General features: G+C 40.3%; 1 protein-coding gene and 1 pseudogene across 1 annotated transcript; one reads left to right on the forward strand and one right to left on the reverse strand.

Annotated features, from left to right (window-relative positions):
- The first annotated feature begins 388 nt into the window (after positions 1-388).
- Positions 389-14278, forward strand: LOC139474602 (T-box transcription factor TBX22-like). The gene is made up of 8 exons (XM_071257675.1): positions 389-572; positions 4928-5030; positions 5239-5355; positions 6620-6776; positions 7003-7143; positions 11011-11075; positions 11279-11373; positions 12855-14278. Exons 1-8 carry the CDS (start codon positions 389-391, stop codon positions 13214-13216), a joined length of 1224 nt encoding a protein of 407 aa, XP_071113776.1. The 3' UTR covers positions 13217-14278.
- A 292-nt stretch (positions 14279-14570) lies between these two features.
- Positions 14571-50335, reverse strand: LOC139473681 (digestive cysteine proteinase 1-like; annotated as a pseudogene).
- Positions 50336-50664: the final 329 nt, after the last annotated feature.

Here is a 50664-nt window from a genome sequence, read left to right on the forward strand (position 1 = left end):
ATATGATTGTCTGATGCATAATTGTAAGTGGTTTCTCCACCATAAAGTTATGTGTAAAGTTTAATGTAATACTCCATATTTCCTAGTGCTGAAAAGGGAGCGAGAATGGGATGGCGAAAAATTATGAAATACATCCTCTTGTGTCTGTTGAACATATATCCCACCCCATGCTCAAAGTCATTATTGATGTAGCCAGGCTGTGTACATCACGCCAAGTTTCATAAGGATCATAATAACACTGAACATGATATCAACAGGTTGTTTCAGCAAGGACATGGGTGTGCTATCTGTCTCATGTGAGGGCATTTGATGACCTCAGTGTATAATCGGGTTGACCAATGAAATGATGGGTATGCTATCTCTGTTTCTGTTACAAATGAACTGGGCCATGCTTTTCGTCCATTCACAATTTGGACAAGTAACGATGCTCAGTGCTAAGGCGCGCGCTTTCTCCGTAGAGCAGTTGCTAGGAAAACCCGACAACCAGACCGACATACCTCGTAGTGGCGGACGTCACTGCTTGCAGGAGGCATGTGCAGCAGATTTTGGCCAGTTCCGTAAGACGGTGCATGGTAAGGCTCCCACTTTCACAGTATACGTTAAGACGGTGTATGGCGAGGCTCCCACTTTCACAGTATACGTTAAGACGAGGAGATCAGTTTACTAAAATTAGCGTTAATTTCGAGACAGACTTAAAGTGTTGAAACCTTATATATGCACACATGAGAATATTGACATCATGAGAATCAAGGTCGCCAAAAGTGATTGAAATGGACAGTGAAAATACTGAGACATATAAAATGGAGAAATGGTACACGGGATGAACGAGGATTGTGACTGAATACTTTATAACCAAACCCTGGAGACTTTTTGATGACGTCACATTTTTAAATCTCAGCAAGACATTTGGAAATATGTGTAATGTATTTTCTGTTTTATTATTTGACTATTTACCTGTTTTTTATTGACCTGATTTGTGTCACAACATTCAAGTTACTTCTTACCAAGTGCAGGTCGGTTACAGATAGCTGTCTAGACAGTTGACCGTTGACCGTTGACCGCTATAAGAACCTAAACACAGATGATCGAAATAAATATCACACATAAAGTATTCAATAACGGTACAGGTGATGACAGTATTATCTATGACAAGCTGATGATAAAGCTCACACCTACATATCGCGTATACCAGATAATGGGACGGTGTTGTTTCCCCACCAAAACGGTTGCAGCTAAAGCCGTTCTATTTTGAATTACTCTTACATGATCGTTGATATTTTTGGATCATTTTAATGTTTAACATCAAACAGCCCCTGCTGACACCGAGAACGCCAAGCTCTTGCGAATTAAAATGTTATGTGGACTTAATCCAACCATAATTCAGGCATAAACACTTTTAACATATATTTATTGATCTAGATGCGACAACAAGAGGGTTTCCAACAGTGGGTCAATGCACGGAGCGCAAGTACAGATGTTTTCTTCTACAAATCAGGGGGGTCATTTTATAGTCCTCATCGGAATAATAACACTTGACGATGATGTCATGTCAAAACAATATAATAAGTTATTATGACACGTAGCATGGTTGGCTAGACTCACTCCATACCATAGATAGAGCTATCAGAGTTGACATACAATAGAGGGATCAACTGGGCAGTGGGCAAGTATATACAAGGAGGTTAACGTGAAGGTGACGAAATAGACAATTGATTTTATTAGACCGCTGCAAAGGTGAAAATACACTTTTGTTTGTCACATTAATTATAATATAAGTACACTGAAACATAGAAATAGTTTGGATCCCTGCTCACGTTGGAGTGTTTGGTAACGAACACGCCGACAAAGCAGCCAAATCAGCATTAAAATTAGAAGAAGTAAGTATCAACCTTCCAATATCTAAAATAGAAATTACAAATCCTCCAAAAGTGGCAAAAAACCCATCAGGAATCAAACTGAAAACTAAAACACCTGCTACAAAAGCCACTCAAAAAAACAAACAAATCCATCATAAAACCAAAACAATCGACAGGGCAGTAACTAAATCACAAACAGGCCACACTAAACTAAACTCACACTTACACCAAATTAAAAAAAACCCATCAAAACGGTAAATGCCCAGATTGCAACCAAATAGAAACTCCTGAACTCGCAATACTACATTGAACACATTACCAACAACACAGAACAACACTCAAATCCACACAAATCTACAACAACCAGATGACACCAGCAACTCTACTAACCCCCTTAAATAACTTACAAACCCATAAAATACTAGGCATTTATCTAATCAAAACAGGCCTATTCAGCAACATTTAAAAAAACAAGCTACCAATAAAACAAAAAACACAACCACACAACCTCACAAACTCCTTTAGTTCCCCCACCTTTTTAGTATGGCATATTTCAAAATTCCAATTTTCAACAAAAATTAATTAAGCGACCAAACCGCCCCTCCAGGTTGCTTTACCTTTCGATTATACTCTTCTCGACTATATCACTAAATGGACCCGTGAAGATCCGGGGTAGAATAGGTCTTCAGCAACCCATGCTTGCCGTAAAGGGCGACTATGCTTGTCGTAAGAGGCGACTAACGGGATCGGGTGGTCAGGCTTGCTGACTTGGTTGATGCATGTCATCGTATCCCAAATGCGTGGATCGATAGTCATGATGTCTATCACTGGATTGTCTGGTCAAGACTCGATTATTTACAGACCTCCGTCATTTACCTGGAATATTGCTGAGTGCGGCGTTAAACAACAAACCAACCAACCAACGACAACACTTAATTCCCTGGCAGGCCCGTGCGAGAAATACGCATATGTCGGATAGCGCACTTTAAAACCCAAACTAAGTAAGAAAGTAAGCACTGTAACAACACTAAATTATTAGAGCTCGTTTATCTCGATGCTACGAATTCTCTTCGACATATTCCCAAGGCAAAGGAGTTAACTGACTGTAAAAGTCCAGTTTCCACTTTTAAAGTCAGTTAACACCCTTGCCTCGGGAAGATGACTCTCTGACGGCATAATGATGCAGGGGGTGGGTCATAATTAAACTTGGAATGGGCTAATTAATTAACCAGACTGAAGGTTCGGAATGTTTGTCACGCTATTAGTGTTGTATTTGATGTAAATACATGTAGTAAATCTCAACATTATAATATCATAGACACAGGGTGGTATTTTATATATCACACAGGATCAGTAATTATCCCTTTAATGAACATGTACGACATCAATGGAAAATCAATACGAAATGGTTTGCTCGACTGTAGGGGGTAGCCAGGCTCGGTGTATTGGTTGAATATGCGAGTCATTGGACCCCCACGTCGTGGATCGTTGCTATACTACCTCCGAGATATTGAACCTCTTTGGCCTTGCATTCAATCGCACTGCAGTGATAACTTAATTAACATCACACCAACTACTAATACTAGGTTAGCATAAGGTACTCTGGGAAGGAGGGCGTCACTCACTCACATTTCTAGGCTGGTTGTCGGAATTTGGCTTGATGTCGCGCTCAAGTCTATTGCAGCATCGAATGGAAACCAATCTAATCAAATTATCACTAAGCATTATCCGCTTAAAAGCTTGGTATTTCGACGGTCATTTCGCTTTTTTAAGTTAGTAAATTTAATGAAGATGTGTCCAAGACAAATCTGCCTGATTTCAAGCTGTCATTAATGTCAATCGACCCAATGGCGACCAGAAAAGCAATACTTCCACGGAGATATCGTTTGATTCCACTCACGCGATATCTCCAGTCTTATCAATATTGGATATACGTTACTACTGTGTTATTATATGGGTGTTTTCATATTGGCCTTCTTATAGGTCCAAGGTCAGTCATATTGGCCTGAGGCAACGCCGAGGCTGACCTAGGGCCTATAACAACTACGTGTCACTATGGGTACCATGTAAGTAACGTCTTATGTCCGCGTGTGGCCTCTATATCCAAACAGAATGCTAGGTCTACTAAAAGATACACCATACGGAAATCGTATAATAAAGAATGTCATAATAGTAAGCTGGAGGCCCGGCGAGTGGGCACAGAAGCTGTAAAAGTTCTGTTTTATTAATAACATTTAAGCAACTTAAAAAGATACAAGTCTATCACTTGATATAAAAGTACTTCTTTTAAGAAAGAACAGCTGCATATCTAGGAGACATTGCTTAATGACAGTAAATGATTTTGGAAGCAAGTTAAATACATGAGTTATAGTAGTCCTTCTCAAATAATAACGCGAGGAACAAGCAGGTTTTAGACCTGGATATGCGACATCGGATATCCTGTTCACACTTACTGCCTGTATACAAAATATTTAGGTAATAGTAGACGTAGATTCCATGTTGCATTTGTAGACTTCTGTCAAATAGAATGTTAAAATGTTGAATATGATTATGTTTATGTACTCGTCTGTTACACGGTCTTTCGACTGTCCGATTTGTCTAACACAGAGCTATGTGTTAAGCCCAATTTTTTCACTTTTTATTAATGAGTTTGGCCGCTGGAATTCATGATACTTGTCGAAGGGGAGTACAATTATTCTCCGACAATTTAGTCGCCTTATGGCAGTCTCACGCCATTCCTTGCAAGTCACGCCTTGTGTCTGTGCATGTCACCATGGATACCTTGCACGTAACGTCTTATATCTGTGCATGTCACTATGGATACCTTGCACGTAACGCTTTATGTCTGTGCATGTCACCATGGATACCTTGCACGTAACGTCTTATATCTGTACATGTCCCCATGGATACCTTGCACGTAACGTCTTATGTCTGTACATGTCACTACGGATACCTTGTACGTAACGTCTTATGTCTGTGCATGTCACTATGGATACCTTGCAAGTCACGCCTTATGTTCATGCATATCGCTATGGATGTCGTGTTACTTGTCACATCCTTGCATGTTGTAGATGAGAGTGGGAGACATGAGGTGCAGGTGGAACTCTGTCACGGTGAGCTGTGGCGTGCCTTCCACCGCCTGGGCACAGAGATGATCATCACCAAGTCTGGCAGGTGAGACTAGCAGTTAAGGGTGGAAGAGATACACTGGCATTATAGAAACTCTGTGCCAGGTATGGCTTCAGTATCTTGCACTGCCGACACACTACTATCAACCTCATATCTCTCCATAGTTGCCTTACAATGTGCAACTTTCTACTTTCAACACTGGGTGCATGCAATCCGAATATAACATGTGGACATTGTTATATTTGTTACGTAGGAGAATGTTTCCTGCGGTGAGGGTGCGGATCCTTGGAGTGAGGGAAGATATGGCGTACCGCGTGTCTCTGGACTTCCAAGCACTGGATAATCACAAGTACCGATATGTCTACCACAGGTACATACATCAAGACCGATGTGTCTACCACATGTACATACACTAGTTCCAATATGTCTACCACATGTCCATACATTAGTTCCAATATGTCTACCATATGTACAGAGACTAGTTTCAATATGTCTACCACGTGTCCATACATTAGTTCCAATATGTCTACCACGTGTCAATACATTAGTTCCAATATGTCTACCACGTGTCCATACATTAGTTCCAATTTGTCTACCACATGTACATACACTAGTTCCAATATGTCTACCACATGTCCAGAGACTAGTTCCAATATGTCTACCATATGTACAGAGACTAGTTCCAATATGTCTACCACGTGTACATACATTAGTTCCAATATGTCTACCACGTGTCCATACATTAGTTCCAATTTGTCTACCACATGTACATACACTAGTTCCAATATGTCTACCACATGTCCAGAGACTAGTTCCAATATGTCTACCATATGTACAGAGACTAGTTTCAATATGTCTACCACGTGTACATACATTAGTTCCAATATGTCTACCACGTGTCCATACATTAGTTCCAATTTGTCTACCACATGTACATACACTAGTTCCAATATGTCTACCACATGTCCAGAGACTAGTTCCAATATGTCTACCATATGTACAGAGACTAGTTCCAATATGTCTACCACATGTCCATACACTAGTTCCAATATGTCTACCATATGTCCAGAGACTAGTTCCAATATGTCTACCATATGTACAGAGACTAGTTCCAATATGTCTACCACATGTACATACACTAGTTCCAATATGTCTACCACATGTACATACACTAGTTCCAATATGTCTACCACATGTCCAGAGACTAGTTTCAATATGTCTACCATATGTACAGAGACTAGTTCCAATATGTCTACCACATGTCCATACACTAGTTCCAATATATCTACCACGTGTCCATACATTAGTTCCAATTTGTCTACCACATGTACATACACTAGTTCCAATATGTCTACCACATGTCCATACACTAGTTCCAATATGTCTACCACATGTACATACACTAGTTCCAATATGTCTACCACATGTACATACACTAGTTCCAATATGTCTACCACATGTACATACACTAGTTCCAATATGTCTACCATATGTACAGAGACTAGTTCCAATGTGTCTACCATATGTACATACACTAGTCCCAATATGTCAAGTACAAAATTATCAATGTCGGTTTTATTATTCACGGCAGCATCCTACAAAATGCTACGAGGCATTTTTGCATTTTTGTGCAGTTCTAAATGGATGGTGGCAGGCACGGGGGACCCGCCGCCAGCTGACCAACGCTACAGCCACCCGGATTGCCCACTAGGTGGCCGCCACTTAATCAATCAGGTCATCTCGTTCGAAAAGCTGAAACTGACCAACAGAGATGATCCCCAACAGGGACAGGTAAGTCAGGTGGAGGATGTCAAGGTGAACCATGCATAGAGATTTAACGTTACTATTTTGAGATGCAACTCGTTTCTGTATCGTGTCATTATATAATCTCGCAGCGCAAGTATAACCTGTTCCGCATTAGTCAATATATATATCTGTGAAGCATGTGGAAACATACGCATCAGATGTTTCGAGAATGATGAATGTCATGATTTGCACGTCAGTATTTCCTGTTAAGATCTCACTGGTGTCCATGCAGAAGTACATCCCCCGCATCCACGTGTACCTTCTCAACTCTCACCTTGAAGTACAAGCTCACTTTGTGACATCCTTTCCACAGACGGCCTTCATGGCAGTAACAGCTTATCAGAATCAAGAGGTAAGTCTGAAACATACCCGAAGTATATAATTTAGCCGCAGCTTTTTCCCCAAAAAATACTGAATGTCTTGAACGATCAATATAGATCTGATCACCTATATGTGTAGTTGTTCTGTTGGTGTTCTTCATCACGATGTAGATCTGACAACCTATATAATTGTAGTTGTTCTGTTGGTATTCTTCATCACGATGTAGATCTGACAACCTATATAATTGTAGTTGTTCTGTTGGTGTTCTTCATCACGATGTAGATCTGACAACCTATATAATTGTAGTTGTTCTGTTGGTGTTCTTCATCACGATGTAGATCTGACAACCTATATAATTGTAGTTGTTCTGTTGGTGTTCTTCATCACGATGTAGATCTGACAACCTATATAATTGTAGTTGTTCTGTTGGTGTTCTTCATCACGATGTAGATCTGACAACCTATATAATTGTAGTTGTTCTGTTGGTGTTCTTCATCACGATGTAGATCTGACAACCTATATAATTGTAGTTGTTCTGTTGGTGTTCTTCATCACGATGTAGATCTGACAACCTATATGTGTAGTTGTTCTGTTGGTGTTCTTCATCACGATGTAGATCTGACAACCTATATAATTGTAGTTGTTCTGTTGGTGTTCTTCATCACGATGTAGATCTGACAACCTATATAATTGTAGTTGTTCTGTTGGTGTTCTTCATCACGATGTAGATCTGACAACCTATATAATTGTAGTTGTTCTGTTGGTGTTCTTCATCACGATGTAGATCTGACAACCTATATAATTGTAGTTGTTCTGTTGGTGTTCTTCATCACGATGTAGATCTGACAACCTATATAATTGTAGTTGTTCTGTTGGTGTTCTTCATCACGATGTAGATCTGACAACCTATATGTGTAGTTGTTCTGTTGGTGTTCTTCATCACGATGTAGATCTGACAACCTATATAATTGTAGTTGTTCTGTTGGTGTTCTTCATCACGATGTAGATCTGACAACCTATATAATTGTAGTTGTTCTGTTGGTGTTCTTCATCACGATGTAGATCTGACAACCTATATAATTGTAGTTGTTCTGTTGGTGTTCTTCATCACGATGTAGATCTGACAACCTATATAATTGTAGTTGTTCTGTTGGTGTTCTTCATCACGATGTAGATCTGACAACCTATATAATTGTAGTTGTTCTGTTGGTGTTCTTCATCACGATGTAGATCTGACAACCTATATAATTGTAGTTGTTCTGTTGGTGTTCTTCATCACGATGTAGATCTGACAACCTATATAATTGTAGTTGTTCTGTTGGTGTTCTTCAATACGAAGTACTTACTTACTTACCTATATTGGAGATTTTACGTGCGCTTTCCGACTGAAGCGTATTTCGCACACGGGCCCGGCCAAGCCATTTTATTTATTTCCGAAAAGGGGAAAAAGTTGTTTGGCAATCCAGTAGGGGTGTTTTAGTGGTTGCTTATATAGAATTTTGGAAATTTGGAAATTTGGATAAAATGCCAACAGAGTTTGGGGGACGAACTAAGGGACCTGAGTATGGAAGTTTGTTAGTTTGATTATGTGGTCTGGTTTTGGTAGTTTATTGGGGTTTTAAATGCGATTTATTAGTCCTGTTTTGATTAAGTATACGCCTAAGGCTTTTAATTTTTCTATTTTATTTTGTGGGTTTAGGATTGCTTCTAGAGAAAGAGCCTTATTTAGATTTAGGGTGGTTTGTAGTGTAGTTCGGTGTGTTAGGTAGAGGGTGCAGTGTATGAGTGCGTGTTCTGGGGTTTCTTGTTGTTTGCAATGTGGACAGGTTCCTGGTGCGTGTTTTCTTATTATTTTGAGGTGGTTATTTAGCTTGGTATGTCCTGTTTGGAGTTTAGTAATTACTCTGTCGATTTTTTTGGACGGATGTAGAATTTTTGGTTTGGTAAGGGGTTTCTTTTAGAACCTTTTTGATTTGGCTGTTTGAGTTTTGATATAGGTTATGCCATTTTGGGTGTTTTTTTGTTTGTTAGCACTGTTAATTTCTGATTTGGAGATGGGTAGGTTTAAGCTTATTTCTGGGATTTTAAGGGATAGTTTAGCTGCTTTATCGGCGTTTTCATTGCCGTATATTCCTACGTGGGCGGGGATCCAAATGAATACTATTTGTTTGCCTGCCTTAGTTAAATCGTTTGAGCTTTTTAGTATCTGATTTATTAGTTCAGCGCGGTTTTTGGTGTTTTTATTTTGGAGGGCTTGTTGTCCACTGAGCGAGTCGGTAAGTATTAGGATTTTTTGTTGTTTTTTAGATTGTTGATTATGAAGGGCTCAGGCCATGCCCATTAGTTCGGCTGTGAATAGTGATTGATTGTTTGGGAGTCGGTAGGATTGTGTGGCTTTAGTTGGTTGTGTGATGTGGACTCCGAAACCTGTGTGTTTGGAGATCGGATCTGAGGATCCGTCTGTGTAAATGTAACACCAATTTGGCCAATACGAAGTAGATAAGATCACCTATATATTCTGGGTGTGGTTGTTCGATATTCTTTACCCCAAATTGAGAACACGTCAGATATGACGGCGGTGGCGCCATGAGTGAATATTGTAGCGCCACAGTGGTTGTCTGGTAAATCTGTAGCGGGTGTTAATACGTCGATGACATACTGATATCAGAGTATTGTTCAACTCACGTTATCAGCAGACAAACAAAAGTTCTTGATAATACTTCCTTTATTCCTCGATAGTGTTGATAGTTGGTGTCATGGTACTAAAGGGTGGCTGCAAATCTGAAGTGACTCAACCCCCGACCCTACGTCGTGTGGGGTGACGATGAAGATGTTATCTGTTTTAATTCTCACGAAAATCAGACAGGCGTATCTTTTAAGAAAACTCTTACAAAGCGTATCTGTAACAGCACTCTAATAAAAGAGGACGCCCCTACTCGAGCATCCATTGCATCGTTAGTATTCCTTATCAAATACTTTTAGTTTTTCTGTTCCAATTTACCTTGATAAATCATACACATTTTTAATTATATCAAATAATTTAACTAATTTGTAGTTCACCAAAGCCGATGGTCCGACTTATGACATTGCGCGTTGTTCATCCTATGTCTGTCTGTTAACTCTTCCACTGAATGGATGAGGCGGAAGTGTAGGAGGCTGGCTGGCTGGCACCATAACATGGCTTCATGTGTCGAATCTTAACATGACTCGGATATATTCACACTCTAGCTGACACTTAATGAGTAGGAACATAACATGACACTTATATTTTCCTAACACAGCTGAAGCTGTATGCGGAGGATCATTGTGTGACTTGAATTTGTTAATGTAACTAAAAGGTCGTTATTTTGTATACATTGAACAATTAATTTCGAAATGGCTAAGGGATTATATATTGTGTTATTTTGGGTTGTTCAGATTCAACCGTCTTAAAAGGTGATCGAGCTCAAATTGTGTGTTAATTATTATAATTTTAATTGTTTGGAGATGCAACTTTTGCCCTTTGACCATTGCTTACAATGAAAATAAGATATCTTACAAATATAAGTATTACAATGGGATATTTCACATAAATGTGAGTTACCATCACTTCTTTAACGTTTCCAAAGATTATTAAACAGCAAGTTGACTGTCACGCTTTGGATTTTACGTGGTGAGCGAAAGTGCTAGTTGATATTTTTTTATTTAACCATCAATGCTGAAACTCGCTGCTGGTAGTGCGATACACGACACTGACATGCTACCAATATCTTCCTACCAGCGCCCTCTTGCCTTAACACCATCTGTAAACGCGATGTTCCCACGACATGGCTATCTATGTGTATCTGTCCCACTTCTCTCTACTCACACAACCCAGACGCTGATATCTTCCTCGTACAATCACTCTTTGTTCTTGCAGATAACCAGGCTTAAGATCGCAAGAAACCCTTTTGCCAAGGGGTTCCGAGAATCCGACAAGAGCAGGTACTTCTGACTTATATCAGAGTGATCAGAGTGATAGTGCAACGTCAACAGATAGTTTAGCTATCTAATGTGATTATTCTAGCTTACATTGCGTCTGATGTGTCTCAAATGCTATAACTAATTACAAAAGGTTTTACACTACTATAACCTTTTTCAATGACATACACGTATATCTTTCATATAATCCTGTGTGTTTCCTTCAGGACGTCCCTTGAGGCCGTCATGTCATCTCTATGTAGTTACATGATTCTCAGAAAAAACGACACTTCTTCCAGGAAACGATGTCTACCTAAAGAAGGTATATCCCTCATAACCCTGTCTACCTCTTTAATGTATATATATATATCCTTTATAACCATGTCAGCCTCATTAATGCATGTATATCTCTTATAATCCTGTCTACATGATGAATGTATGTATATCCCTTATAATCCTGTCTACAAGATGACTGTATGTATATCCCTTGTAGTCATATCTATATCATGAATGCATGTATATCCCTTATAATCCTGTCAAACTCATTAATGTATATATATCCCTTATAATCCTGTCTACATGATGAATGTATGTATATTCCTGATAATCCTGTCTACATGATGAATGTATGTATATCCCTTATAATCCTGTCTACATGATGAATGTATGTATATTCCTTGTAGTCATATCTATATCATGAATGTATGTATATCCCTTATAACCCTGTCTACATGATGAATGTATGTATATCCCTTATAACCCTGTCTACCTCATTAATATATATATATCCTTTATAACCATGTCAACCTCATTAATGCATGTATATCCCTTATAATCATGTCTACATCATGAATGTATGTATATCCCTTATAACCCTGTCTACATGATGAATGTATGTATATCCCTTATAATCCTGTCTACATGATGAAAAATGTATATCCCTTATAACCCTGTCTACATGATGAATGTATGTATATCCCTTATAATCCTGTCTACATCATGAATGTATGTATATCCCTTATAACCCTGTCTACATCATGAATGTATGTATATCCCTTATAACCCTGTCTACCTCATGAATATATGTATATCCCTTATACTCCTAACTACCTCATAACCGTAAATCCCCTATAATCAGATCTATCTCATGTATGTATATCCCTTATAATATATACATTCAGAAAACTGCCGTTATAACGAACTCAAAGGGAACATTAATTTTAGTTCGTTATAACCGTTGCTCGTGATAAGCATATATACAGCATATACACAGCTTAGGGCTGAGATAAAAAAAACAGTTCGTTATATCCGTCAGTTCGTGATACATATTCTAAGAACCTTGGCTGGGATAAAAAAAAATGGCGAAAGAAAGATTCCATGAAAATTAAGCCCTGATACAATCGGGATACTGTTAAAAGAGGCGTTAAACCCAACTCACTCACTCACTCACAAATCAAAATGCAAAGAACAAAATTAACATTGATGAAGTTAAATGTTAACTTAGCAACGCTGCAGAAGATTAAATCCTATTCAACTGTCCATTAGTATGTAGAACTAAGTTTTGTCAATCTAAATTAAATTGCAATGTATAACCATGTACATGATTTGACATCGTTGTTTATGTCTCTAGATAAAGAGACACGGAAGTCCTATGACAAGTTAAAACCGTTGTAAAACTGCCATATTATATGTGTGTATTTTGTGTCTGGTGACATTTAAACAAGGTATAGGTTTTATTCACATTTTCACAATTTACAAACAGCGATATGAATATTATGTTGTTTTTAATTGTTTTACTTGCAGCATCAGATCTGCCAAAGAAAATCTTCAAACCAATGCCGACTCGTGTAGTTCACACGACCACAACAGACCATTCGTTGCATGCACAACCATCAACCAATCACTTCCATGTACAGTGTGTCCCAGTCTCGATCTACGGAGTATCGGCTTGTTGCTATAGCTTGTCACGTGATGACGAGATGAAGGAGCCAGCAAAATCTGTGTGTGATGTTTGCTCTTCCGTCCCCTACTGGAAGCATCCCACCCTTCAGTACCCTGGAGTGTATGAACCATACTCATACCAACAAACATTCCCAGACTACCAGACCGACATTAAACCTGACTCTAAGGCTGACATTAAACATGTGTTGAAAATTGACACTTAGCACAGGCGCTCGACCGGGAACTGAGGACTTACGTGGAGAGATCTGTAAATTTTGGTCCAATTGATATGTATAGTTCAAGAAGTGAAGAAGGCTTTTACAAATTATTTCGAGATTTATCAGATGTGTTCATATGCATAAGATGTGACTTATAACGATGTTAGGGGGCATGGGTGGCCCAGTCGTCTGAGGCGCCGCAATTAGCTGTGCAGAGTTGCGTCTCTTGGGCACGCCAGAAACCTATGATTGTTGGTTCGAATCCCGGTTCGCCCCAGTTATGTTTCTAGGTTTGTTAGCACCATACCCGTGCTCGTGGGTTTCACCGAAGTGGTAAACGTCTGAGACCTGTATCACTTCGGGCTTTCCTCCCACATTAAGCTGACACGCCGTGATATAACTGGAATACTGTTAAAAGCGGTGTTAAACCCAACTCACTCACTCACTATAACGATGTTAAGTGTATAGGTAAGGCCAAATGTGCAAAAATGACTAATTTTAGATATTCCAGGAAGCGTTTTACTAATATTTGAAGATGACCAAGTCTTTGACCCAAACTGATTTCCTTGGGGTATTTAGATACATACAGTACAGACTTAGGCTAAAAACAGCGTGTTTGGCCAGGGACGTGCTCATGGTTAGATTTTTCTTGAAGCGTTCCCTCATTTTAGTCATAATTTTGTATCTGATCAGGTCAAATGTATATGAAGGAAGAAAGGCTAAACGTAAGCCTTTTTAGCTTGGTTGACGTTACCAGTATTGCAAACGTTTCGGCAACTTTAAAATTTGACATTTCCAGTGGACCAAGAAGCTATCTCGCCCATTGTGTAAATGTATAAAGTGTCTTGCGGCCTGTAAATACAACAGTCTGATGCTCGCTCGCGAGTAGGATGTTCCGCTCGAAGGAAGTGTTCGGATGTTGAGCTAGACGGGTGTTCACCAAAGTACGTCTGAGCTGGAATCTCCACACATCGTTGTGCTTGTGATGTCGAGTAGCTTTTCCACTCATTGTGTATTTTTGGGGGTCTACTGTTTTAATGTTATGTATTAAATGTTCTGAAACAGTGATTCCAACTTTGTCCTTCCTTCACCCCAAGAACCGATTCCCTGGTAACAGCACCGTGTCAAATGTATATGAATTAAGAGTTTTTGATATATTTATTCAATTCTAGGGAACACCTGACGTCAACAAAAACACGTTTTTAACAAACATATCGTTGACAGCGAAATATTTCTTGGGCTTATAACAAAGGAAATAGCGGTGCAGGGCTAGTGAGGCTTGTCTCCGGTACGGGGCTAGTGAGGCTTGTCTCCGGTGCGGGGCTAGTGAGGCTTGTCTCCGGTACGGGGCTAGTGAGGCTTGTCTCCGGTGCGGGGCTAGTGAGGCTTGTCTCCGGTGCGGGGCTAGTGAGGCTTGTCTCCGGTGCAGGGCTAGTGAGGCGTGTCTCCGGTGCGGGGCTAGTGAGGCTTGATGAAAATCCAAGGTGACACAAGTTGATGGTGCAGATCTGCGATACAGTAATTGATTACTTGAAGTGGAATATTACAATCCATATGTGTGGATGGGGTCTAACATAGCCCATATTCAAGAAGTCAACCTCTCATAGACGACTTTAGAACAAACTAGGACATTAAAGCCTGCTTCTACCAGTATCGTTCTGTGGTAAATTTAGGACATTTAAGCATGTTTTTATCAATATCGTTATGTGGTAAATCTAGGACATTAAAGCTTGCTTTTACCAGTATCGTTCTGTGGTAAATTTAGGACATTAAAGCCTGATTCAATCAGTATCGTTATGTGGTAAATCTAGGACATTCAAGCTTGCTTTTACCGGTATCGTCCTGTGGTATATTTAGGACATTAAAGCCTGATTCTATCAGTATCGCTATGTGGTAAATCTAGGACATTAAAGCATGCTTTTTACCAGCATCGGTATGTATTAATCTAGGACATTAAAGCCTGCTTCTACTAGTATCATTATGTGGTAAATCTAGGACATTTAAGCATGTTTCTACCAGTATCGTTATGTGGACAATTAAGGACATTAAAGCCTGTATTATATCAGTATCGTTATGTGGTACATCTAGGACATTAAAGCATGCTATTACCCGTATCGTTATGTGGTACATCTAAGATGCTCTAAGCATCCTTCTACTAGTATCGTCATGTGGTACATCTACAACACTAAAGCATGCTTCTACTAGTATCATTATGTGGTAAATCTAGGACATTTAACCATGTTTCTACAAGTATCGTTATGTGGACAATTAAGAACATTGAAGCCGATTACATCAGTATCGTTATGTGGTACATCTAGGATGCTTTAAGCATGCTTCTACTAGTATCGTCATGTGGTGCATCTAGGACATTAAAGCCTGCTTCTACTAGTATCGTCATGTGGCACATCTAGGACATAAAAGCATACTTCTATCAGTACCATTATGTGGTTCATCTAGGACATTAAAGCATGCTTCTAGTAGTATCATTATATGGTACATCTAGGACATCAAGGCATGCTTTTACCAGTATCGTTATGTGGTACATATAGGACATTAAAGCATGCTAGTACTAGTATCATTTTGTGGTGCATCTTGGACAATGAAACTTGCTTCTACCAGTATCGTTATGTAGACAATGTAGGACATTAAAGCATGCTTCTACCAGTATCGTTAAGTGGTGCATCTAGGACATTAAAGCATGGTTTTAGTAGTAGTATTATGGGGTAAATCTAGGACAATGAAGCTTGCTTCTACCAGTATCGTTATTTGGACAATGTAGGACATTAAAGCGTGCTTTTACCAGTATCGTTATGTGGTACATATAGGACATTAAAGCATGCTTCTAGTAGTATCATTATGTGGTACATCTAGGACATCAAGGCATGCTTTTACCAGTATCGTTATGTGGAGAATAAAGGACATTAAAGTCTGCTTCTACCAGTATCATTATGTGGAACATCTAGGACATTAAAGCCTGCTTCTGCTAGTATCATTATGTGGTACATCTAGGACATTAAAGCATGCTTCTAGTAGTATCATTATGTGGTACATCTAGGACAATAAGGCATGCTTCTAGTAGTATCATTATGTGGTACATCTAGGACATCAAGGCATGCTTTTACCAGTATCGTTATGTGGTACATATAGGACATTAAAGCATGCTAGTACTAGTATCGCTATGTGAAGCATCTTGGACAATGAAGCTTGCTTCTACCAGTATCGTTATTTGGACAATGTAGGACATTAAAGCGTGCTTTTACCAGTATCGTAATGTGGTACATATAGGACATTAAAGCATGCTAGTACTAGTATCGCTATGTGAAGCATCTTGGACAATGAAACTTGCTTCTACCAGTATCGTTATGTGGACAATGTAGGACATTACAGCATGCTTCTACCAGTATCGTTATGCGGTGCAGCTATGACATTAAAGCATGCTTCTAGTAGTAGTATTATGTGGTAAATCTGTGACAATGAAGCTTGCTTCTACCAGTATCGTTATGTGGAGAATAAAGGACATTAAAGTCTGCTTCTACCAGTATCATTATGTGGAACATCTAGGACATTAAAGCCTGCTTCTGCTAGTATCATTATGTGGTACATCTAGGACATTAAAGCATGCTTCTAGTAGTATCATTATGTGGTACATCTAGGACAATAAGGCATGCTTTTACCAGTATCGTTATGTGGTACATATAGGACATTAAAGCATGCTAGTACTAGTATCATTATGTGGTGCATCTTGGACAATGAAACTTGCTTCTACCAGTATCGTTATGTGGACAATGTAGGACATTAAAGCATGCTTCTACCAGTATCGTTATGTGGTACATCTAGGACATTAAAGCATGCTTCTAGTAGTACTATTATGTTGTAAATCTAGCACAATGAAGCTTGCTTCTACTGGTATCGTTATGTGGACAATGTAGGACATTAAAGCATGCTAGTACTAGTATCATTATGTGGTGCATCTTGGACAATGAAACTTGCTTCTACCAGTATCGTTATGTGGACAATGTAGGACATTAAAGCATGCTTCTACCAGTATCGTTATGTGGTGCATCTAGGACATTAAAGCATGGTTTTAGTAGTAGTATTATGTTGTAAATCTAGGACAATGAAGCTTGCTTCTACCAGTATCGTTATTTGGACAATGTAGGACATTAAAGCATGTTTTTACCAGTACAATAATGTGGTACATGGAGGGCATTAAAGCATGCTAGTACTAGTATCATTATGTGGAGAATCTTGGATAATGAAACTTTCTTCTACCAGTATCGTTATGTGGACAATGTAGGACATAAAAGCATGCTTCTACTAGTTACGTCATGTGGTGCATCTAGGACATTAAAGCATGCTAGTACTAGTATCATTATGTGCAGCATCTTGGACAATGACACTTTCTTCTACCAGTATCGTTATGTGGACAATGTAGGACATTAAAGCATGCTTCTACTAGTATCGTCATGTGGTGCATCTAGGACATTAAAGCATGCTTCTACTAGTATCGTCATGTGGTGAATCTATGACATTAAAGCATGCTTCTACTAGTATCGTCATGTGGTACATCTAGGACATTAAAGCCTGCTTCTACTAGTATCATTATGTGTTAAATCTAGGACATTTAAGCATGTTTCTACAAGTATCGTTATGTGGAAAATTAAGGACATTAAAGCCTGATTATATCAGTATCGTTATGTGGTACATCTAGGACATTAAAGCATGCTTCTACCAGTATTGTCATGTGGTAAATCTATGACATCAAAGCATACTTCTACCAGTATCGTTATGTGGTACATCTAGGACATTAAAGCATGCTTCTAGTAGTATCATTGTGTGGTACCTATAGGACATTAAGGAATGATTTTACCAGTATCGTTATGTGGACAATGTAGGACATTAAAGCATGGTTCTACCACTATCGGTATGTGGTGCATCTAGGACATTAAAGCATGCTTCTAGTAGTAGTATTATGTGGTAAATCTAGGACAATGAAGCTTGCTTCTACCAGTATCATTATTTGGACAATGTAGGACATTAAAGGATGCGTTTACCAGTATCGTAATGTGGTACAAATAGGACATTAAAGCATGCTAGTACTAGTATCGCTATGTGGAGCATCTTGGACAATGAAACTCTCTTCTACCAGTATCGTTATGTGGACAATGTAGGACATTAAAGCATGCTTCTACTGGTATCTTTATGTGGTAAATCCAGGACATTAAAGCCTGCTTCTACTAGTATCGTCATGTGGTAAATCTAGGAATTTAAGCATGCTTCTACCAGTATCGTTATGTGGTACATCTAGGACATTAAAGCATGCTTCTACTGGTATCATTAGGTGGTGCATCTAGGACATTAAAGCATGCTTCTAGCAGTATTGTCATGTGGTAAATCTATGATATTAAAGGATGCTTCTACCAGTATCGTTATGTGGTTACATCTAGGACATTAAAGCATGCTTCTAGTAGTATCATTATGTGGTACATCTAGGACATTAAGGCATGCTTTTACCAGTATCGTTATGTGGTACATATAGGACATTAAAGCTGGCTTCTACGGGTATCTTTATGTGGTAAATCTAGGACATTAAAGCCTGTTTCTACTAGTATCGTCATGTGGTAAATCTAGGAATTTAAGCATGCTTCTACCAGTATCGCTATGTGATACATCTAGGACATTAAAGTCTGCTTCTACTGGTATCATTATGAGGTGCATCTTGGACAATGAAACTTGCTTCTACTGGTATCGTTATGTGGACAATGTAGGACATTAAAGCATGCTTCTACCAGTATCGTTATGTGGTGCATTTAAGACATTAAAGCATGCTTCTAGTAGTAGTATTATGTGGTAAATCTAGGACATTTAAGCATTTTCTACTTGTATCGTTATGTGGACTATGTAGGACATTAAAGGCTGCTTCTACCAGCAGTATCGTTATGTTGTAAATCTAGGACAATGAAGCTTGCTTCTACCAGTATCGTTATGAGGTACATCAGAAACATCCGTAACAACTGAACAATGTATAATTATATACTTAACAACACTGATGCTGGTATTTTTCATAAACTGATATGGATATCATGTGCCAGTGCATCATTGTGTACAACGTCTCCTGTCTTCAGATCCGAAATGTTCATTGTCTGTACAGTTGACAGAGGAGTCATTTCAATTCAGTTTTACTTGTTCAACCTCATGCTTTGGCCTACAACATGTTGTCTATGATTTTGTCAATTCAGGACAATAATAAATGCAGTTTTTGATGAGTAAGATTGCTAAGGGGGTAGTAAGGTTATGATATGATTTCACCCTCGTCTGCCTCAAGGTGGTCATGTCTGTATGGGTATACCATGGATAACAAATATACCACATTGAGTCTGTCTGTAGGCCATGGATAACAAATATACTGCACTGAGTGTGTCTGTATGGCTAGACCATGGATCACAAATATACCGCACTTAGTGTGTCTGTATGGCTAGACCACGGGACTCTGACTTGAATGGTGGCTACGCCGTGCTAAGCTTTTCTGTATGGCTGGACAACGGTGCTCTGACCTGAATAGTGACTATGTCGCACTGAGTGTGTCTATATGGCTAGACCACGGGACTCTGACCCGATGGTGGCTATACCGCACTTAGTGTGTCTGTGTGGCTAGACCACGGGACTCTGACCTGATGGTGGCTATACCGCACTTAGTGTGTCTGTGTGGCTAGACCACGGGACTCTGACCTGAATGGTGGCTATACCGCACTTAGTGTGTCTGTGTGGCTAGACAACGGGACTCTGACCTGATGGTGGCTATACCGCACTTAGTGTGTCTATATGGCTAGACCACGGGACTCTGACCCGATGGTGGCTATACCGCACTTAGTGTGTCTGTGTGGCTAGACAACAGGACTCTGACCTGATGGTGGCTATACCGCACTTAGTGTGTCTATATGGCTAGACCACAGGACTCTGACCTGAATGGTGCCTATACCGCACTTAGTGTGTCTGTGTGGCTAGACCACGGGACTCTGACCTGATGGTGGCTATACCGCACTTAGTGTGTCTGTGTGGCTAGACAACGGGACTCTGACCTGATGGTGGCTATACCGCACTTAGTGTGTCTATATGGCTAGACCACGGGACTCTGACCTGAATGGTGCCTGTACCGCACTTAGTGTGTCTGTGTGGCTAGACCACGGGACTCTGACCTGATGGTGGCTATACCGCACTTAGTGTGTCTGTGTGGCTAGACCACGGGACTCTGACCTGATGGTGGCTATACCGCACTTAGTGTGTCTGTGTGGCTAGACAACGGGACTCTGACCTGATGGTGGCTATACCGCACTTAGTGTCTCTGTATGGCTGGACAACGGGACTCTGACTTGATGGTGGCTATACCGCACTTAGTGTGTCTGTGTGGCTAGACAACGGGACTCTGACCTGAATGGTGGCTATACCACACTTAGTGTGTCTGTGTGGCTAGACCACGGGACTCTGACCTGAATGGTGGCTATACCGCACTGAGTGTTTATGTATGGCTTGACAACGGGACTCTGACCTGAATGGTGCCTATACCGCACTGAGTGTGTCTATATGGCTAGACCACGGGAATCTGACCTGAATGGTGGCTATACCACACTTAGTGTGTCTGTGTGGCTAGACCACGGGACTCTGACCTGAAATTTGACTGTATGTCTATATTGAAGGGTTGTGGTGTTACTTACTATTTGTTCCAAAGGTCACACAAATTGGATAGCTTGTCTTGGGGACTATACCACACAGTATTTGCTACTTACTTTCTGTTCTTAGGGGTTCTACCTAGTGGGATAACTGGCCTCGGTGGCTATACCGCACTGGTTGCGTCTGTTGCGAATCATTTTCACATAGCCGTCCTCACCCCACGATGATCCCCAGCTGTAAATACGAACAACATGAACTATAATACTTGAGTCTATGATTGTACGTATACACACGTCTCCTGTGTGTTCAAGTCGTATCTTAATTTGCAAGCTAAATTGTAGACATACTGACCACAATGTAATAACTGCTAACAGTCAAACATGCCGAACACAAGCAATCTGGCTAAACGATTGGGCACAGTGTCAATACACATGGCTTACTTGTATGTACATAACTATAAAGACATGGAGTAGAATCAATCCATCTACAGGGCTGTGAACTCAAACGAGTATATTAGGTCATACATGTACCTATCTTGTTGTAAACTGTAAGCATTCGAGAAACAGGTATGCTGAGTTTTCGAGATTTACCTGTTTTTGACCAGCCAGTAGTCCTGCCCTTTCAGAGTGCCGTAGCCGACGGCGAGCACGGCGTGGTCCAGTTGGTGGTGCTGCACCGTTTCTCGCTGTAGACACCTGCCAGTAGGAAGCAGTAAAACTCACATTTTCTTTGTATGACCACACGAAGCTCTCAAACTACTGCTATGCAGTAATGAAGACAAACCAAAACGGCGAATAAAATAATATTTTACATGCTTGCTCTCGATACAACTGGAGTGGTATTGTTTGATATTGTCTGTGCTATTAAGATTGAAAATCAACCGTGGATAGTTTTCCGTAATTCCAGAATGACGGGTTGGTTGACAGATATTTGTGCCGTGAGATCCCTTGCATGAAAGAGATCCCATTGTCATGAAGTATTTAAAGGAATATGTACTCAATAACCTGTTCAAACTGCGTGTTAGGGAGACTCTATTCACTCAAATAGATGACAGAAGCGTAGAACCTGGAGTTTTCTGCGGATAGTGTCCACGTCGGTCCGTCACGTAGATCAAATCTCCGATATAATATTACAGACATATTCTTACTAACTTATAGTAAATTCTTGAAGAACTCTGGAAAATCAAACGTGGCTTAATCTACATCACGGTGTCACCCACATGATATGGAACTTATTATTGTGTATTGTATATTTCAATTATGTTAGATACATAGTTGTCCACGTTTTGTGTTAAGTGTGTTACACTGTTCATGGGAACGTGTACCTTAGTATTGATTATTTATAGTGTGTTTGTATTGTCACGTTATCGTTCTTGGATGGTTGCCTCAGTCAAAATGTACACATCCTACATGTTACTGACTTACCACCCTTGTACAGCTGGAAGGACTTGTGCGAGGCGTCAATGGCAACCGATACAGGACCAACAGATCCTACAGCTGACTTAAGGTCCGACTCGCTGCCTCTGCGGATGTCGGTGTGACCGGTGCAGTTGGCGACGACTTTGGAGGCGTCATACTTGCACGTTGAATCCTGCAATGCACACGTCCACTGTGTAACACTATACGTGCTGGAAACATATTTTGCTATCTGAATTGGGAACAATCTTTATAATTGGTGGCCATGCTGCCCTAATAACAATTTTCAGAACCACCATTTCCCTGATATTAGCAATCACATAACTATCTGCACACAAAAGGAAACAAGTAAAACAAAGTAATCTGTCAAGCAAACTTTAGGAATGCTTACATTAGCAAAGTATGGGTATGCCTGCTCCAATTGAATGCCGTACTTATGGACGTAATTGAAGGCGTAATCCACCCATCCGCCGTTACAGCCGCTTTCCCTGAAGTTTCGAGAACAGTCCACCAGCTGCTGCTCGCTGAGGGAGATGAGACGACCCGTCTTACGGAAGTGTTGGCCTTCCAAGGAACCAGTCTACCGGGACATACACCATGAAATGTAACATGCTGTGTTGTCAGGGACTATTCTACAACAGCATACCATCATCACATATAACATGTTGTGTTGTCAGGGACTATTCTACAACAGCATACCATCATCACATATAACATGTTGTTTTGTCAGGGACTATTCTACAACAGCATACCATCATCACATATAACATGTTGTGTTGTCAGGGACTATTCTACAACAGCATACCATCATCACATATAACATGTTGTGTTGTCAGGGACTATTCTACAACAGCATACCATCATCACATATAACATGCTGTGTTGTCAGGGACTATTCTACAACAGCATACCATCATCACATATAACATGTTGTGTTGTCAGGGACTATTCTACAGCAGCATACCATCATCACATATAACATGCTGTGTTGTCAGGGACTATTCTACAACAGCATACCATCATCACATATAACATGCTGTGTTGTCAGGGACTATTCTACAACAGCATACCATCATCACATATAACATGTTGTGTTGTCAGGGACTATTCTACAACAGCATACCATCATCACATATAACACGTTGTGTTGTCAGGGACTATTCTACAACAGCATACCATCATCACATATAACATGTTGTGTTGTCAGGGACTATTCTACAACAGCATACCATCATCACATATAACACGTTGTGTTGTCAGGGACTATTCTACAACAGCATACCATCATCACATATAACATGTTGTGTTGTCAGGGACTATTCTACAACAGCATACCAACATCACATATAACATGTGTTGTCAGGGACTATTCTACAGCAGCATACCATCATCACATATAACATGTTGTGTTGTCAGGGACTATTCTACAGCAGCATACCATCATCACATATAACATGTTGTGTTGTCAGGGACTATTCTACAGGAACATAACATTATCACATGTGACACCTTGTGTCCACAGAAACAAAACATCGAGTGCTATACACTGTGTTGTAATACAGTCGTAACTGGGTTTATAGCAGCTTTGACTGATGTGGCGAGTGTGTCCTGGAGCATCACTAGTTCTATATTAGAAGGTGTGTACTCGTGAACAAATTGTGCTATGTTAGCGAATGTGTACTCGTGCAACAGTAGTGCTATAACTAGTATACGTGTATATGCCTTTGTAGTTGTGCTGTTGTAGCCTGTATATACCTTTGTAGTTGTGTTGTTGTAACCTGTATTTACACTTGTAGTTGTGCTGTTGTAACCTGTATATACCCTTGTAGTTGTGCTGTTGTAACCTGTATATACCTTTGTAGCTGTGCTGTTGTAACCTGTATATACCTTTGTACGTGTGCTGTTGTAACCTGTATATACACTTGTAGTTGTGCTGTTGTAACCTGTATATACCCTTGTAGTTGTGCCGTTGTAACCTGTATATACCTTTGTAGCTGTGCTGTTGTAACCTGTATATACCTTTGTACGTGTGCTGTTGTAACCTGTATATACACTTGTAGTTGCACTGTTGTAACCTGAATATACCTTTGTAGTTGTGCTGTTGTAACATGTATATACCTTTGTAGTTGTGCTGTTGTAACCTGTGTATACCTTTGTAGTTGTGCTGTTGTAACCTGTATATACCTTTGTAGTTGTGCTGTTGTAACATGTGTATACCCTTGTAGTTGCACTGTTGTAACCTGTATATACCTTTGTAGTTGTGCTGTTGTAACATGTGTATACCTTTGTAGTTGTGCTGTTGTAACCTGTGTATACCCTTGTGGTTCTGCTATTGTAACAGGTATATATCCTAGTAGTTGTGCTGTTGTAACGTGTATACACGCTTGTGGTTGTGCTGTTGCAACGGGTTTATACTCTTGTAGTTGTGCTGTTGTAACGTGTATAGTCTCATGTAGTTGTGCTGTTGTTAGGGGTATATACGCTTGTGGTTGCGCTGTTGTAACGGGTGTGTACCATTGTAGTTGTGCTCTTGTAACGGGTATATATTCTTGTGGTTGTGCATTTGTAACATGTATTTACTCTTGTTGTTCTGTTGTAACGGATATATACCATTGTAGTTGTGCAGTTGTAACGGGTATATACCCTTGTAGTTGTGCTGTTGTAACGTGTATAATCTCATGTAGTTGTGCTGTTGTAACGTTTATATACTCCAGTGGTTGTGCTGTTGTTGTATAAGTGACTGAGGACTCACTGTGCTGAATGCCCAACAGGAACCACACTGACCCTAAAAGAGACATATACTAAAAAAGGTATAAGCATATCATCATAACCTGTGTCCAGATACTCATAGACGCCTACCAACATTGTAACCAATGTTTTTACATATATCATACCTAGTAATAACAAATATTACTTGCATACCTTAGCTTGGTGTGGACCTGCTTTGTAACAAAAAGGTTCCTGTCTACATACCTGTCCAAGATGATTTACATACCTGACAAATGTTTTCTGTATGCATGACCAAAATGATCTACGTACCTGACCAAGATGATCTACATACCTGACCAATATGATCTATATACCTGACAAATGTATTATGTATTCTACATACGTGATCAAGATGATCTACATACCTAACCAGGATGATCTACAAACCTGACCAAGGTGATCTGTATACCGGATAAAGATGATCTACATACCTGACAAATGTAGTCTGTATGCATGACCAAAATGATCTACATACATGACCAAGATGATCTGTATACCTGACCAATATGATCTACATACCTGACAAATGTATTCTGTGTACCTGACCCAGATGATCTCTATATCTGACCAAGAGATCTACGCGCCTGACCAAGGTGATCTGTATACCTAACCAATGTGATCTTCATACCTGACAGATGTATTCTGTATACCTGACTAAGATGATCTACATACCTGACCAAGATGATCTATTAGCCGACCAAGATAACTACATACCTGACCAAGATTATCTACATACCTGACAAATGTATTCTGTATGCCTGACCAAAATGATCTCTATATCTGACCAAGATGATCTACATACCTGACAAATGTATTCTGTATGCCTGACCAAAATGATCTCTATATCTGACCAAGATGATCTACATACCTGACCAAAATGATCTACATACCTGATCAAGTTGATCTACACACCTCACCAAGATGATCTGTATACCTGACCAAGGTGATCTACATACCTGAGTAATATGATCTACAAACCTGACCAAGGTGATATGTGTACCTGATCAAGATGATTTGTATACCTGAGCAATATGATCTATATACCTAACTAGGATGATATGTTTATTTGACCAAGATCATCTACATACCTTAACAAGGTTGTCTGTATACCTGAGCAATATGATCTATAAACCTGACCAAGATGTTCTGTATACCTGACCAAGATGTTCTGTATACCTGACCAAGATGTTCTGTATACCTGACCAAGATGTTCTGTATACCTGACCAAGATGTTCTGTATACCTGACCAAGATGTTCTGTATGCCTGACCAAGATGTTCTGTATACCTGACCAAAATGTTCTGTATACCTGGCCAAGATGTTCTGTATACCTGACCAAGATGTTCTGTATACCAGAGCAATATGATCTATATACCAGACCAAGATGATCTGTATACGAGACCAAAATGTTCTGTATACCTGACCAAGATGTTCTGTATGCCTGACCAAGATGTTCTGTATACCTGACCAAGATGTTCTGTATACCTGACCAAGATGTTCTGTATACCTGACCAAGATGTTCTGTATACCTGAGCAATATGATCCATATACCTGACCAAGATGTTCCGTATACGAGACCAAGATGTTCAGTATACCTGAGCAATATGATCTATATACCTGACCAAGATGTTCTGTATACCTGACCAAAATGTTCTTTATGCCTGACCAAGATGTTCTGTATACCTGAGCAATATTATCTATATCTGTATACCTGACCAAGATGTTCTTTATGCCTGACCAAGATGTTCTGTATACCTGAGCAATATGATCCACATACCTGACCAAGATGTTCTGTATACCTGAGCAATATGATCCATATACCTGACCAAGATGTTCTATATAGCTGACCAAGATGTTCTGCATACCTGACCGAGATGATCTACATTGATGAAGAAGGCGTAGGGGTTAAACGGGAATTCCAACTGATATCATCCTCGAAAAGGAAACTATAACTCGAGGGCTCGAGTTGGGTGTGTGTGACCCAGCTTCATGTCGAAACAAGCAATGAAGAAAGTTTGCATACACTATCTTCTCTTGGTGGTATAAAGCTGATTTCAAGGGAGGTTCGTTCTCAATTGTGAGATATATACTAAAATTAAAACCTGCCAGTTGCAGTACCAACGTCAAATTAAATATATTCAACCTAACTGCATTCGACGAAGATACTATAAACACAGAATAGACGAAGAAATTAATATAAAGTGAAATGATACGATTAAAATCTAGTTTTCCTTCAGGTTCTGGTATCATATGTTCAAACATTGAAAACACATTAACAATTGAACGTTAGGAATAACAAAATAAACAGAAAAGCTACCTGATCTTTGACTGGGGTGACATATCCACGTGTTCTCCAGTCAATCTGGTCCGGCAGTTGGTCATCTGGCAGGGAGAGGTGTGAAGGTATGCCGTGAGAAGTCCGCTGAATGAGGCGCTCAAGGCGCATGTAACTGCTGAATTCGTCATGTGTCTGATAGAATATACATCATATAAAACAGAACATCCAGTATAAGTAGCCGCTGTACCACGTTTGGGATTATGTACTGACGATCATAAGAAAAAATATCGACGTTGTCTTTTAAAATATGTGCTGAACCGCAAAAGAAACGTCACCATGGATAGATATATGAGTGAGTGAGTATGGTTTTACGCCGCTTTTAGCAATATTCCAGCAACAACACGGCGGGGGACACCAGAAATGGGCTTCACACATTGTACCCATGTCGAGAATCGAATCCGGGTCTTCAGCGTGACGAGCGAACGCTTTAACCACCAGGCTACCCGACCGCCCCTGGATAGATACTAGTATATGAGAAACCTTATTTGTCCAAACACTGTAAACATACTTTGAGACATATTAAAACGTTGAAACTTGGCAAAACTGATCATCAAGGTTGAAATGTAAGTGTCAAATGGTCTTAAAGTGAAACACAACACTAGTCTCTGAGAAAATGGCATCACAAGTCAGTATCTCGTGTCTCCGCCATGTGCATTGATGACTGCCGTGTAACGTCGATACTTGGAATGGATGAGGCGGTTGATGAAGGCCATAGGCACTTGAGCCCACACTCTGAGGAACGCCTGACGCTGCTCAGATACAGTTGTCGGCCTCGGTCGGACGTCATTCAGCCGTCTTTGAATCTCGTCCCACAGGTACTCAATGGGATTTAAATTGGGACTGAGGGCAGGCCACTACATGGTTCTGATGCCATTCTGCTGGAGGAAGTCTCTTGATGCTCTCGCAGTGTGGGTACGGGCGTTATTATGTTGAAACTCGTGGTTGTGGTGACGTGCCAAATGAGGTATGGCGTGTGGTCTCAAGACTTGATCAATTACCGAGCTGCGGTGACACCATTGCCTCTACTTGGACCGATGTTCTGGAAGACCACAGGGCCAACCCTATGTGCAAGACTTTTCCACCCCACACTATGATGCTCGGACCACCCCACGAGTCTCTCTGAAGAACACAAGCATCCGAATAACGTTCCCCGCGGCGTCGCCAGACTCTCTCTCTCTATCTGACATCTGCTGTTGAGATACAGTAACGGCTTTTGTCTGCGAAGAGGTCTCTTCTCCACTGCTGGTTGCCCACTGAAGACGGTCCCGGCGATGACGTGGTGTCAGAATGGGTCCTCGGTGTGGCCCGTGACAGTGGAGGTCTGCTCGTCAATCGTCGACGCACGGTGTCCGCACTAATGTGTCGCTGGTGTGTCCCCATGGTCTGTCGAGCAGTTTCCGCACCAGTAACAAAGCGATCTTAAAGATAATGTCGCACAATCTGAGGATCCTGACGTCGGGTGGTGACCCTTTGTCTTCCACTAAGTGGTCGGTCATCTGTAGTGTTGGTGGTCTGGTACCATTGCTGGAGCCTGTATATGGTCCTTACGTTGACTTGAGATGCATTGGCTACTTGCCGGGCGGTTTGTCCAGCTTGCATTCGTCCAAGGGCTTGGTGTCGCTGATTTCTTGGCAATCCAGGCATGTGGTAGCAGTTCAATAACGAATGAATGTTATCGGATCTGGAAGGAATTTTATAGAGCAAGAAATGGGGGAACGGAACTCACATGCATCGGGTTACCATGGCCGTTGCCGTGACGCGTTTTGGCGATCGGTTTTATTGTCATCTGCTTTGTTTTTTATCATCAAACATCATTTTTCCGGACACGCTAATGTTAAATTTTAGAAACAATGACAAACATTACCCAGATATATAAATGACAACTTTTTCATGCAATGTTACTTGGGGTGATGTTTCTTTTGCGGTTCAGTATATAAATAGTTATCATTCGTGGAAGGTCATATAGGTGATAGTATTTTTCTTTTCGTTATTGTGCTTGGACGGTGCTGCACGTGTAAAATTCTCTTTTGAAAAAAAACTTGTAATGGACGTGATGCATGATATCCGTGCACATAAGGGCATAAAAACTGTGGCACGATAACCGAACGAACAGAGAGAGCTTTTTGAATGGTTGGGGGCAAGTTATAAGCACGTCGCAAGAGTAATGCACCATTTTGTTACAGCGTTACAGGATCACCGGGAGAACAGCAGGCATGCCAGGAAGTCACAACCGCAATTGAGGACCGTTATTTCCGCGCCTTGACCCTTAACAGATGGAATCCCGTAACATATTCCTTAAGCCCCCTTTACACAGGGCTGCGACCTTTGTGCCACCTTTGAGCGATCGAAAACTGGCCAGGATGCTCAATGGTCGCCTGAACCCAGAAAATCATGTTTCTGTGTAACTGCCCCAGCAGTTGTTCAGCAGTAACTGCTCGAGTTGTTCAGCGTCTGCAACCACAATGAAACCCTGCCGGTACAAGCCCTCCATTAATAGGCAGGTTGAGGAGGCACTACAGGTAGCTCAAAGGAGACAGAAAAGAGGCAGAAGTCTTGCCCTGGTGTCTCAAGGGTTTCCGTGGTCGCCGAATGGAGGCACGGCGGTCGCCACAGTCATCGTTCAATGCACGCTGTTGGTCGCCCAAAGGTGGCACAAGGGAGGCAGAAGCATCGCCCAGATTAACGGAATACATTTGCAGCAGAACGCATCTTCTACCTGGCGACCATTTGGCGACCACTGTGCCTTCATTCTGCAACAACGGCAATGCTTGTGCCTCCCTTCTGCCTCCTTTGAGCCACTCTTGAGCAACCAACCTCCTCGGCGACCCTTGTGCGACTGTTTTGAACATGTTCAAAAAATTCACGGCGACCATGGCGTCCATGGCGATGTCTGAACCTCCCGTGTACCACCTTGGAACGACCTAGGCAACCATTCTGCCTCCTTTGAGCCTCCAGCGACGACCTGGCAAATTGTGTGGTCGCACACGGGAGGCACAAAGGTCGCCATCCTGTGTAAAGGCCCCATTAGCTGCACAGACTGTGCTTGGCGTTTCAACCGGACAATGCAAGACCTCAAAACAGCTCGTATTTTACAACAGTTTCTGAAAGCCCTTCCACCAGACGTATCATCCAAAACATCTTTGGGATCGTCTTGACCAGAACGTCTGACGCCGTCCCAATCCTCCAATGAACAGAGATCAAATGGTACAAAAACTGAGAGAGGATTGGAGGGCAAGTCCTGATGACGGCATTAGCCAACCCCGTCCGACGTGGTGTGCATGCTTGTATGTTGGAGACCACCCCGCATTTTACTCCTGATGCTACGTGGGATCTGTTGTGTTGTAACTTGTTGTCAATGGTGTGTTTAACAGAGTTTATATCTCGCCAAATGATTATACTTTCGTATTTCAATATTTGCACAATATGTTTGTTTGTTGTTCAACACCGCATTCAACAATATTCCAGCTATATGACGGCGGTCTGTAAATAATCGAGTATCGACCAGACTATCCAGTGAATCAGATCATGAGCATCGAACTTCACAAATTGGCATACGATGACATGCCTCAACTAAGTCAACGAGCCTGACCACCTGATCCCAATAGTCGCATCTTACGACAAGCATAGTCGCCCCTTACGATAAGCATGTGTTGCTGAAGACCTATTCTCTACCCGGATTTTCACGGGTCGCGTCAACATGTGATTTGTGATTTGATTTTATCATTTTAAAGACTGATAGGTATACTTTCTTTTAATCGTCATTTAGTATGTACACAGTCAGTCCCCGGTGCACTCTAATGTTCCTGTTTATCTCGACTTCCACATGTGCATGTGAGGCATACTTTTCCTAGATGCTTTCCTGAATATAAACATGACTCATGCTTACCATATCAGAGAACCGGTTGATGCCCATGTAGAAGGAGCTGACCCCTTTTGTGTACAGTGTGTTGTGGTCAGCAATGTATTGCAGGTTGTCTTTGAAAGTTTCGTACCTTTGGCTCTCTGAGTCAAAGTCGCGGAACATTTTACCTGAAATACATTTCGACTCTACTCCAGGATTTAGCTTAAATCCATTAATGCAGTATCATTATCAAAACGTTTTCTTGTGAAGAGGAAATATATACATTAAAAAAATCATAAATGTTGAACAGGTTCGAGTAACCAACAAAGTAGATGCAGTTCATCCATAATCCGACAAAGGCAAAGACATACAGGCCTAGACTGTGTCACACCAACATAGGAGGATATCTGCTGAGGTATTAGACCACAGTGAAGCAGTCAGCTGCCCATCGATTATTCACAGACTGATGGAGTCATCAGACACCACAAACCAATGCTATTTGTTCCCAAGTATTAATCCATACGATGTAACGTTAAATGTTAAAAGAATATTTACTGTTAAACCATGACTAACTTTCTTGTTGGATTCATATTTCAAAGTTTAGGTAAAGCCGAGTTGATTATCAATGGTCACATGGGTACTTATTGTTTGCATTATATCTGCCAATGTCTAAGTACCGTGTGTGTTCTTGAAAATCTGCCACTCTTCATAGAAGGAGAAGGATGTCCTGGCTGCTGTCGACACCTGACGCCCGAGGCTACCCATGTTGAACCTCTCCACAAACTTCAACTGGCCCATGACACACGGCAGACACATCCACACCAGTAGAAGGTACTGCATGTTGTCACTAGATGTTTCCGTAGATGCTTCAACAAATACAACATTGTCATGACATGCAGTATGTGTTTCATATACCCAACTCGCACACTGAATATAGGAAGCCCTACAGATTAATACAGTGATATCAAGACGACCCCTTGGGATCCGCAGAGGCCACGGGACACGCACTTGTTACACATCATTGGATAGAGGTACGTCGTTTTTCTTCCACTGTCGATCGTATGTGTCATTGAATTTTCTCGCGTTATCTTGATTCACATCTGTAGTGTTCTACATTGTTGGAAAGCTGGCAAAGTTTAAAGGCACCGTTAATCTTTTGGACTCCCTCCGTTACAAACCGATATGCATGACAGCATGTGTGTGTCTGTGTTTTCACTGTACTTGTGGGTAGGGGCATGTCAGAGGTGTGTGTGCATTTCTGAGCGTGAATTCATTGTCCATGTTGTATGTTGTGGGTTCGCGTGTAGCACTGCATCTTTCCGAGGCAATGGAGTTAACTGACTATAAAAGTCCAGTTTCCACCCTTGCCGAACTAGGCTGGAATTCTTCGAGTTATGTCCCTTTTAAGCCTCTCCTATGGACCAATCGGATTCCACATCTCGTAACACTTGCATTTGTTTCAAACAAAATGGTAAAACGTTCTGATCAATAATCTAAGATCTATATTGTATAACGGGTCTTACATCGCGTCAAATCCCGTGAGCACATTGATTAAAAACAAGAAAAGGATTTGGAAAATATCTGTTTACAACGAATTTGCGGACAGTTTACGAACCGGATTTCGATTTTCGATTTTCGAGCGGTTTTGATTGGATTATGTATAGACTCGTTAGTCCAGCCAAAATGTTAATCCGTAATACCAGCCTGGTTCGGCAAGGGTGGAAACTAGACTTTTAAAGTTAGCTAACTCTCTTGCCTCGGGAGGGATGCCATTTTGTTTGAAGCAAATGCAAGTGATATCGTCACGGTATGTGGTAGTTACATACCCTATGGAACAGGGTAAACGGAAGTGACGTTAAGGCACGTTGAATGAAGTTGAATAAAGCATCATGCTAACGATGTGGTTATGTTGTGATCGCAAACTAGCATGTAAACATGGTGTCAGAAGCGGCCAATTCACGTCTAATGGCTGTTGAAGTATGAAAAGTGAGAAAAAAATTGGCGTTCGCGTTGATGTGTGGGTCAATTTCGGCGGGCGAGGTTGGTGACCTAGTGAATGAAAGCAAAATGGCGGCAGCTAAGAAAGGATTGATGATCACAACATAGGTTGTACAGGTGTTGAACGGTTGTACAGCTAGGTCGAATGTGGTGGATTCAGGTTATACAAGTGTTGGACAATTGTACAGCTAGATCGTATGTGGTGGATTCGGGTTCTACAGGTGTTGGACAATTGTACATCTACGTCGTAAATGGTGGATTCAGGTTGTACAGGTGTTGGAAAACTGTACATCTAGGTCGTATGTGGTGGATTCAGGTTATACCGGGGTTGGACAATTGTACATCTAGGTCGTATGTGGTGTATTTAGGTTGTACAGGTGTTGGACAATTGTACAGCTAGGTCATATGTTGTGGATTCAGGTTGCACAGGTGTTGGATAATTGTACAGCTAGGCCATATATGGTGGATTTAGGTTGTACAGGTGTTGGACAATTGTACATCTAGGTCGTATGTGGTGTATTTGGGTTGTACGGGTGTTGGACAATTGTACATCTAGGTCGTATCTGGTGGATTCGGGTTGTACAGGTGTTGGACAGTTGTACAGCATGATCGTATGTGGTGGAACCAGGTTGGACAGGTGATGGACGATTGTACATCAAGGTTGTATATGGTAGATTGAGGTTGTTCAGATGTTGGACAAATTTACATCTAGGTCATATCTGGTAGATTCAGGTTTGACAGGTGTTCGACAATTGTACATCCAAGTCGTATGTGGTGGATTCAGGTTGTACAGGTGTTGGTCAATTGTACATCTAGGTCGTATGTGGTGGATTGAGGTTGTTCAGGTGTTGGACAATTGTACATCTAGGTCGTATGTGGTGAATTCAGGTTATTTAGGTGTTGGACAATTGTACATCTAGGTCGTATGTGGTGGATTCAGGTTGTACAGGTGTTGGACAATTGTACATCTAGGTCGTATGTGGTGAATTCAGGTTATTTAGGTGTTGGACAATTGTACAACTAGGTTGTATCTGGTGGATTCAGGTTGTACTGGGGTTGGACAATTGTACAGCTAGGTCGTATGTGGTGTATTCAGGTTGCACAGGTTTTGGACAATTGTACATCTAGGTCGTATGTGGTGGATTCAAGTTGTTCAGGTGTTGGACAATTGTACATCTAGGTCGTATGTGGTGGATTCTGGTTGCACAGGTGTTGGACAATTGTACATCTAGGTCGTATGTAGTGGATTCAGGTTGCACAGGTGTTGCACAATTGTACATCTAGGTTGTATCTGGTGGATTCAGGTTGTACAGGTGTTGGTCAACTGTACATCTAGGTCGTATGTAGTGGATTCAGTTTGTACAGGTGTTGGACAATTGTACAGCTATGTCGTATGTGGTGGATTCAGGTTGCACAGGTGTTGGACAATTGTACATCTATGTCGTATGTGGTGGATTCAGGTTGTACAGGTGTTGGTCAATTGTACATCTGGGTCATATGTGGTGGATTCAGGTTTTACAGTTGTTGGGCAATTGTACAGCTATATCGTATGTGGTGGATTCAGACTGCACAGGTGTTGTACAATTGTACATCTAAGTCGTATGTGGTGGATTTAGGTTGTACAGGTGTTGGACAATTGTACATCTAGATCGCATGAGGTGGATTCAGGTTGTACATTTTTTGGACAATTGTACAGCTATGTTGTATGTGGTGGATTCAGGTTGCACAGGTTTTGGACAATTGTACATCTAGGTCGTATGTGGTGGATTCAAGTTGTTCAGGTGGTGGACAATTGTACATCTAGGTCGTATGTGTTGGATTCTGGTTGCACAGGTGTTGGACAATTGTACATCTAGGTCGTATGTAGTGGATTCAGGTTGCACAGGTGTTGCACAATTGTACATCTAGGTTGTATCTGGTGGATTCAGGTTGTACAGGTGTTGGTCAACTGTACATCTAGGTCGTATGTAGTGGATTCAGTTTGTACAGGTGTTGGACAATTGTACAGCTATGTCGTATGTGGTGGATTCAAGTTGCACAGGTGTTGGACAATTGTACATCTATGTCGTATGTGGTGGATTCAGGTTGTACAGGTGTTGGTCAATTGTACATCTAGGTCATATGTGGTGGATTCAGGTTTTACAGTTGTTGGGCAATTGTACAGCTATATCGTATGTGGTGGATTCAGACTGCACAGGTGTTGTACAATTGTACATCTAAGTCGTATGTGGTGGATTTAGGTTGTACAGGTGTTGGACAATTGTACATCTAGGTCGCATGAGGAGGATTCAGGTTGTACAGTTGTTGGACAATTGTACAGCTATGTTGTATGTGGTGGATTCAGGTTGTTCAGGTGTTGGACAATTGTACATCTAGGTAATATCTGGTGGATTCAGGTTGTACATGTGTTGGACAATTGTACATCTAGGTCATATCTGGTTGATTCAGGTTGTACATGTGTTGGACAATTGTACATCTAGGTCGTATATGGTGGATTCAGGTTGTTCAGGTGTTGGACAATTGTACATCTAGGTCGTATATGGTGGATTCAGGTTGTACTGGGGTTGGACAATTGTACAGCTAGGTCGTATGTGGTTCATTCAGGTTGTTCAGTTGTTGGACAATTGTACATCTAGGTCGTATATGGCGGATTCAGGTTGCACGTGTGTTGGACAATTGTACATCTAGGTCGTATGTGGTGGATTCAGGTTGCACAGGTGTTGGACAATTGTACATATAGTTCGTATGTGGTGGATTTAGGTTGAACAGGTGTTGGACAATTGTACATCTAGGTCGTATGTGGTGGATTTAGGTTGTACAGGTGTTGGACAATTGTACATCTAGGTCGTATTGTCGTGGATTGAGGTTGTTAAGGTGTTGGACAATTGTACTGCTAGGTCATATGTGGTGGATTCAGGTTTTACAGGTGTTGGACAATTGTACATCTAGGTCGTATGTAATGGATTCATGTTGTTCAGGCGTTGGACAATTGTACAGCTAGGTCGTATGTGGTGGATTCAGGTTGTATACGTGTTGGACAATTGTACATCTAGGTCGTATATGGTGGATTCAGGTTGTACACGTGTTGGACAATTGTACATCTAGGTCGTATGTGGTGGATTCAGGTTGTTCAGGCGTTGGACAATTGTACAGCTAGGTCATATGTGTTGGATTCAGGTTTTTGAGGCGTTTGACAATTGTACAGCTAGGTCGTATGTCGTGGATTCAGGTTGTACACGTGTTGGACAATTGTACATCTAGGTCGTATATGGTGGATTCAGGTCGTTCAGGCGTTGGACAATTGTACATCTAAGTCGTATGTGTTGGATTCAGGAGGCAGACACATACGACGCAATCGAAGACACACCTACTCATGGTTCTCCAGACTACCAGACTACGATGAACATCGCCAGAGTGAAGACGATTGGCAGGCGAAGATGACACCGTGTGAGCGGGCAGCAGTCTCAGATACGTTGCCACTGCCTTTGAAGATGTCAAAGACACATGTTGCTACAGAGTCCGAGCCGGCGGTGGTACAGCACTAGCCGACCACGAGGTCAGGTCATGTTGTCAAGAAACCTAAAAGACTGGACTTGTGATTGTGAAATGTGATTGAGGTGACTGAGTTCAGGAACTGTATTTTTGAGAGAAAAAGGCATGTCACGGTATGTGGCATACCTACATACCCTATGGAATGAAAACTTCGAAAGTATTAAATGACAATAACCTTTCTCTAAATTGAAAACAAAGTACGTTTATCTCCATACTACTATGACGAATTTATGAACGATTTTATAAGGAACTCTCTCATTGTGTAGGCGTCGATGCGTGATATGGTCACTGCCTTCGACGAGAGCAATGAAAAGGGGTGTATGGTTTTGTCCACAAGCAAAGTGAAACAAAGTACATATCAAAGCAACAAAAATAACATTAAATTTGTTCAATTCAACATTAATGTTTTCTATTTTCGGCAATATGAAACCGTAATAAAGTTGTTCATCCCAGAGACCATATAATAGAGGGACGGCCCTCTAGCCTATGCGCGAAACCATCAGTGCTACGGCTTGTACTGCGCAGCCTGTCCGGAAGCGAGCCGAAACGCGTTCACTGCAGTCATCGTTGTCGCCTTTTTTTCCCATACAAAAGATATATTTTACAATACAAAATTACACTGATGTATTTCTTAACATTGTTAACATTACAACTGAGATTTGTTGATGCCCTAAAGCATGTCGTTGTCACTGTATTTGATGACTGTGATCACGCTTCGTCTTTGTCCGAGAGAACAAAATGGCGCACATGTAAAATTGGCAAAAGTGCAGATTTTGATTTTCAATAACGGCCTCTAATTCGCGATGAAAGTCCTTGGTTACCGAGGTGTATAAAAAGGAAATATGTTAAAAATTGGCTTAGTGCCATTTACAAATTTAGGGCGGATGCGATATTTCAGATTTTGACTCCAGAAATGGGACTAAATCTGACTTTTCCCGAAATAATTACACCACAACTCTTAATTTTCGCATGCTTTCAGACGAATGTGTTCCTATCATCGGTCCTGAATTAAATAGTTTCACATTCATCACGATTTCCCCTCTGGCTTGGTACCAAAGTTATTTAGGTACGATCGGTAGGTGTTTTTGTATGATTTTTGGCGCAAGGCCATATTTTACGTCACATATTTTAAATTAAGTTACCATATAGCAGACGAAATAACATGCATTTTGTCTGTGATTATCATTCGCATATATCTTTTGAAACATTATACAAAGTGACTTATATTGTATTATATTAGAATTGTTTTTGTAAGACGCGTATTTTTTTTACCATTGCTTTCGCCATTTTTTCGTAAGTTTAACTTTGTTTCAGTTAGGCTTCTATCACATATCGCGCATATACTACATACTACAATACTACATATATGTTATCTTCTGAAGATTTTGTCTGTATTAATCATGACTACATTTAATCAGTTATTTATTTTATGCCGTGTAAATATTGATTATGAGCAAAATGATCTTGGCCTAAACCCAATCATAATAATGTAAATATGATGAAGGTACTACTTACTTTGTGTATTTACACAACAATGAAAACATCATACAAAAATATAAATCCGTTACATGAAATATTTGTATTATAAAATTATCATTTGCTTTGTAAATGCCAAGAAAAAAGAAGGATTATATCGGCAGTCGTCGGGAGAGAAGTTCCAGACAACAAGGTCGAAGGTGTCAAACTTATCTCGCTCCAGCAAACCCTATTATCACTGCTAGACCCAAACTGGCAGTAACCAATAACATTTGATTCTTTCGAAGCCCATTGTCAGACACATCGAAAATTCATTTAACAACGCTCGTAGTTTAATGTGTATTTTTAATTCATTGGAACTATTAGCATTATAGAATAGTAGCGAATTTACATGAAATAAAAACATTAATATGGCGTCATTTTTTTTCTGGCTAATAGTAAAGCATTTACACCAGTCGGTGATCATGCATTTTTGCAAGTAAATCTAGTCTGAACTTATTATAAGATATGAAGTTAATCTGGAGATATATTTTGTGAACATCGGGAATATGGTGATATGTTACAAGTGTCTTCCCTGCTTCTGAATGAGTTTTATTTACACTTCCTGAGTTCCTGTGCAATTTACCGGATCGTAGTTTTCTGTGGCGTTCGTAGTAAATTTGGTATATTTGTTTATTTATAATAGTTAACAATTGCAGCATAAAATGAGATATGTAAATTGAAATAAATGTCCCGGAAGACACACGTGTTCAGCAAATAATTTGCAGCCAACTGGCATGTGCTAATGAGAGATATCATACAAAAATCTGTGTAATCCGCTAAGAGACGTCCTTTTATTGGATTGTCGCTGGTCGTAGTCGGAGAAATCTCGGATAAGGGAATTAACTCTTACTCCGGATATTATGTAATATTGTTTACGTGGTTACCAGAATGGTCAGTTGTGAATGTCTGCGCATCTACTGCACATCTGCAGCGGTGCAGAGAGGTTAACAGCAGGGTGTCCGGGTGTATCAGTTACATGCCAGACCGTAGCGCTGATGGTTTATAATAAACTGTTGGGGAGGGCCGTCCCTCTATTATATGGTCTCTGTTCATCCCTAGCACATATTAGGATTCTGCCTGAGCAGCCTGCATTGCGACGCTAGTATTATCATTGTAACGCCAGTATTATCATTGTGACGCTAGTATTATCATTGGGACTTCGCAACATACAAAAGTAATGACGTCTTCCCATTGTGACTGTAAACATTACGTCACAGTGCGCAACACTTCGCGCCAAATGCTGACCTGGTGCGACATTTCCACAAATTCTACTTATTGGAATTCTGCATTATTCGGCAGGCCATATCTGGTTTAATTTGATGCGCTTCCTGAGGTATCCGTACAGCTGCTAAGCATCGGAAGATAGAGTATATAGTAGCAAGGCGCTGCAACCAAGTCTAACATTTCTGCCAATGAAAAACATTTGAGTTGCGCCATTGTGGCGACAGCTTTAGGCCACGCACCCAGATAGGTTTGTTTTGGAAGCCAATTGTGAAGCGGGTGATGTCAGCACTCTCACTTGGATTTTCAATACTTTCAAAGTATGTATGAATATATTTCTCCCGGAAACTGAGTAAAAGTATCTTGGAAAATTGCTGTTCGCAACATAATCGCAATCATTTATTTCACTTTACTTGCCTCAGGTGGTTAAGACAATTGCCCGGACAAATGTGGAGAGAAAGATTTGGGGTTTGGGGCCTGGTGTTTCACCTCCTGGTGTTACATACTGATATGCTACATATCCAAATGTTATCTGCTGCAATTGAAAGTGTAACTTGTTTCTCATGTGCTGACAGAGAAGCTGTGTAAACAATACTCGTTGAGATCTTTATTCTATATATTAGGTTAGCAGAAACATATTGAACGAAGCGTCAGCGAGTTTAGGCCGAAATGTTTTCACTATCTGGTATCTTACAACTGGACAACTGGACTTACAACTTACAACCGTTGACTTTAAGGGGCGAAGGGAGACTACTCTTCAAACCTTGCTGAATTTTTTAACTGCTTTCTTTATCTATAGTCACGAACGTGATTTTATTTAAAACTAAATGTCGTTGCACATCACAATAAATTATATAAAAACACAAAATATTGTCGAATGACGAATTTCAGTACCACAATTTTCTTATGAAATATGTGAGGTGGGTGATGGCTGTTACTGACGGTATATGGTCTCATATGAGGTATACGGGCTCAAAAGGGTTAGAAGTTCTGCTCTCTGATTGGTCAATCTCACTTTGAGGCATAATAATATTATTTGTGGTGTTTTTAGTTGACGTATAGCAGCCTGTCGTTGTGGAAAAGCGGACTGCTAGTTACAGTGGCCGGCAGATTTTCTGATAACATGCGGACATTTTTATGATAATTCTATCCATTTTCGCTATATAATATTTGTTTAAACGTTCACAATTAGTGCATTATATATACCATTGTTAACGTTTGTTTTTAAAGGGTTGTATCGAAAACTCATGTACTGGTCCTGTAATTTATACCGGTTTTCATTTTGACAAGACATGTGCGATAAGATATGAGATAGTGTGAACTTTCGGAATAATAAATTCGATATGGTGTTTTTTGTTGCCGTATACGGTGTCGTATTTGGTTAGCAGAAAAATGTATTTGGCTCGGTTCACGCCTCGTCCAATATTTTTCTGCTAAGCTAATATGACACCGTATACGGCAACTAAAGACATAATAACTATTAATGTGTCTATGGCCCCCGCAAGACGTGAACCGTGTAGGTTAACATGATTCAGTACGCTTACTCAGTATTCACCTGATGCAGGGGCAAGACGTAGTAGCCCAGAAGCGTCGTTACAAAAAAAAAACTTGTTGCTATCCATAAAAAGTGCCATGTATTCATGTTCTTCCAATTTCTAAATGCCTACCAGAGACTTCATGAAGGTCAATATTTTCATTTGGATTCTTGGATGTATACCATCTGGACCTTACTACATCTGGATCCATCAACCTGCAGGTAACTCACTTTATTTCTATTGTCCGTACTAGCTGAAAGTATGAGCAACACCAGTTCTCCACGATACTCTACACAGGAACCTGACTCTCTGGACTATGGTATCTTAAATCTTAAATGACACACTTAGTGGGTATGATAGACACACATGTGAAACTAAGTTGACTACGATATACATGGATGAGAAAAATGAACTAAATGCATTCGTTTCTCATTGTATGACATTGCAAAGAGTGATAAACCTGACTTTCCAGATGGTGCCCTTATAAAGAGGGGGGAAAAGGGTCGGCCAGTCTAAAAGTGTGCTTATGAAATATGATCAGATGTGTACCTGCTCATGTTATCCAATCGGAAGTCATGATTCGACAGAAGTCACGTGCTCGCGGTAACAAAGTATCTGACGATAACACTGAACTTGTGGATGATAAAGACAAATATGTGCTTGGATGTTTCCTCTCAAAACTAATATGTATGCATGAAGAGATGAATGAACGCTTTACAGTGTAAATTTGAAGAGGATATGTTTCACATGATTACTGCATTATTGTATTGTTAATGGTAGAGATTGTAAAAGGAATGATTACACATATGTATCAAATAGGGGCACTTCTGTGGTTGATTACTGCGTGACTGCATATGAATCGTTGAAATACTTCACAGATTTTGAAGTGGTTAGACCAAATGTTTTAGCTACATCAGCAGGCTGCACAGGATCTATAGACCCTACATATATTCTCAAGCTGGATCACTCTATGTTGAAGTGGACTATGACACTAGAAGTAGATACAACGCATTCGACTGTCACCAAAGATGATGTTATTACAGTTACGTTTGTGAAATTTGACTGTTCAAAAATTCCGGAGCACTTCTTTACCTCAACGGAGTCAGGTCAGAAACTAGATCAAGTTATTAAGGATTTGGACAGTTCAATAAAAGACCAAACTTCTATCAATAAGGCTTTCGAATCGTTCGCCGAGGTTGTGTTATGTGAGATGAAAGAACATCTTCCGTCAAGAAAAGTTGTGCATTACTCGGTGAGGAAGAAATGTAAATACAAGAAACAGTGGTGGAACTTGGAGTTGGCTGATCTTTGGAAAAACCTTTGTGAAGCAGAAAGGTTGTGGTGCAAATCTAATGGTCCCAGGAAACAACAGCTAAAGAGTATATACGTTGCAAGAAGAAAAACTTTCGATAAAGAATGCAAACGCGCTAAACGTGTGCATGTTAAGAAAACACGTCAAGATATGGAGGAACTGTGTAAATCAGACCCTGGAGAGTTTTGGAGGAAAATCAGGCAGGTAGGAATTGGTAATGAAAGGAGGAAAACGATTCCGATGGAGGTGAAACTAGAAGACGGGTCCGTGAGTAAAGATATGGACAAGGTCATGGACACCTGGTACAAGGCATACTCGGACATCCTCAACTGCAATGGAAATATCTCTCAGGGAGGTGAAACATATTCTACAACTGACGAAGAAGACAGCATGAGTGGCCCTATTTCTCATGACGAAATAAAATCCGCAACTGTGAAGGCTAAACAGGGTAAAGCGCCAGGTTTAGATAATATACCAAGTATTAAAGAATGAGAAGTGTGCGAGATACATGTATAATCTGTTTAATATTTGTTTTGAGGAAGGCTGCATACCGTCTGAGTGGACAAAGGCTGTGATAAACCCGATACCGAAGTCGTCAACAGAGGACAGGAGAGATCCTCTCTCCTACAGAGGACTGACTCTAACTAGTACAAGCTACAAGCTTTATTGCAGTATTTTAAATAATAGGCTCTCTAGTTTTGCAGAATCTCACTCTATAATAGAAGACAACCAGAACGGTTTCCGGAAGGGAAGATCAACGATTGACAACGTCACTTCTATTACCTCTATAATTGAAACCCGAAAAGCGATGTACCTTCTACATACGTAGCTTTTATAGATTTCCGCAAAGCATACGATTTTATAAACAGAGGAATTCTATGGGAGAAACTCCGTGAACTTGATATCAAAGGCAAGATGTTCGGAGCAATATCGTCGCTCTACAAAGAAGTAAAGTGTTGTGTTTGGCTAAATGGGAGACACGCACCTTGCTTCAACGTAGACAGTGGATTAAAACAAGGTTGCCTACTCTCACCAAAATTGTTTAATTTGTACATAAATGACCTCATGACTTTAATTAATAATATGGACATTGCTGTATCTACTGGAGAATGTAAAGTAGGTATTTTAGCCTATGCTGATGACATAGTACTACTGGCCGAATCTGAAAGTGAGCTATACATGTTGTTGATTTGCCTTAACAGTTGGTGTTTGAAGAACGATATGTCTGTGAACTATTCCAAATCTAAAGTTATTCATTTCCGTGGTGCAAGAGTGAAAAGAACAACCGAGGTTTTCAAGCGTGGAGATGAATATACGGAAATAACGGAGAAATATACATATCTGGGAATACTACTAACAGAGCACTTAGATTACAAGAGAATGGCTAAGGCATCAGCAAGTTCGGCTAGCAGAGCGCTAGGGCTTTTAATAGCGAAATTCAAGCTTTTAGGTGGCATGGAGTTTGGGACTTTAACAAAACTCTATGACTCAATGGTGTGGTCGGTGATTGAATACGGAGCTAACATTTGGGGTACATACAACATCTCATGCATAGAAGCTGTCCAGAACCGAGCCATGAGATACTTCCTAGGATTGAGAAAATTTGCGCCAAACAACGCTGTTTCCGGAGACATGGGCTGGGACCCGACCACAGTGCGACAGTGGGGGTCAGTCACCCGACTATACATGAGCCATAGGAGAATGGACCATCAGCGTCTCAACTACAAGATATTCAAGTGGAGTCATCAATGGGCAATAAGACGAAAATCCAACTGGACCTTCCGACTACACAAGAAGTTACAGGAAACTCACATTATACCACTGGACAAATTATATGGAATTGTGAATACCATCCAAGATAAGATTATGCAGCAATTTAAAGAAAATTGGAGGAACGAGGTTTCACAACAGGAAGGAAAGAGCGGAATCGACGGGAATAAGCTAAGAACATACAACAGTTTCAAGGAAGGTTACGAAACGGAGTATTATGAACCCCTATGCCGAGGAGATACAGGTCGGCTTTAGCCAAGTTCAGGAGTGGGGTGGCGCCCTTCAAAGTAGAGACTGGACGCTACACAAACACGCCCCTAGATGAAAGAATATGTCCATTTTGTGCTGTTGGTATAGAAGACGAAGAGCACGTATTACTAAGATGTCCTAACTATGAAACCGAAAGAGAAGAACTGTTAAGAAAATGTTGTGATGTACAAGACGATTTCAAGAATTTCGATGATCCGAGAAAAGCCAGTTTTATCCTGTCTTCCCAAGATGTGATATATTTAAGTGCCAAAACCTGCTTTAACATTTTATCTAAAAGATATGATTACCTTTATTCTTAATTCATGGTTTTACTTTTATATGCGTTGTAGTTTATGTGCCTTTTATTTATATTTTAATATGCTCTTTTTATGAAAAGTCTCTCGTAACCCTGTATAGGGTGGCTCGTTACATTTTATACTTGTATACTTTTACATATGATATGTATTTGAGATATATTTTTTTGTATTTTAAAAGTATGTATAAATCATTGTAATGAGGTGAGACTATAATAAACTGTCTGTCTGTCTGTCTGGATTAGAAGAAAAGAACAAAGAACCTGTTTTCCTTAAAACTAAAGTTCAAGAGAGTCATTCACGCGAGGAAAAAATTAGGCATGATGTGTCATCACTGAAGGACGATCTACAACATAAGAATGTAGATATTAAAGAGCTCTAAGAAACTCTGCATACAAGAATATCAACAGCTGATAAACGAATGTCTGCTATAGATGAGAAAATAGATTGTATGAGCACTTGAAGTAAGCAATTGTACTCAGAAGCCGTAAAAAGTGCGAATCCTTATGACATGTGTGTGACATTTGAAAATACAGCAACAACCCAAGCAGCATCTCATTGTCCAGCAATTAGTGATGGCGACCCATCTAGATCAACAAACTCAACAATCCGAGACCACAGACAAAAGCCAAACAAAGTGAGACACTCACGACAAGAAAGACCTTGTAACCACAATAACAATGAACTGTCCCTTACCATTACATGCGAAAGCCCCAGTGAAGAAAATCATGCAAGCCAATCAAGGACAGTACAACTGAACGATCAGTGGAAAAAAACCTTCTCTGGGGCCTCTCGCTCTAGACAAAAGAGGCTTGTTCTGTCTTATGTAAAAGCTGACACGCCCTTTGAAATTGTACAAGACGCGATCAAGGACTATGCAACACAGCGTGGTGTTACAATTAGTTATATGAAGCTCCTTAAGCATTGAGAGGGTCGAAATCCAACTTACACAATACGTGTAAATATGCCAACACAAAGTGCAAAGGCAACATTGGCCGATGAAACGTTCTGGCCTGATAATGTCAACTGTAGAGAATGGGTACCAAAACGTTCTTGGTATACATATGACAACTCAGGAGCCGAGAATGAAAAGCCATACTAATAATAAACATGCATAGTGCACTGCAACTTCTCGTTATGCTTCGAATAGCAACTTGGAACATACGAGGCATTATGCATGGTACACGTCAGGTATGTACCCAACAAGACAGTACGGATCTATTCTTTGTGACTGAACATTGGTTAAATGAACAAAATGCCTCCCTGAAGAACACTTTACATGATTATTTTGATATTTACTATATAAATGCAGCTGTACCAGTACTTCTCAGCGTGGGTCAGGTGGCATCGCAACCTTCATACGTAAAGGCGATTTGTGTAGGGTTTCCGTTATCAATACATCACGAAGCCAAAATGCAATCGGAGTAAGTCAACAAATAGGTAGTAACACATTATATGTGATAGGAACTAGATTACCTTCCACTAACATCTTTGAACAGCTGGACTATGTGATGGCTAACTATTCTTACTGGAGATTTTAATGCAGATATACGATAATCTGCCGTCCAAAGAATGAGATCTCGTTGTCTTCAAAGGGTACTAAATGAACGAACCCTATATTCAGTTGTACCATGAGACGATATTACTAAGTATACGTTCTCAAACAAATGTAAAGATGTGAGAACAATGATAGACTATATGTTTGTGAGTGTTGATTATCTGAAGAACGTTATTGGTTATACCACTGATACCGATATACCATATACTGTCTCAGACCATCTGCCTATCCTTCTGTGTATAACAAATGACTGTCCTAAAAACATATGGTGGATATAAGCTCAATTGGAAGAAGGCGTGTGATACTGATCTTATGCTGTATCGTTATGAAACTGAAAATTACTTTCGTAAAGACATATGCAATTTGTCCCAATTCCCGACCCATAATGAATATATTGAAACGTATAATAAGTTCCCTCCATGCATCTACTGCAGTAAGTATCCCATCAACGAAGTTTAAACCCAACCTCAAACCCAACTGGAAAAAAGACAATCTGAAGTTATTACATGATGAAATGCGCAGTAAAAGACGACATTGGCAAGAGAATAGCAGATCACATGTTAAGAACGATGAGAACTTTGTTAAATATAAAGAAGCAAAGAGTAGTTTTAGAAGACAGCATCGTAGATCCAAACAATCGCTCATAGATAGCAGACTGAAAGAACTCTATGAGGCAGCTGAAATAGATGTTTTTAAATTTGCAAAACGATATAATAAAACGTGTCAAGTACACAAACTTGTTTATAAATGTAATCGAAGTAGTAAAGCGGAAGGTATTTGTGGAATCTTTGGTAAATACTTTAGAGACTTGTCAGTCCCAACCATGGAAAATAATTTTGACTGCTCTTTTACTGATGAAGTAATATGCTCAGTCACAAATACTGAAAACAACGAAACCTCTGATGCTGATAACCATGTAACTGATAAGCATCCATTGAAGAGACCATTTACCATTACAGAGGTATTAAGTACAGTTAAAGGACTAAAAAACAATAAATCTCCAGGACCTGATGGGCTCACAAATGAACATATTAACGTATGCGTGAAGTTCTTTATTAAAGCAATTTATGGTATTATTCAATGCTATTATTAAACATGAATATATACCCAAAGTGTAGCATATTGGCGAAATATTACCAGTACATAAGGGACGAAGAAAAAGTAAAAGTGATCCACCTAACTACAGGGGCATAACACTAACTTCAGTCCTAAGTAAGCTTTTCGAAAGAATGCTTCTCATCGAAATCGAAAACTGGACAAGCGACGATGTAGCCTTTCCTCACCCCCTACAGTTTGGATTTAGGAAAAATGCTGGTGCTGAAACGGCGGCTCTCACTCTTCTTGAAAGTATCGCATACTTTAACGAAAGGAATTCACCAGTTTATTATGCCTTTCTCGATAAAGAGAAAGCCTTCGATCGTGTTTGGCTTGACGGTCTCTTTTATTAATTGCATAAATTTGGTATCAATGGTAAATTATGGAGAATTCTACGGCTATCTTACAATTCTATGTACTCATGTGTTAGCTTTGCTGGCTTCAAATCTGATGTTTTCCCTGTTAAACAGGGTGTAGGCCAGGGTCGTGTCATATCAGCATGGCTCTTTACTGTTTATATAAACGATTTGCTTCATGAACTAAGCAATTCCGGTTGTGGACTATGTCTCCCATGGGGACGGTGCCCAGGAATACTGTTAGCAGATGACACGACCTTGATCAGCTGTAACACAACAGGTCTTCAACTTTGCAGAAAATTATGGCAATAAGTGACAGTTAAAATACAATGTGTTCAAAAAGTGCTGTCCTAACTTTTGGATGTAGTAAAAAACAGTGTCGCCTGAACATCTTTACATTGGTAAGATAAAATTACCTGTTCAAAAGGCAATTGTCAATGCGGGAGTGTACATAAGTACTGTTAAAACTTCTGTAGAAAGAGTGAGTGAGTATGGTTTTACGCCGCTTTTAACAATATTCCAGCAATATCACGACGGCGGGCACCAGAAATGGGAGAGACACAATTGGTGTTATATCAGTACAAGGCTACATTGATCAACAAAAGCTTTTGCTCCTTGGTAAGCTATGTAATTCAAACCTAATGTATACTTTCAAACAAGTGTTTCTAGTCAGACTTGGACAGTTTAGATATAAAGCAACACTAGTTAATAAGGACAAGTGAGACACGAAATCACCTATCTTTAGCATGCTACGTCTTGTCTCCAAATATAATGTGTCTGGCGAGGTTAATGATTATATAATGTGCTCAAATTTCACCAAGAAACGATTATGGTCAAAACTGGTCAAAGAAAAGATTCACCTACACGAAAAACAATTACTTAACAATGCGCTTCTGAGCAGATTATCACTGTCTAGATATCTAACAATACGATCTGGACGAGAACATAGGTTATGTAAACTGGCCCTCGATAGACCAAAATATTTTACTTTCTTAGCTAGATCAGTTCGCTTAGGTTCAATGTCAATAGAATCAAAGGAATGTATTTGTGGAACAGTTGCGAATGACATAGTGAAACACGTTTTCATGTCATGTCAAAAGAATTTAGAAGAAAGATATATCATATTTGATAAAATCATTGATTTGCTTGATGTTAAAATATTTGTGAGAATCTGGACAGTCGATGATACCTTTCTGACTTTTCTGCTTGGCGGTTTACCTGAACAACGTAAAGATGAACTGGACTACAATGTATGGGCAGAGAGCATGATAAATATTGGTGATGCAGTTAAAGTGGGATGAAGTGATCCGAAGCTGCCTATACAAAACAATGTATATATTGTAAACAAATGTAAGTTTGTAAATAGCACATGCTAATTGTCCATCTTATAACACCAATAATCAATATGATATATATGTATATGAACTTCTTCTGACATATATGTAATATAGATATGTGTGTGTGCACATTTATACTATAGATGTTGTCCTTTCACTGTATACCTTGTACTCTTGATGAAATGGAGGAAATAAAGAAGATCTATCCTGATGCAGGGGCAAGACGTAGTAGCCCAAAAGCGTCGTTACAAACAAAAAACATGTTGCTATCCATAAAAAGTGCCATGTATTCATGTTCTTCCAATTTCTAAATGCCTACCAGATACTTCATGAAGGTCAATACTTCACAACCACAAGACGTCCACATGTGCTTGATTGAAGCTATCAGTGTGAAAGATCTGATTTATTGGTTACCCATGTCCCAATTTTACATGGACACCAAATAGTGGATAATTATATTAGACGTAATACCTTTAAGGCATGTCCCTATTCGCAACCAGGAAGACGTTCAGCACTGTTTAGGCAATCAATACTTGTCTACAGGGAAGATGAAATGAAAACATTTGTGTCTTGTTTGTACGACGGAAATGCGGAACTTCAAACAAGGAAGTATTTAGGCCAGTGAGTACCAAGTCGTGATAACGTTTAACTGGCCTATTTCAATGTTTAAAAATACTAGAATTAATTCTATCATTAAATGTTTGACAAGAAGACGTTGTCGATACCTTGAAAAGCACGCCGAATATTCTTTCTTTGTTTCTAACAACGCCTGTATTTACATGTAGAGGAAAATGGTAACACAATGTGGTGACATAACGCTACTTACAGACACCGGCGCGTCAGCTTCGTGTGGAAGGGTAGCCCGAAGTGATGCAGGTCTTAGACGTTTACCACTATGGTGAAACCCACGAGCACGGGTATGGTCCTGTGAAACCGATAATGATCATCAGATCCAACTACCAAGGGACCATGGCACGCCACAACGAATGTAGCGTGCGCCTTAGAGGGCAACCTACCCTTGTCCCAATATGTAGAAACGATAATACATTGACACATTTATAACTGTTGTGTTACCGTTGGTATATTGAAATAAAATGAGACACCGATGTATAGGTGCCATTTATTGTCGTGGTGTTCACCCCGGATATGTACAGCTCATGTGCCTCATCGCCTCTAGTGATCACCGACAGTAGTGTTGCCTCCTATATTACTCGTTAAAACCGCGTACTTATAGATACCTACCTCGCTGTATACACCGAATCGTCCTACTCAAACTTTCTGCTCTCGCTGCCGACTTCACCACTATGTTCTTCCTTGACACGTTCTAACACTCACGTGATTTGGCAATCGGATAACTATGGAATCCTAGAAGTGGCATTGTCGTCCTCACAAAAACAAACAAAAAATCTTAAAATTAACAAAAGTGCTACAATGCAAAATATGTTTTGCAATCTGCTGCCATCTTGAATGTGTGAAAAAGGCCTTGAAATGCGCGAATCGCGGCAACGCGACTATTTTGACCTTGTCGCGCTGTCGCCCTTCGGTTAAAGTCAAACATATTATTCAAAGGCGTTGCAATGCGATAACGCGACAATGCGACAAATGGTAA

The sequence above is a fragment of the Haliotis cracherodii genome, unplaced genomic scaffold (genome assembly GCF_022045235.1).
Source record: "Haliotis cracherodii isolate W230 unplaced genomic scaffold, xgHalCrac1.p SCAF_3, whole genome shotgun sequence".
Taxonomy (NCBI): domain Eukaryota; kingdom Metazoa; phylum Mollusca; class Gastropoda; order Lepetellida; family Haliotidae; genus Haliotis; species Haliotis cracherodii.

Excerpts from the sequence above, each read along its gene's own strand:
- LOC139474602 (XM_071257675.1), top strand. The coding sequence starts at position 389 with ATGCTTTTCGTCCATTCACAATTTGGACAAGTAACGATGCTCAGTGCT. Across the intron at positions 5,356-6,619 it reads TACCGATATGTCTACCACAG|TTCTAAATGGATGGTGGCAG; the intron begins GTACATACATCA and ends ATTTTTGTGCAG. Across the intron at positions 6,777-7,002 it reads ATGATCCCCAACAGGGACAG|ATCTCACTGGTGTCCATGCA; the intron begins GTAAGTCAGGTG and ends TTTCCTGTTAAG.